This window comes from Mytilus galloprovincialis, chromosome 2, assembly GCF_965363235.1.
Source record: "Mytilus galloprovincialis chromosome 2, xbMytGall1.hap1.1, whole genome shotgun sequence".
Classification (NCBI taxonomy): domain Eukaryota; kingdom Metazoa; phylum Mollusca; class Bivalvia; order Mytilida; family Mytilidae; genus Mytilus; species Mytilus galloprovincialis.
Window position 1 is genome coordinate 20416395 of NC_134839.1, and position 61703 is coordinate 20478097.

The 61703-nt window shown below is 31.3% G+C and overlaps 1 protein-coding gene across 2 annotated transcripts; it reads right to left on the reverse strand.

Annotated features, from left to right (window-relative positions):
* Positions 1-1145: 1145 nt before the first annotated feature.
* LOC143063078 (heparan sulfate 2-O-sulfotransferase 1-like) lies at positions 1146-54027 on the reverse strand. 2 transcript variants are annotated; one of them, XM_076235012.1, is made up of 9 exons: positions 53734-54027; positions 37780-37856; positions 35222-35245; positions 30796-30969; positions 26316-26401; positions 17981-18119; positions 7893-7990; positions 6878-7035; positions 1146-5960 (listed from the first exon to the last, which is right to left on the reverse strand). In XM_076235012.1, exons 1-9 carry the CDS (start codon positions 53876-53878, stop codon positions 5740-5742), a joined length of 1122 nt encoding a protein of 373 aa, XP_076091127.1. In that variant the 5' UTR covers positions 53879-54027; the 3' UTR covers positions 1146-5739. The 2 variants fall into 2 exon arrangements, with proteins under 2 accessions (XP_076091127.1, XP_076091128.1); XM_076235013.1 differs by lacking the exon at positions 35222-35245 and having other exon boundaries at positions 53734-54024.
* Between the last annotated feature and the right edge of the window lie 7676 nt (positions 54028-61703).

Genomic DNA, 61703 nt, shown 5'->3' on the forward strand with positions numbered 1-61703 from the left:
TACCAACATCTGAATGAGACTCAAGAGTTGTCTCTCTTTGAGTACATGATTTAAAGCATACAGATAATAAACAGTGGTCAGACAATTCCACTGGAGATCTAACAATAAAATGCTGTACACAATAGAATAAATTAGGTGTTGTTAACATATAATCAACTGTGCTTTGGCCATTAGAATTATAAAAAGTAAAAAATCCTAAGGAATCGCCTAGAAATCTCCCATTAAGAAGTCTCAACTGTAAATCTTTACAAAGGGACACAAGAAGAGTGCCATGTATATTTTTTTCTCTATCCATTTGACGTCTTACTAAGGGAATATCAGGGGAGTAATTAATAGGGACAGGACAATCAATGAAATTTTCATTTTCATCATCATTTTGAATGTAGTCCTGCAGTCCTCCTGTTCGGGCATTAAAATCACCACAGATTAGAAGTTAATAGTGATGCCTGTTGTATAGTACAATATTTTTTGGTAATTCCAGTTTCCCTCTTTATTTCAATCTAATTAAAATTAAATCTTCACACTCACTCATTTTTTATGCTTGGTCGCAGTTGGTCAGGCGATTTAATTTTAATAAGGTCGTCTTAATTTACATGTACATGTATTATGTGAGTTTCTAACAAACAACTTGGCCTATTTCTGAACACGAGACCAAATTTTAAATTTAAGTTGACTTATAAAATCCTGTCTTCCAGTACTTTATATCATGAAATCTACTCTGATGTACAGCCACTTAATATCCCAGTATAGGACATTATGGTTTATATCTGACAGCAACTTTAGTATTTTGAGTTTGTTTTCAGATATTTCTAGCATTGTTTAATATGACATCTTTTAGAGTTGTTTTTTGTTTGTTAGTGTACTGTATAAGTTGTGCTTTTCACTGAATTTATGGTTTGTTGGTCTACTGAACCAGATTAGGAGGGATAAAAACCCAAAATACAAATTAAATCTATCAATTGTTAGTGCCCATTATCAAGATAGGAACCTTGTCTGTGATTAAACTCCTTTCACATCTTGAAGAAATTTTTGGTCATTAATGAATTTTGTTGAAGGCTGTTTGTTAAACTATAATTTTTCATTTAAGTTGAACCACTACTGACTTTTTTATGCATATGACTTTGATTTAAAAAAAAAGAAACCAACAGTTTTTATCAAGTTTATTGCACACTTCATTCATAACAATACAACAAACTTTTTACATCTTGTTCTTGTTCCCCAAAAATGACATAAATTAAATCACAACCTATGTATACATACTAGTGCATACAACAACCATCACATACATTCTAGACGTCAGGATCAACTGACTTCAATTATCCATTATATATTTCCTTATTTTCATATTCTTTATGCATACTTCCATTCATCATTTAAAACAAGAGTTATCATCTTCGCTAGCTAAGGATCTAGTCCCCTCCTCTATGGTGAGGCAAAAATATGATTTAGTCCCCTCCCCTCTGGTGAGGCAAAGATACAAACCAGTCCATTCCTTTCAGGTGACACAATGATAACAATCTAGTCTCATTCTGTCTAGCTAGGCAAGAGTTAAGATCCATTCCCTCCTCTCTGGTGAGGCAAAGAGAAGACTTGATCGTAATTCTAAACTAGCGAAGATGAAGAGTTATATACAGTTATCATTTAAATTATACACACTATTTATCAATAGATATAAAAAAAAATGTAAGAAGTTTATATCCAACATAGAAAACATCGTTAAGTGTATTTAAACTACTTTTTTATACTGATGTATTTTGTAGGAAATTGAGGGCAATACAATGTTAATGAAAAATAGTTAAACTTTCCAATATGAAAACTGTAATTTCAGAAATTTTTCAGATGTTTTTCATTGTCATAAAAATTACAGCAGAGATAGATTTTGACAAAATTAAAACTGACATTTTTAATTTGTTTTTGGCATTTTGTTGAAATTGCATGAATTAATCTTAAATTTTGTTCCACTTTAACAACTACTAAACTAAATGCACTGCTTTTTATCTTTAATTTACAGTTAAAAAGAGATGTGAGGTATAACAATGGGTGTATAGAAAATGTTCACATTCGCCTAATTTCTTGCATTTAACTTTTCATATGTTTATAAAATCATGCATTATTTAATGCACTTTTCTAAATCTATAGACAGTTAACATTAAATATACATTAAAAGAATACTTCATACTTCTGAAGCCAGCTAAAAAAGACCTAATTTTGACTTAGATTGAACTAAAGGTTGTTTTTGTTTTAATTTAAAAATACATTACAAGTGTTAAGTGTATTATGTAAATATCTACAAAAAATGTATGTTACAATTCAGTATGATATACATAATTACATGTATCTAATCATTATGTTCACATGCTGACAATAATCATTAGTAGACATTTAAAAAATTTACAAATAAAAAGTAATACCTGTTACCAAAGAAGATACACTGTACAATAAAATGACTATACAATTTTTTTATTTTTTACATATGGCACGTAAAAAAGGCAAGTCTTATTTTGGCTAAAAACATACACCAGTTCTACACTACTTGAAATAGAAAATCAGAGAAAATAAATTTAATGATACTAATGGTGTAATTTATGTGGCCATTACAGCTGAGTGATTATAAAGTAAAATCTAGAGACCACTTTCACATTCATGAATTTTCCTATACATATCCAATGTCACAATAATGCTTAGGTTAGACTACTTCCATGTGTTGAAAACATTTTAATAGAGGTTTCAATACAACTTGTATGATAACATATACTTAATTTGCATTTCAACTATTTTTGAACTAGAGTTATCTTTCTTTTATCAGAAAAAAATCATCATGATAACACAAGCTTTTGCAATTAAGTGCACAGGTAAATAAAAGAACTTGATAGACATCATGTTTTCATGATTCTAGCAAAAAAATGTAATTATAAGTATTGAATGTTTCTTTTTGTAAATTTATAGGGTTGTAAAAGCGTTGACTGAAGTACATTTTGTATGAAGCGCTAAAGCTCGTGTTATCATGAATGTTATATTTTATTTTGAAATTAATGTTAATTTCAATATGACACGAGATTGCTGTTAGCCAATCAAAATAAAGTATTATAATGAAACATTTATGTTAAAGATTGAAATAAACAGTTAATTTCCCCATAGGCGACAATGGTAGCCTTTTTCGAGATGCAGACTTTAGAAAGTTGATTTTCTTAACGAAACCTTGCTAGAATCAAAGAAAAGTTATTAGGACAGTATTTTTTGGTCCAAAAAATATAGGTTTGCGTTGTTTTTCTTAGCGTATTTTGTACTTATCTCCCATGCCTATCAATTTTGCCCTTAAAATACATGTCTTGTCCTAGCGTTGAAAAGTCATCTCAGTGCCTTTAGGGCTACGGAATAACTTTTATTTTGCCTTTTGTATAAAGCAGAGTGCACGAAGTCTCTAATAATAAAAAATAACGGGCGCACATATCGACCAATCAGGATTAGCCATACTCTTAATTCTGAATACCATGTTATGCTCATAAAATGGCTGCGCCCATAAAATCTAATGGTGTATTGTAACCTATACCAATCTACTTTTTTATATTGCTTATATTCTATTCATAATTTCTCTAACATTCAGTTCAACTGCAGATTTAAAATAATTTCACTTAATCAATGAAAATTTCCTAACAAGAAAATAAATAAATCTACACTTAACAAAATCACTATCTACATGTAATAATAAGGTGGTACAATGCCTCAACAAAATAATGCTAAATAACTATGAATTATATAATATATGTTTGATTGATTTTTCACCAAAAAAAATAAAACATGAATTTTTACACTGATGTACAATGCTGTTTGAAATGAAATGATACAAAAAAAAGAAAACTTTTATCCAATTCCTTTCTGAGTGCGGCAGATAATATAACTGACAATTTTATATAATTAAAATATCTCAAAAGCAAAACTGAGCACATTTTTACGTAGTTGAATGATTTTGAAAATATAATACACTGATTATAAGAGGAAACGAAAGTGGAGGCACATAAACAAGCTAATTTGAAACCTGATAATAACCTTTGTATGGCATTTTTAGACCATTTGTAAATACAATATACAGGACATCTTAAATTATTTACCTATAAGGTATATAAAAAGATTCAATGACATCAATATATTAAATAAAATCTACAATAATTTCATATGAGCCTCTCTTCAGGGAAACACACCAAACAATCTACAGTTATCATTTGTCAATACCCAGATGACAGCATCAAATTCCAATGCCTAAGGTCTATGCTTGTATCATACCGTTGTTTTAGTTTTTTTGAAAAAAATATAATATAAAACAAGCTGATATATTGTAGTGACAATTTGAAGGAACATCACAGTCATTTAAACAAATATGTTTATGCAGCTTGCTTTAGTAAAACTTTTGTCAAACTTTGGTAAACCATGAGATTTGATCATGTTTGAAGGCTATTGACTCAATGTTATCAGTACATTGTAGAATGTGGTGAAAGTAAGGCCATGGAAAGTTGTTTATCTGTTAAGGGTTCAGTTTCCTAGTCTATCAAGTAGAGTATGGTGAAAGTAAGGCCATGGAAAGTTGTTTATCTGTTAAGGGTTCAGTTTCCTAGTCTATCAAGTAGAGTATGGTGAAAGTAAGGCCATGGAAAGTTGTTTATTTGTTAAGTGTTTAGTTTCCTAGTCTGTCCAGTAGAGTATGGTGAAAGTAAGGCCACAGAAGTTGTTTATCTGTTAAGAGTTCAGTGTCCTACTTAGTCAAAAATAGTAGGGCATATCTACCCTCTGCAATTCTATTCAATACCAAAAAAGTTGAATATCTTCTGGAAAATTCATTTTACAATCAGAAGATACGATAAATGAAAGAAAAGACATATTATCACTTTATAAATTAATCATTTAAATATGTTTTCTGTACACATAATCAGCCTGTCATATTCAGACCAAAAACAGCCCTGTGCAAACACTTCATCTTAAACCTGTTCCTCTCTGTAAAATTTTATTTTTTTATTTTTTTCTTGTTATATAACATATCCCTAAACATTGTTTTTGTTAAAGTTTTGACCTATCATCGAGATAAGTGAACTGAACGTAACAACCTGAGATTATTAATCAGCAAGAATATGTCTAGTAATTAAAACTGATAAACTAATTTAGATAATCTCCTTTTCATTGCAGGAAGTATGTAAATCAAACCTGAAAAACTGTTAGGTAATTCAATTATTATGAAAATTTAGCTCTCATAGCCAGCATGGAAGCTTAGAACTAATAACTTTATGTTAATACAATCAGGTACTTGCCAATAAATAAATTGTACTGATAAAATTTAACAAACATGTTTTTCATTATTTTAATATATAGCCCAACATCTTATTTACAAAATTAATGGACTTTATGGGCATTTAGTTCTATCAAAAGTCATTTTAATCTTTTAATTTGTAACACTTTTTAATGCAAGATTTTTTTTGTGATTTTTTTTTTTATATATATATAATTGCAGAGGGCAGACTAATTTTAATATTTTTCTTGTCAATTGTTTCTTCTAAACAAAAAATCTGTTTCCAGGTTAAATGATTGAAAAAATATAAAATATAAAGTAAATTTGAACAACTGAATATGTTTGCAAAAAGGGATAAAAATATAGGAATATTCTTGATTTACTATAATTATAAAAAAGTTTACATGTTTTCAATTGTAAGATATATTCTTGTAAACAATCATATATTCAAATTATATACATTCTCATCTTGGCCGTATTTTCTCATAATGAAAAAGATTTCCTTTCTCAACATAAGCACCGTCAACTATTTCAAATATTTGGTTCTTTGTAAATTCAAAATGCTCCTGTACAAACTCATAAAAAGCTTGTTCCATTTTCCACACTTGTGTACTTTGAAGCCTTTTTACTGTCTCTGGCTTTGGTGGAATTTTATGAGAAGTTTTTCTAAGATGAGACTTTCGTCCTGCAAAAGAAAAAACAGCTTAATACACCAATAATCTATTTCATAAAAATAACTCTGGCTTACTGTTTCAACCTTAGTATCATATACTTTAGAAGTATAAATGTACAATCCACTTTAACAAAACTATTAAAATGTATACCTCAATTTAATAGTTCACATCCTTGTTGGAAATTTTGAAAGGATTAAAAAGTCAAGTTATACAGATAAATAAAGAAAGAATGTGTCTATGGACACAAATGACCTCGCTAGAGCTTGCCAATTTTCCAAGTTAAAAAGGGCCATAACTCTAGAACAGTAAATGACTCACTGATTTAATAACTTTGTTTGCTTGTTGTGGTTCATAAACATTGTGTATCAGTTTCATAAAATTTGGAAGAGGCAAACTCACTTGAAGTGCAGAAACCAAATGGGACATAAAAAGGATGGAAGGATGGACAGTCAAGGGTAAAACTTATTGCACCATTCCCTAAGGCATAAAAAACCATGTGGACAACCAATTGAAAAATGACTAAAATACCTCAATGTTTTTAGACAACATTGTAATATCAGCCCCAAGGAAAACATCGATTTGCATATTTCTTTTAATCAAAAGTATTGCTTATATTTTACCCTAAAATGATTTCCGATACCGCAGAAAAACTTTCTACCAATTTTGGCAACTAAATGATACACCGTACAAAACTATAGTATAAAGTCAATGCCTAGAATTGTGATTGTTTTTTAAAAAAGCTAAGCTTTGAAATCTGATTGCTTACCTTCATTAAATAATGCTACAGCTCCACACAAGAAACAAGGTAATGTGGCTTCAATGACAGCAATAAAATCACCTAACTTACCTTCGTTAAATAATGCTACAACTCCCCTAAAGAAACGAGGTAATGTGGCTTCAATGACAGCAATAAAGTCACCTAACTTACCTTCGTTAAATAATGCTACAGCTCCCCTAAAGAAACGAGGTAATGTGGCTTCAATGACAGCAATAAAATCCCCTAACTGTTCTGTTACACCTACGACTAGATAATTTTGGAGTATATTGTATTTTGCTCTCTCTAGAGCCCAGCTACTTCCAGGATTCCTGGGAAAAAATGTTATACATTTTATTTGAATGTTCAAGAATCAACAAAATAAAAGATCAGTTGTTGGGATCTCTTTTATATAAATATCTTACAACAAATGAAAGCATAAGATCACTAATAATGTTATTTTCCATATAATTTTCATTTCAAAGGGCCATAACTCCTATAAAATAGTTGGTCTGAACTCTCTATAAATATTCAAAAAGAAATGCTAATTCATTGTCTAACATAAATTACATTTCAAAGAGAAATAAATTGAAGCAGTAGTGCTAATTTTTTAACTCACCCCAAAAATTGCTGATATAAACTTTTGATTTAATTTTATAAACATTTTGGAAGAATTGTATGCATGAGAACACTTACAAGACTGATAAACACACCCATTATTTCTATGACAAAAGTAAGTAAGAGACCTAGGTTTCATACAAGCACTCTCATCTTGTTTCTCATTTTTTTTTATACATAAGACACTTTTTTTCACTTAAGAGCTTGCTGTTTGCCAAGGCTCCATGTTAAAGACCGCACTTTGACCTATAATGTTTTTTCTTTTACAAATTGTGACTTGGATGGAGAGTTGTCTCATTGGCACTCATACAACATCTTCTTATATCTATCATAGTAAAATGAAGACAACACTATAGATGTACTTCTAACCTCCATTAGAACAGCATCTTCTGTGAGATAGGTATGATAATGTATACATGTACTTTTTTCAGATGTCTTTACTCTTTAATAAGTGACAGAACTTGGAAGGCAGTTTTAAGGAATCAGGATGACCTAATATTGTCAAATTTTTTAATCAATAGAAACATCACTAAAACTCTATGAATTTATAGTAATTACATGTGTTACCTACCAACATTCAGCATCCTGACCACAGAAGAAGGGTATTTGTAACCATAAATGTACAGGATCACAGTCATTACCTCCCTTGGCTACACATTCATCAAAGGTCTGAAAAGATAAAAAAACAAAAAAATATAATACAATAAATAATTAATTAGAATATATAACCATACTCTTAACAGAGCCTTGGTGGCTCAATATACTAGCAGTCTAGTAGGCTGGTCAACTACCTCAATGGTCTTATTACAGGGTCAGAGGTTCAATTGTTCAGCATATATATATGTCCAGTATAAACCACATTTCACATCAACTTGGCTTTGTACAAACAACAGCAAATTCAAATTGTACATTTTTTTTTAGTCAGATATAGAAAATTACAATGGAAGCCAACAGCCTTTAAAATCCTTTATAACTAAGATACAATTTCATGTTCAATTCTTTCTGAGGAAATGCACCGCATGTCTGAAATAATTTCTTTATTTCTGGAAACCTTTTACTCTTAATGCTTTCATGTATTTTTCTTTGTCCTAATTGGAACTCTGTTTAAATGAGCATCAGCAGGTCTGAATGTGTTTAATATCTTTATTTCTTGTAAGGTTTTAATCAGATTTAACAAATTAAAAATATTGGTAACTCACAGCTATGCTACTACTTTGTAAAGAAAACACATTTTTCAAGGACATCAGAACCAAACATTTTTTGTACATATGGGTTTGAATCACATTTTGCACTGAGTAACAACAGATTGTTGCAAGGCAAATTGAAAGAACAACTATTTTTATCATCTTTACAGCAAACTATAATCCTAGTGATGTTTGTATTGACAAAAGGCAATCAACAAATACAACATAGCATATATAACCAAACAATGCAGAAGACTGTCAATGAATACAAATAAACAAACAATGAAAATTTTCTGTGTTTTACAGTTTCATCATTCATCCTAGCACCAGACAATCGTATCTTTGACATTTATCCTACACATATATCTAATTGATAACTTACTTCAAAGCTATGGAAAAGTAAACTACTAATTACTGTAATTACAGTTAGTAAGTGTTTTTACATATTACAAAATGTTACTGACTGATCTCTTAATCAACATGACATACCTAGTAAGCCTGGTACTTGGGTACATTACCAGTAAGTCTAGTACATTACAATTATAGACCTTTCTCAGATGCCTTTTGATACATTACATTTTAATGAGATAGTGAATTTTCTAATTGTCACATTGGCTAAAAACAAAAGGTCCAATTTTGCAGATTATTTGAAGTTACATCGTAGTGCAGTCTGAACATATTTTTGGCAATAATTTAAATAAATCATTCCTAATCATGATTGTGCTCATTTGTTGGAAAATGGGGTTTTACATACTGGTTGATGAAACGGGGTTGGTGCCCTTAAACATTTATTATTCCAACTGTAAAAACCTAACTATCGTTTTGGACAGGGTTGTATATTAGAAGTTAAACAGAATCATTCTAACATAATTTGACTCAACAATTTGGACACTTATCTCTCTTTAAAAAATCTACAAACAAAAAGTGTGACAGACAGGGGGACAGAAAGACAAATACAGGGAGGGAATCCAAGGGATGGACATGAGGATTCCTCTATATACACAGAAGAAATAGGGGAAATAGGAAGAACTATATTCATAGAAAGTAAAAATTAAAGGAGGATAACTCTATACTTGAACTTTCTTTGTTAATTATTCTCCCTCATATTTAATCATTCTCAACCATTTTAAATTTTTCTCCACTTCGGATACATTGAATCCTAAGTAATTACAATGTATCTAGTTACTAATTTACACTTCATATCACAATCTATCTAATTACCAAGTTATGAATATAAAAAAGAAACATCACTGATAAAAACAACAGAAAACACTCTAATCAAAAGATATCAGTGAAATAAACATGCATTATATTAATAACTTACTAATTAGTTTTTGTTTACATATGATAGATAACATCTGGGTGAAATATGTATCTTAAGTGTGTGTTAATAACTTTACTCTATAAAAATCATTCCATTAATTACTAAATAGATTGCTAAGATAATCAGACCACATCAGCATGATCAGTGAGAATATTATGCTTCAAAGATCTCCCTACAATACTAGCCAAAATATTGAAACTCATGGCTAAAAGCTTGAAAATTACATGATTCTGTCCTCTCAAATGTCTCCTTGACTTTCCAAAGATAATATTTGCTTTACTAAAGGACAGATTAACCTTCCCATTATTAAACTGTTAGCAAATAAGCACTTAATTATCACTTATAACTTTAAATCCTTCATTTCTTCTCTCCTTCCTCATCAGGACATCATTAATTACCGATATCAATGAAAATATCTTTACAATCAAGATGACACTTTTTTAAGAGCCTTTTTAAAGTTTAGAAGAATAATTTTGAGACCTGACACCAAACTAAGGTCTTTTGGCAAATCATTTATGAATGACTGAGGTATTTAAATGCTCCAGTGAGCCTCTAGTTAAGTTAAAATTTCAATTATTTATTACCATATGATACTCCTGAAATGATGACAATAAATTCTTTCTAAGTACTTGGTATTTCAAATAAAATTATCTAATTTCAAGGTCACTAGTATAAGGTTATCTTACTATCAGGTTTAACATCTTGAAAAAGTAACCTATCCTACCAGCTACAATCTAATTTATTTTCCTGTTATTTGGATCAGAAATAACAAAACAGATTATAAAAATAAATTTTTCATGGTCTTCAGCATATCAGGAACAATTTTAGAAGGCCATTCAAAGATTTTTTTTCTTTAAATATACAGTCCCTGAATTAAGAACCTCACAAAAAAACATCATTCCTTAAAAAAAATTGTTCAGGGATAAGTCAAACTCTGTGTCTGGCCTGCAATGTAAAACTGTTATGTTGACTGCCAAAACCTAATCCATTTGTTAGTAAAAGAGAAAGGTGAAAGGTTCTTAATTCAGGGCCTGTCTATTTATTAGTAAAATATATACTTTGTCCTTATTTTACTCTGGATACTTTCTTATGACACCAATTCTTGTCAAAAGTTCAAACCAGATGCTCCGCAGGGCGTAGCTTTATACGACCGCAGAGGTTGAACCCTGAACGGTTGGGGCAAGTATGGACACAACATTCAAGCTGGATTCAGCTCTAAATTTGGATTGTGATTAAATAGTTGACACAGCATAGGTTTCTGACACAGAATGAATGTGTTCTAATGAACTTAAAATTTTTGTTTTCTCTTAGAGCAATTCACTATGCTGTTGAATATTAATCCTCTCAAAAAAATGTTTGAAGAAATTTTCTTTTTTATTTATGAATTTCAAATGAGAAAAATTGAACCCAATTTTTTTAATCACATCCCCCTTTCCCTTATTCCAAAACTAATCTCAATTAAAATTTCTAATGGAGTTTGCAACAATAACTACTCATTTAAATACATCATAAAATATTAAGATGTAAAAAAACTGCTTGTTATCACTGAATGGTAAAGATTATTTTAATTTATCAGTTGGTAGTAAAAAGTGAATATACATTGTATATTGTATATAACAAAGATTTAAGTTGATTCTGGACAAAGAAAGATAACTCCAATTAAAAAAAAATCTTGCTATTGCACAATATTTTGCAATTAGATATTTCTTGCTTACTATTCTGGACAAAGAAAGATAACTCTAATTAAAACAAAATTTGCTATTTCACAATATTGTGCAATTAGATATTTCTTGCCATTGCGCAATACTGTGCAATTGAAAAGACTTGCTATTGCACAATACTTAATATAATAATTTTAGATCCTGATTTGGACCAACTTGAAAACTGGGCCCATAATAAAAAATCTGAGTACATTTTTGGATTCAGCATATCAAAGAACCCCAAGATTTCAATTTTTGTTAAATTCAGACTATGTTTAATTTTGGACCCTTTGGACTTTAGTGTAGACCAATTTGAAAACAGGACCAACTAGAGGCTCTAAAGAGCCTGTGTCGCTCACCTTGGTCTATGTGAATATTAAACAATGGACAGAGATGGATTCATGACAAAATTGTGTTTTGGTGATGGTGATGTGTTTGTAGATCTTACTTTACTAAACATTCTTGCTGCTTACAATTATCTCTATCTATAACAGTACTTTTGTGGAAAATGTTATTGAAAATCTTCAAATTTTAAGAAAATTGTTAAAAATTGACTGTGAAGGGCAATAACTCCTTAGGGGGTCAATTGACTATTTTGGTCATACTGACTTATTTTTAGTTCTTACTTTGCTGTACATTATTTCTGTTTACAGTTTATCTCTATCTATAATAATATTCAAGATAATAACAAAAAAAAACAGCAAAATTTCCTCAAAATTACCAATTCAGGGGCAGCAACCTTACAACAGGTTGTCAGATTCATCTGAAAATTCCAAGGCAGATAGATCGTGACCTGATCAACAATTTTACCCCATGTCAGATTTGCTCTTAATGCTTTGGTTTTTGAGTTGTAAGCCAAAAACTGCATTTTACCCCCATGTTCTATTTTTAGCCATGGCGGCCATCTTGGTTTGTTGGCCGAGTTACCGGACACATTTTTTTAACTAGATACCCCAATGATGATTATGGCTAAGTTTGGTTAAATTTGGCCATGTAGTTTCAGAGGAGAAGATTTTTCTAAAAGATTACTAAGATTTACGAAAAATGGTTAAAAATTGACTATAAAGGGCAATAACTCCTAAAGTGGTCAACTGACCATTTTGGTCATGTTGACTTATTTGTAGATCTTACTTTGCTGAACATTATTGCTGTTTACAGTTTATCTCTATCTATAATAATATTCAAGATAACCAAAAACAGCAAAATTTCCTTAAAATTACCATTTAGGGGCAGCAACCAAACAACGGAATGTCCGATTCATCTGAAAATTTCAGGGCAGATAGATCTAGACCTGATGAACACTTTTACCCATGTCAGATTTGCTCTAAATGCTTTGGTTTTTGAGTTATAAGCCAAAAACTGCATTTTACCCCTATGTTCTATTTTTAGCCATGGCGGCCATCTTGGTTGGTTGGGCGGGGCTCCGGACACATTTTATAAACTATCTATCCCAATGATGATTGTGGCCAAGTTTGGTTAAATTTGGCCCAGTAGTTTCAGAGGAGAAGATTTTTGTAAAAGATTACTAAGATTTACGAAAAATGGTTAAAAATTGACTATAAAGGGCAATAACTCCTAAAGGGGTCAACTGACCATTTCGGTCATTGACTTATTTGTAAATCTTACTTTGCTGAACATTATTGCTGTTTACAGTTTATCTCTATCTATAATAATATTCAAGATAATAACCAAAAACAGCAAAATTTCCTTAAAATTACCATTTAGGGGCAGCAACCAAACAACGGAATGTCCGATTCAACTGAAAATTTCAGGGCAGATAGATCTAGACCTGATGAACACTTTTACCCATGTCAGATTTGCTCTAAATGCTTTGGTTTTTGAGTTATAAGCCAAAAACTGCATTTTACCCCTATGTTCTATTTTTAGCCATGGCGGCCATCTTGGTTGGTTGGGCGGGGCTCCGGACACATTTTATAAACTATCTATCCCAATGATGATTGTGGCCAAGTTTGGTTTAATTTGGCCCAGTAGTTTCAGAGGAGAAGATTTTTGTAAAAGATTACTAAGATTTACGAAAAATGGTTAAAAATTGACTATAAAGGGCAATAACTCCTAAAGGGGTCAACTGACCATTTCGGTCATTGACTTATTTGTAAATCTTACTTTGCTGAACATTATTGCTGTTTACAGTTTATCTCTATCTATAATAATATTCAAGATAATAACCAAAAACAGCAAAAATTCCCTAAAATTACCAATTCAGGGGCAGCAACCCAACAACGGGTTGTCGGATTCATCTGAAAATTTGAGGGCAGATAGATTTTGACCTGATAAACAATTTTACCCCGTGTCAGATTTGCTCTAAATGCTTTGGTTTTTGAGTTATAAGCCAAAAACTGCATTTTACCCCTATGTTCTATTTTTAGCCATGGCGGCCATCTTGGTTGGTTGGCGGGGTCACGCCACACATTTTTTAAACTAGATACCCCAATGATGACTGTGGCCAAGTTTGGTTTAATTTGGCCCAGTAGTTTCAGAGGAGAAGATTTTTGTAAAAGTTAACGACGACGGACGACGACGACGACGACGGACGACGGACGACGGACAACGGACGACAGACGACAAGTGATGGGAAAAGCTCACTTGGCCCTTCGGGCCAGGTGAGCTAAAAATGAAGAATCTACATACACAGTTAGATTTGGTATATCAAAGAACCCCATTTATTCAATTTTTGATGAAATCAAACAAAGTTTAATTTTGGACCCCGATTTGGACCAACTTGAAAACTGGGCCAATAATCAAGAATCTAAGTACATTTTTAGATTCAGCATATCAAAGAACCTAACTGATTCATTTTTTGTCAAAATCAAACTAAGTTTAATTTTGGACCCTTTGGACCTTAATGTAGACCAATTTGAAAACGGGACCAAAAGTTAAGAATCTACATACACAGTCATGACAGTTAGATTCGGCATATCAAAGAACCCCAATTATTCAATTTTGATGAAATCAAACAAAGTTTAATTTTGGACACTTTGGGCCCCTTATTCTGTTGGGACCAAAACTCACAAAATCAATACCAACCTTCCTTTTATGGTCATAAACCTTGTGTTTAAATTTCATAGATTTCTATTTACTTATACTAACGTTATGGTGCGAAAACCAAGAAAAATGCTTATTTGGGTCCCTTTTTGGCCCCTAATTCCAACTGTTGGGACCTAAACTCCCAAAATCAATACCAACCTTCCTTTTGTAGTCATTAACATTGTGTTTAAATTTCATTGATTTCTATTTACTTAAACTAAAGTTATTGTGCGAAAACCAAGAATAATGCTTATTTGGGCCCTTTTTTGGCCCCTAATTCCTAAACTGTTGAAACCAAAACTCCCAAAATCAATCCCAACCGTTCTTTTGTGGTCATAAACCTTGTGTCAAAATTTCATAGATTTCTATTAACTTAAACTAAAGTTGTAGTGCGAAAACCAAGAAAATGCTTATTTGGGCCCTTTTTGGCCCCTAATTCCTAAAATGTTGGGACCAAAACTCCCAAAATCAATACCAACCTTCCTTTTGTGGTCATAAACCTTGTGTTAAAATTTCATAGATTTCCATTCACTTTTACTAAAGTTAGAGTGCGAAAACTAAAAGTATTCGGACGACGACGAGGACGACGACGAGGACGACGACGACGCCAACGTGATAGCAATATACAACGAAAAATTTTTCAAATTTTGCGGTCGTATAAAAATTCTATGAAGGTTTGAAAAAGCTTTTGGTGTATAAAAAAAAACCTCAACCAGACTAATAATATAACATTTTCAAAAATATTTGTTAATGTTACAAGCTTTTATCTATAAATGTAATTTGTGTTTAAAATGTAAAACATATATTTAAGAATAGATATAATCTTCCCTTGAATTAGATGCCTATTGCAGATTTATATCAAGTTTCATCTTGTGTCTGATAGGATATCAGCACAATATTTTATTACATAAAATACTTCATATTTATTTGTGTATATTGTGTTAATCTTTGGTCAAACCTTAATTGGAGAAGTAAATACAGGGTAGATTGTTCTCAATATTTTTTACCCAAAGGCCTCAACACAAAAAGCTGTGTCTTATCATTTGTTGCTCCTTCTGGCTGCTATCTGAGCCCTTCATACTGTGGTTCAGAAGCATTGATTTTTGTTCTTTCAGTGATGCAATGCACAAAGACAAGCAGTATAGAATTTAAATTGGGATTCAGTTTTAAAATTAAAGAGGTTGACATGCTATAAAACAGATTGTTCTTAACATGTATATCTACCCTGAGGCTTTCCAATAATTGTTGAAAAATTTTCATACAATCAAACATTTTTTTTTAAATATATGTCAATATTTTGAATTGGTAACAGCTGAATTGGATATCTCAGTGCATATTGCGTAATAAAAAATCAGAATAAATATGAAATGTCAATAAAAAAGTTATGTTACATTAGAATTTTGTAATCATTTATCTATTTTATTAGATGCAGTTCATCTGAACAACCTATCAGAGATATATAACTATGATTAATAAAACTTGCTCCATTGATTTGATTTCCATAAATAATATGCATTTTAACAGAAATATGCTGACTTCTTACTTATCAATCATACTGTGGTTTATCAGTGCTTATCTAATTCTAATTTAGTGGGCTAGGGGTAGGACAATAATTTAGGGAACTCTCAATGACTTTAAACTAATTCTGTTATGGTATGTGGCATTTTACCAAGCACTGAAGAAAGCCAGAAAACTATGCATAAAACAGTACATGCTTTCATTTTCATGTTAGATTTTGTGAATCACCATGTAAGATCAGGACTAAATATAAATATATTTTTGAAAAATATATTTATTTCCAAATACAGGTACTTCTTATTTTCAAAAAGCTTGTCCGAAATTTAAACATATACGGTGATCTTTAAATTAACTTTAACAAGTAAACCATGTAAAATGCACATTAGCCAAAAATTTTTCTTTAAAGTAAAACAGACAAAAAGATTGTAGTTTAGATCACCCAGTAGTATTATGACAAGGCGGTGTTATCTGTGACAAGGATCAGAAGTGTCCTATGTAGGCAGAAGACAGGTACGTACAGGTGTTTAAATAGGGTGGTGTACCTGACATGGTGGCGTGCGTCACAAAAAAAATTAATTTGTAAAATCATACAATGAAACAGTATTTAACACCCTCGAAAAATTTATGTTTTACATAAAGTAAAATATATTATGAATAATGTCTTTGATACACATAAACTAAATTCTTAAGACTGATGTTTCTAAAAGGGGAATAACTCTAGAAAGATAAAAGTGACACCAACAAAATTCAACCTTAATCTGTGTTTTGTGGTAATTAGCATTGTTTAAAGTTTCATAACACTAAGTTGAGGGAAAGTAAAGTAAGAGAATGAAAACCAATTTCGACAGACAAGGGTAAAACTTAATGCCTCCTCTGTAACAGCAGGGGCATTAAAAGCTTTTATGAGGAAAAGATTTTGAGGAAAAGAATTTAAAAAACATGTATTTGGATAACAAACAAGACATTACAAAATCTAAAATTTTGATATTTGCCACAAAATTTTATCTTTATTTTTCAAACTTATTTTGCAATGATGTCTTTATCAGAAGCCTGAATTATTTCATAAATGATTACTTTACCAATTTATCTACTAACATTGATACATAATATACACCTGTACAGACATTTATGGCATGTAAATGTGTTTTGTTGCATAAATAGTCATTTGTGGTCACTTATGTGGTTTTGAGTCATATCCACTGTGTAATCCCTCATTTCACATGTAATCTCATATTTTGTTTGAAAGTCCGTATGTATGTGGTTTTCATCATGCATTCAAAACATTTAAATGATACTCCTGTTTAAAGGTAGATTTGTAATAAAACCTGTTCTAACCAAACCCTACAGAAACTAGAAACCTCAGCAATCTGAACTCTTCTTACAGGACAAACAATGAAAACTCTTAATGCTAATTTGGTCATAAATATTAATCTGAAAATGTGAAAATGTGATATGATTGATTGCCAATGAGACAACAACCCAATGGAGTTAAAATGAAATGGTAGTAGTATGCATATAAGCAGTTATAGGCCACCATATGGTTTTCAACAAGTTCAAAAATATCAGACCATTGGGAAAGAGGCAATCAGTATTGGTCTGTTTCAATCAAGAACATAATTTCATAAGTTATTTGGTGTCTTGAAAGAGGAATAGAGACAATATCCCCTGACTTTTTATGAAGTCCTTTGTGGTCATAATATTTTGATCTATCCCTTCTGTTTTTATTGTCAAATTTGAAAACTTTCGAATACTTCCACTGCATTATGGTTAACTTTCTTTTTACCAATAATGTTATGTTTACAAGTATACTTTATTTTTGAAATCTAAAAACACAAAAATAAAAATATTTGTTGTTTAACTTTTTACTCGGTATATATCTAGAATATACCTCTGTATTTCCTGCTTTTCTTCTCCGCAGACTTGGTCTGAAATCATCCCCATATCTTACAAAGTAATAATAAGACACCAATCTATCCAGTGGCTTCCTTACAATGTTGATGTATAATGGCTTCTTTGCAACACCAAACCTAAAATGAAAAAAGTAAACTTTAGATTTATAAACCTTTGGGATTTCTACTACAAATCACAGATGCCTATGAATCTTTTTGTCTCAGCAATCTCAAAAAAAAGAAACACTTGTTAAATAAGAACATTTTAGTATACTTTTTTTTTTTACTTTTAATTCTATTTGTAATATTTTTGGTCTATAACACTAAACACTTTAGTAACAGTATAAAGTACTAAATTAACAGTTGCCCCTATGACATAGCCAAATGTGCTTAAAGTGGTGTTAGACACCCACAATCAATCAATCATATGATGTAGTAGTTGTTTACTAATGTGGTTTACAAGTGTTTTTCATTTCTGGTTTTTTATATAGATTAGACCATTGGTTTTCCTGTTTGAATGGTTTTACATATGTCATTTTTGGGGCCCTTAATAGCTTGCTGTTCAGTGTGAGCAAAGGCTCCGTGTTGAAGACTGTACTGTGGTATTTACAAAGTCCTGCAAATGTATGAATGACCGATATTTTTCCGTGTGACTTACTAAGAAGCTACAGGCTGCTTAAAGGTGTCATTTGAGATAAAACTAAAAGAGAAGACAAAGAACAAATCATGTATTTACAATCAAATATATATATATAGAGAGGATTTCTACCTAATCTATTTGTCATGAGGCTCTGTGTCCTGAGGGATTTTTTGAACTGCATCTTTTTTAACTTAAGGCTATCTATAACAAACTGTTAATAATTCATGATTTTTTTTTTCAAGCTGATACTTTTTTTATGCTTAAGGTATTAATTTAGTTTAATTTCTTATCATATGAATTTTATACATATTTTCTGTATGCAAACCTGATCTCCTAATGTGTATTTCCGTAATTACAAAAGGTTATCAAGTCTACATGTTCAATATAAAATAGAACTCAGAATGGATTGATAAAACATTTACAGGGAATGACTGAATTCCCTCAGGAGAAGACTTTAACCCAGTCAGCTACAAAATATGGAAGTTAATACATCTTTACTGACATATACAGTCATATTTGATGTAGAAAATTACAACATTTTATGAATATAGAAAATAATTGCCTAGCAGAAAAAAAAACTTAGCGGTTAATCAAACAGCAAACAAGATTAAATTGCCGGGTCAATATTCGTATTGTCATCTACTCGCTCATAATTCGATCAGCAATCCTCCATTAATAGTCAGTAGTACGATAATCAACACTTGTGGTATAGACAGACAAAATCAGGATTGGTTTTTATTAACTGTATGATTGAAGAATGACCATTTAATTTTCTAGCTTGACTTATGACCAGAGAATTGACCAGCATAACTTGTATTAATCATCTTCATTAATCAAATCTTCATTTATTGACATAAGCTATGATCTTTTGTATTGTCTACATAAAATTTGTCAAATAAGTCATCTTTTTGCCAAAATTCAGTAGTTTTTCTCCAAGAAAGTTTTCTCCTCAATTAAAAACTGGCCCCTATGACATAGCCAAATGTGCTTAAAGTTGTGTTAGACACCCACAATCAATCAATCATATGATGTAGTAGTTGTTTACTAATGTGGTTCACAAGTGTTTCTCATTTCTTGTTTTTTATATAGTTTAGACCATTGGTTTTCCTGTTTGAATGGTTTTACATATGTTATTTTTGGGGCCCTCAATAGCTTGCTGTTCAGTGTGAGCAAAGGCTTCATATTGAAGACTGTAGTGTACTTTGACCTATAATGGTTTACTGTCACAAATTGTGACTTGGATGGAGTGTTGTCTCATTGGCACTCATACCGATGATGATACCACATCTTCTTATATCTATTGTATATTACATTGTCTTGATATTATATAGATTATTTGTGCTGACATGATGTTAAGCAACCATCAATCAATCATTACACATGTGTTCAGTTGTGGTATTTACAAGGTCCGGCAAATTTATAAATGACCGATATTTTTCCGTGTGTGACATACTTAGAAGCTACAGGCTGCTTAAAGGTGTCAATGAACTATCAATTGTCTGACACATGATTCTTTCACATGTACTAGCTAAGAGGCAAAAAGTCAAGCAAAAACAATAATGCATCATAAAATGGTTATTGTGTTCAACATAAAGATTAAATTACAACTTGAAAATGCAATTTACTTTGAGATCCAGGAATTTGCTAAAATCATTTCTGGATTCTTCCATTAAAAGTATTTAGTTGTAAAACAAAGATACTTTGTCTTCAACTTCAGGTCACTGTATGTATGAATTGAAGGCTGAATTCAAAATACAGAAGCATGAAGACAACAGTTGCTTCTGACCAATCAGAAACAGGCATGTGATGAAAATAAAAGGTTAATACATGAACTCAGTTTATTTCCCTCCAAAGTACCACTGTATAAAGATTCTATGGCATTTCAAATTCATTATCCAATTTATATTAATGATTTCTTTTATGATTAAATGCCATGGCATAGAGGCCATGCCAATATTCACAGTACTAATTTCTAATTCTTCGCTTCTTCAGTCTGTAATCTGGATCTTAATCAATAATTAACCAATCAATGACAGTTTTACAATAAAATCTAAGTTTTATTCCCATGAGAAAGTAGATAAATCCATTGTCTCCATAATACTGTATTTCTAAACAGAAATTCATGGCAAGTAATACATTTTAAAAACAGCCTTTATGCAACCATTTTTATTAGAGTAATTTCATCTTATTGTAAATGCAATTTTAAATCTTAATCAACATAAAACTAAGGCATCTTGTTTAATCTGAATGCACCAAAAAAACAGGAATGCACACTGAAAGGATCATAATCAAAGATCTACGACAATGAGGTCAAGGTCAGATAAACCCTACAAGAAGAATATGATACATGCCAGACTGACATGTACACCTTACAATCATTCCATATACCAAATATAGTTGACCTCTTGCTTATGCTTTCTAAGAGTGCATTTGTTTCTAACCCGAAATTTTCTCATCGATGAATTGTTTAGTAAACGTTAAGCTGCTAGAATCAAACACATCGTTTAATAAACTTTATCGACCCCACGTTGTCAGACAAAAATAGATTACACTCACGCACTGTAAACAAACAGGTAAAAGTGCGTGAAATAAATAACCAGGACTTTGCGAAAACAACACGTGCTCGTAATTATTTAAACGACAGATGCAGAAACAAAATTATCGTTTACACGTCTCAACGATAAACGATCAACGACTACGCGACTATTTTGCGCGTACATTGTTTATGTGAACGATGTCAACGTTGACCAAAAAATATAAGAAACAAATGGATTAAACGACTACGCGCGCCTCGCGCGTAGTCGTTTACATCGTTTAGGTTAGAAACAAATGCGCTCTAAGAAACAGACTTAACCAGGAAAATATAACACTAACCAATGAACCATTACAATAAGGTCAAGAATGCCAGACAATTCAGTACACCAAATATAGTTTACCTGTTATCCCCTACCATTGGCTGCTAAAGGCACCTAGCAGGTCCACTCTAGGGCAAACATTTGTCATAATTTTTGCTAAATTAGATTACATTTGTAGGAATTCAAAAAGTTCATTTCATTAGTAATTTTCTTTTCTCTTTCTTTCTTTTTTTTTTGTTGCGCCAAAGGAAAATAAAATAATCACATTCCTTTAATGTTCACTTTAATAAGTCCTAGTCATCTATCATAAGATACTTAATACATTTCTATCATTGCAGCTGAGTCATTTCATTAACTGACTTTCCATTTCAAAGAAATATCAGATATTTTGTGCAACTAAAAATGATATAATTTTATCTGATTTGAAATCAAATGGCATGAAAAAATAAATGCTTTAATCATACTAGTTTCTTGTCTGTAATTCTGTATGATATCTCATAGACTCTTAAATTTCATAATTGCTGGCATCTCACTAATGACATTTTTACATTAAAATATCACTTACAATGTTAAGATAACTGTGTCAAGATTTTGTGCATTAAAGTTCTGTATATTTGAGATGTGAAAACACTATTGCACCTTCTAAATGTTGAAAAATAGATACAATGATTAAAAAATAAAGCAATCACCCTGCTCTAATAATTTAAGGTGATTAACATTTAAATACTATGAATGAACTACTTTAAATTTAATTTTAAGATTAAAATCAAAATCTACTATTATTTTCTAAAAACTATTTAATAAGAAAAATTGTAAAAATTTGAGATTGATTTTTAGACATAAGTAATTATTTTTCTATTAAGACTCTACAAATTAATAGGATTATATCTTATTTTCTTCAATGGCATGAAATTGGTGTACATGGTCAGGTATATGGAAGTGAACACAGGTCGAAACACCTGTCAGTTTTGAGTGCCTCATTTTCAACCATTGCCAACAAAAAAATCAGCAATATTTCCATTTGTAAAGGGGCATAACTCTAAAACAGTGTAATGGTGCCACCAAAATTCAATCTTGATCTGGATTTTGCTAAAAAGCATCATGTATAAGTTTCATAACATTTGGCTGAGGCAAACTAAAGTTAGAGAACAGAAACAAAAAATCAAGCTTTTCTTCTATTTCTAAAGGGACATAACTTTAGAATGGCAAAAGTGACGCCACCAAAATATCAACCTTGATCGTTGTTTTTTGTAATGAGCATTGTGTAAGTTTAATGACATTAGGCTTAGCAAACAAAAGTTAGAGAACAGAAACAAAAAAATTAGTATTTTTTTTCCATTTGTAAAGGGGCCTAACTCTAGAATGGTAAAACTGATGCCACCAAAATTCAAATTTAATCTGTGTTTTAAGGTCAATAAAAATTGTGTATAAGTTTCATAACATTTTCTAGAGGCAAAGTGAAGTTAAAGGATGGAAATGAAATTTTTTATCTTTTTTTTTAATCTTCCAAAAAAATTTCATTTTCACAAAAATATTATAGAGAATAGGTAAGCTTCAAAATTACCATAATAATTCATGACATTTAGTATTAAAAATTTAGAAAAATGCTATTGTCACAAATTGGTGTGAATATTCACATAAAACATCATTTAACTGATATTGCACAAAATATATTAAGGTTATAACCAGTTCATAAACCATGTATACAAAGTATAATATCCAAACTTGGAAGGAAAAATTGTAATTTATGAACTTGTGAACTTAAATATAAATAACAATTAAGTTCTCTCTCAATTAATCTAAGCACCCGTCAAAAGAAAAAAGGAATAAATCAATTCTAGCAATTACTCAATTACTGACTTTGCATCACTATGAAGGTTAACGTGACTTCTGGGAAATGTTTAGATATTGTTTCTAAATGTTAAAACACAACCATATTCAACACAGCTAGTGCCTTATCATAAGCATTTAATAATTGGAAATATCAAACAAATGAGAAACAGAATTACAGTGAAACCTGTTATAACTGCAGTAACTTCTAGAAAGCAAAAACACTGGTCTTATCATGCCCCCCCCCCCCCCACCCCCACCCCCACCCCTGTTTTATGTCCCACAGTAGTTATTCCTATGTATTTTGAACTTCAAATAAAAGGTCATCATTCTTTAAAGCCAGTTTTCTTTTATCCAAAAAGTGACCTTCAATCACAGGTTTGACTGTATATCCATATTAGAATTTGATTTCAGATTTCACAATGTTTTTGCCTTATTTCAAAATATGTATTTGCTGATGGCTGACAGTGCTTCTTGGTAAAATTGTAGATGAAAAAATTATACCTTTCCTGTTAACATTTACAGTACATAAAGTTTAGAATGTATTAATATAAATTCAGAATATATTTTGGGGGGGATAAAGTACTTGTTTTCAAAATTCCAATAAGGATAAAATACTGTTATAAATTCAACAGGATTTAAAACATTCAAAATTATTGATATTTCCACAGCAATATTTATCTACAATTGAACATGTATCAGAATTGCATTAATGCATCTATCATTATTATTCATTGTGCAAGTTTTGCATGAATACATGCATGCATCAAATCGTGAATTTAAAGTATTATTTATATATAAATAAGCTGCGGGGTATACTTAGGACAATGGCTGCCAATTTATCTCAATCAATTTTCCACTATTTCTGCATTATAATGTATACAATTAAACACTTATTCATCTTCATTTTAAATGTTTATTGAACGACAAAGATAAATTCTCTCTGATTGTCATGCACCTAGACTGAATGGGTTTTCTGTTTGTGTCTTCAATTTCCATATAATGCTTTATTGTTTGCTGCTTCATGTGAAAGTGTTTTGAAATTGATTTCATGAAATCATAGTGCATAATTTAGTATCGGTTCTTTGAAATGTCAATCGAGTAACACTAAAATTGCCCACACAAAAAGGAAAAATAGTAACTGTAAAATTAAATGTAATTGGAAAATTGCAATGAAATAAACAAACATTTTACGAAATTGATGATTTTATTGAACCACAAAATTAGAGTTGCATCATTTTATGTAAAGTTTAATTGAGTAAAAGGTGATTCAACCAGGGCAGCTTCTTTAGGCCAAACAAATCTTATTTTAGAAGGTTTAAGTTTTCCTATGTATTGTAAAATACAAGGTATTACTGGACATTCAACTATTGGCAAGAAAAATATATGGAAAGCATATTTAAAAATATTAATTAAAGGTACTACAAAAAAAGTGCTTCCAAATGCATGTTGGTGAACTCAAAGTTCATGAGGGCTTAAGTCTCCTGAGAGGAAATTATCTTAACTTATATCATGCAATATGTGGTTCTACCCTGAAAATCTTTTATTTACTACTCTTTCGAATTTATTAAATTATAAAGCACATACTGAAATAAGTCATAAAAAAAATATTTTCAAATCATCATGCCAAAAGATTCCTGGATAAAACCTTATGAAACCATAGCTGTGAAGTGTGTTCATGTTCAAGTTTCAAAGCAGAAATTTTCTTAATGCAATTTTACAAGTAGCTCAATTAACGGGTTTTAAGATTTCAATTGCATCTGCATATTGCTAAGAAAAACATGTACATTCTTTTAAATTTATTGATGGCAGGTGTATTAGCATCAAGCTAAGTTGACATGCCTGTTTATCTCGTTTTATATTACGAATCTTATAAAAAATACCTCATCAAAATATTGTTTATCTGTAAACAAGGATGGCTACATGCTGTGCTGGTGACAACATCATGCCAGTACACAGCTTGTTTAGTATACAACACCCTATTTTTACTAGTTTTTCACCAATTATCATGAGAAAATTTTTAAGTAGTACAGAATAAATTTCCCAACAGTTTTATATTTTTTACAGACTAAATATTGACCTCTACATGTTGGTTTAAATGTGCTGTTGGATTGCTGACTCATGAAGTTGTGGATTCAATACCAATTTTTACGGATGAAAAAAAATGTACATTAGTTGTTATTAAATTTAATGGAATTTTTAAAATCAGAATTCAAGTGATCTTCGTTGAGCATCAAATTTGAAATGTCAGCTAAAAAAACTTCCGTTCTAATATGAGAATTTTATTTCACATTTTGTATATTCAGTTCAGTTCAATAAATTGCAGATTTCAAGTTAGCAAATTTATTATAAAGAGGAAAAAAATTGCGATAAAAAAGAAATAAAAGACATATATATGACTTTTCTGACCCCCAGCCAGATATAAAAATGTCTTATCCTTCATCTGCATATGGATTTTGTAACAGTAAAATAGATACTATCAGAAAACTGTCCTGCCATACAACATTAAAACAAGTAATAAAAGAGAATAGTCTCAAGCGATTCAGTCCAAATCCATTTTAAGTGTAATAGATTGTAACTTCCTGCGGGAATTACGCCATAAAAGGCCAGGAAATTAAAGCAAAATATGGATAATGAAAAAGTGACTATTTCAAACATCAAACAACACTATGTGTCATAGATACTATTATCTTTATGTTCAAACGATTCATTTTCCATTTAAAATCAACATACTGTTTCCAATGAATTTCAATGCTGGCAAACTCAAAGTCTAGATCTGATATTCAGCATTTGTTGAGCTGCAAGTAAAACCAGGCTGGATTCAATAAAGTTTTTCTGTGACTATTCAAAAGGTGTCTAAACCATATACTTGAAGAAATATAGAAATGCCAAGTGACAAAGGTATATTGTTGGTTCATACTATTGTTATATATTACATACTTTGCAGAATTAAGAAAGAGCAATTGACCATGGTCCATAGCTGATTTCATTTTTTTCAATAACACTTACTTTGAGAAATCTAGGAAAGCCAAATGACCATGATACATGGCTGGTTTCATACTATTCCATCTTGTCACATTCTGTACAAATCGTACCTACAATATATATTTCAAACATTTCAACCTCACTTTAATCACTATAATCTCTTTAATTATTATAAAATATACTTATAATCACTGACTGTTATTACATCTGACATGAAAAAAAGAAAAAAATCTCCTAGGAAAACTTTAAACATGTATTCTACTTATCATGATTAAATTGTAGAACACTAAATTTTAATAAACTATAGTCACATGTATGGTTCTTGTCATAAATTTTCATGTGTCTGTCTCAAGATAGGAACCTGGACAGTATGATGAACATAGTTGTCTTTAGTTTTAAGATAATATGTTGCTTTTTTTGTTATAATTTTGGGAAGCATGTTTTGAAAGTCTCTATTAAATTTCAAGATTTGAAGGAGATTTGAAGCTGGGATTGACACTTAGACATCCAAAAATAGGCTTTTATGAACTAAAATGAGATTAAACAATCACCAATCAAACAAAACATTGTTGAAGACTGTATGTTGACCTAAAATGTGTTGTTAGGTTGCTGTCCAAGATATTCACTCCAGATTTCTTTTCATTTATTTATTTCAATTTCCTAAACCCTCAGCCTAAATCCTGGTACAGAAAGCAGTTGTGTTACCTAATTTTGACTTGAATTCCTTTGGGGATAGTCACAAATCATCCAAAGGAAAACAAGTCCATGAACATGTTGAATCTTATTTTGATCTTGACAACAGAAAAACTCAAAATTGTATCTCCTATCCTATCTGAAGAGGTTCAATAGTTGACTTTTTTTACATGCTTGTGTCTACGAATACATTTAGAGATGTTTGATTGTTAAATTCACAATAGCAACATTTTCATCAATGAAATATTTATTGATAGATTCATAAATTCATGGAAAAATTCAAGTGATTGCTTTTAGAGATACAAGCATTTGAAAATATATTTTTGGGTAAAACAGAATGAATGCCTCTAGATTTTTCTTTTAAAAAGTTAAGTAGAACTCAATAGTAAATTTTAGGACAAATAACAGATAAAAGGCAGATGGGACATGGCCCAATTTTCACCTAACACAATCTAACTTCTGTTTAGTAGAAAGTGTCTTTTATGGAAAGCAACAAGTAGATCATAAGCTGCATAAAGATCTTTGGCCAAATTGGTGTCCTTGAACTTGTGGTTTATGTGACACTTTCTCAGTTAATGGGTAACAATTATGCCAAGTATCATTAATATACTTCAAAGGATTTTGTAGACAGACAACAGACAGGTGACATTTTGAACCCTGCACAATACAGTAACCTAATAGCTTTTTTAATTTACTTATTTATTTGTTTATTTTCTTGTATTTATTTAGGTTATCATTTATATCAATTCATTTCTGTTGAATCAACCTTTTATACATTTTCAATTTTGACCTTTGTTCAAATATTAGCCTAGCAAATACTACTTTCTGTACAAATATATATCAAAAGTATTGTTAACACACAAATCTGAACATATGTAAACAAGCAATTATCAACAGACAACAATCAAAGCCATGAAGATTTTGAAATGTACGCTTTCAACCCTGAACTTTTAAATCAAAAGAAAAACGAAGCAGGTGGCAAATTGGTGAACTCTCTTATGTTAAAGTCAATTATGTTATCTTGAATTTGTTAAAGAAATAGCAAAATTATAAACAAGAACCTTGTAAATAGAAATAATTGTGTAAAGAAGGAAAAGATTGATGGTAGAGGAAGCAAATATAATAATAATAAGGAAATTTATTTATCTCAACTCAGGGCAAAGTCTCCCTTTCAAAATTTTTTAGATTTGCTACTGAATATCAGGTGTAATTAAAAGTATTTTGATATTCTGCATTTATCATGCCTTATCTAAAATATGGACAATTTCCTGAAAGAACCATCCCCATCTAAAAAATATTTTTTGACAGCTATCGGATCATTTTGCATAAAACATAAACTTGTGAATGAGATATATCCCACCAGGATAATGCCCTGAATTGTATATATGTAATATATATATGTGCATAACAAGAACATTTTTACTATAACATGGCATTTATACATGACATGATGATATTTTTACAAAAGATTTTTTTTTACAAATGATTTTTTTTTAAAGAAAACACCATGTCTCAATCATTTTCATATTATAAAACGTTTACTAGTTGGAAACTAATCATGTGTAAAATTCTAACTATAGAACAATTATAAATTTTACATTTAATGAAAAATTGCAGTCCATGGTGGCCTAACAGATGCATGTCTAATCTCTTATATCAAGGTAATAGCTTTTTTATGTAATTTCTAGAGCATGTATAAAACTCATAAATAATAACAATAGCAATCATTCATAAAAACTTCTTATTTGATAAATTATGCTCACATATTAAATCAATAAATGTATAATAAAATTTCTAAAATACAATATAACTGCAGATTAAAGTTAGAGGTTATTTAAATATAAACAGTTCAAAAGTGAATGATGATGTTTTACATTGTGTAGGAATCGACATGCTGGTTTTAAGCCATATCATGGTAACCATCCATCATTCTGTAGCAGCAAATAGACTTGATATCTTCCATTTTACTGATAATTTGCAATTAAAATAAGATTTATGAGCGATATGTCCAAATTCATTCTTGAGAAAAGGTTTCAGACATACCCAAAGTTGTTTGTTTAATGGACTTCAACTCAAGGTCATAAATTGTGTATTGAACAAATTTACAGCAGACAATTTTGTTGCTCAGCTAGCTGGCCTAAGGATTTAAAGTGTTGCAGCTCTTTTTACACATAAAAATTGACCAATGAGACTGATCTTAAATTGTACTCGACTGATTAACACTTTTTGATGGATGGATGACTGTTTAGCGTCCAGTGGCAAGTTAGAGCATATTCAAGAGCTAGGAACAAATTTCTACAATTTTTCCTCAATTCACAAAAATTGGTACTTATGAAAATAAAAGAATTCACAGTATGAAAAACATTTGAAATATATTAATCTTCCACTGATTTGGTGTTTTAAGAATCTGAATCAATTAAATACAAATTTTCTTCTCATATTTGTTTTGAAATTTTTTAGATAAAATAAATTTTAAATCTAGTAAAATTCCTGCAGTTATCTCGTTCAAATTCTTCTGAAATTGATTACAAGATGGTAAATTGTTTCCACCAAGGAGTTTAACAACAGATAATGTAAATTGTTTCCACCAAGGAGTTTAACAACAGATAATGTAAATTGTTTCCACCAAGGGGTTTAACAACAGATAATGTAAATTGTTTCCACCAAGGAGTTTAACAACAGATAATGTAAATTGTTTCCACCAAGGAGTTTAACAACAGATAATGTAAATTGTTTCCACCAAGGAGTTTAACAACAGATAATGTAAATTGTTTCCACCAAGGAGTTTAACAACAGATAATGTAAATTGTTTCCACCAAGGAGTTTAACAACAGATAATGTAAATTGTTTCCACCAAGGAGTTTAACAACAGATAATGTAAATTGTTTCCACCAAGGAGTTTAACAACAGATAATGTAAATTGTTTCCACCAAGGAGTTTAACAACAGATAATGTAAATTGTTTCCACCAAGGAGTTTAACAACAGATAATGTAAATTGTTTCCACCAAGGAGTTTAACAACAGATAATGTAAATTGTTTCCACCAAGGAGTTTAACAACAGATAATGTAAATTGTTTCCACCAAGGAGTTTAACAACAGATAATGTAAATTGTTTCCACCAAGGAGTTTAACAACAGATAATGTAAATTGTTTCCACCAAGGAGTTTAACAACAGATAATGTAAATTGCTCAAGTTTAATCAAACCCTTCTTAAATGTCAATGATGAAATATCTTCTTAAAACGATTTAAGATTTCAACTTTTTTTTTTTAGAAATTTTAAAGTTGGAGGGTGTTCTAAAATAACAAAGATGTTCAATTGTAGAAAAAGTCTTTGAAATTTCACAAAGTGAACAAAAAAATATGAAATTTAATCTTTGTTGAATAATCTTTTGTGAATATATATAATTTATAATTTAAAATCTAGAACATATCATGAATGTGGATGATAAATCTGTTGGTTAAAGTACAGAAGAGACCAAAATCTTGAAATCATTCACATAGTAAAAAAAGAAATAGGTCTGTGATGGAATATATACCACAAAACCAGTAAAAACTTGGAAATCCAGTAAATAACAGACAGCTTTCAAGCATGCAAAAGGTACATGTATATCCCATGTTTGCTAAAGGGCATGTTCTCTAAACTATATACACTGAAGAACCATTGCAAACAACTCTATAAGTGGTTGGTGATCTGTTACAAAGACAGCGAAATAAAGTTTTGTCTCTTAAACAAAAAATATTCCTTTGACTTTTCTTTATCTCTTTTAGTGAAAGGTAATAAAGATTTTCTGATTGTACACTTTACCTACCTGATCAGATAAAGGCAGAACATGGATATTCTTTGTAGTATTTACATGAAGAACATGGAATTTATTTCTGAAGCACAAATCATAGGCAATGCCTGCAAAAGATGTGCTGCCTGTTTTTGGTACTCTATTGTAGATTATCACTAAATCTTCATCTGTTTTGCCCGTCAGTTCAACCTGAAAAAGTTTGATTGACAGAATGATTACAACTTAAGTCAAGTAAGAAAGAAACGACCTGAATAAACAAACAACAATCTTATAATTATGTAATATATTCGGAAGAAACAATTCCAGTTTTATAATTCAGAAGATGTACTACAGAATGAAGCAATTAATCAACTGATGTTCCCTTTTTATGTAAATGTCTCTTATTTGGTTGAGTCTACAGACAAAAATCTGTCATTTGATAGACATTCTGATTAATGCCGTCTATAAGAAAATTGATATCTCCGAATTAAACAAGATGAATCATATTTCAGTAATTTGATATTGACCCATTATTGGCACTTTCTTTTGAAATATTAACCATATATAAGAAATTTATCATATTTCTATTCTTGAACAATATGTTATTAAATACCAATTTGTTATAAATGACACATTGTATATGCCTTTATCAACCTTTTAATACACTTTCTCATTTATCCTGAAACTATACATACATCTTTGTTTGCTTGGGTCTTAACTTTTTATATTTAATTATCAATTATCATTTCAAAAATGTAAAGCACTATGGCCTTCTTTACTTTTTTTATGCCAAAATAAGATATGCCATCATATGGTATGTTTGATTTCAGTTGTGTTAAATTTATCAACCATTCAATTTGACTTTGTGTTCACTTTTAAAACCAAGGATTTTGGTGTTACAATGGACACGATGGACTTTTTATGTACATAAGGGGATTTTTGTTTTACAATGGACTCAATGGACTATTTTAAGTACAAAAGGGAATTTTGGTGTTAAAACAAACTCGATGGACTTTTTATGTACATAAGGGTCCCAGTATATTCTTCCAATTATAAGAAACAAATAAAGGTCGAACCAAGAAAAAACCTGGCTTGATGCCTCTTTTTTTACTTTTAGGGGGAGAAAAGCCTCAGAGTCCCAGACTGTTGATTTAGCATCCACATTTAGAATGGATTGAAGCTTGTTACCTTGAAATGTTTTACTACTAAGGAAAAGAAGATATGTGATGAACTGCTTAGGGATGACATCAAAAGATTGATGTAGGATAAAAAAAATTAAATCAAATAGTTTGGGGGTGGGGGTCAACATTGCTGCAAGTTTTGTTAATCCACAATCAATTTTACATATATCCCTATTGGTCAATCAATTTTTCCCAAATTAAGTTAAGAGGGGGGATGTGGGGGTCAGTGAAAAAACTATGTGAATTAAGTTTTTTATCCTACATTGAACTTTTGATGTTGTCCCTTAATTTCCAAAATGAATAAATAATATCAATATTGATCACACACTGTCCAACAAAGTGATCTCAAATAGTCTATCCAAACTATCTTTGCAAAGAACTCCCCTCAAGCAGGTGATAGAGGATATATTAAACTTGCAGCACAGTAAGAGTTCTGCTCTGCATTGAATGCCTTACTGTGACTTTAAGATGAAGAACAACAATAAAAGCGCTGATCCTTTGTTTTTTGTGTTTTTGCTTGGCATGTACTGATTCTGTGTAATGGACGGATACCCTATATCCTTTGTTTTTTGTGTTTTTTTCTGTGTATTTACTGATTTAGTGTCATGGACCGATACCCTATATCCTTTGTTTTTCTATTAGAAAATTCTGTAGCATACATTTGTACATTTTGTCATATGAAAAATTATTTCACCTTTGAATAGTTAATATTTCACTGAAACAATGTTACTTTCTTTGACTAAATTAAAGAAAGATTTATCATAAGAATAGTTACACATTTTTACTGAAACAATGTAAATTTCTTTGAGTATATGATAGTTATAGTTATATTAATTGGCTGCAGGGACAGAGTTACTATACAAATGACAAGATTCACAAGAACAAGAAATGAAAAGTGGATGAACTTCCAAGGTTCAATTTTTATCTTCTCCATAAATTTAAGCTGCCAAACTTAACAAAAGGATCAAATCTTTTAATGATAGGTCCTACAGGGTTGACATTTTATAATGTGGGGTGTACAAAAGGTAAACTGCCGAGCGATGCACACTAATGTGTCACAACATTTAATCAAAAGTAACAAAATACTGCGTAAAATTGTTACAATTCAAAATAGAATGGATTGAGTTTTCTGGATCAAATTGGGATGAAATGGGATATAATATCAGCTTGAAAAATTACATTCCTGGCTGAGAAATCAAGTTAAAAACCTATAAATTCAAAATTATTTATAATCAATTGAACTTAGCCAAAGTATGCACTGAAAATAAATAATAGTATATCACAGACCCTAGTAAAGAACTCCACCCCACTTATAAAAGTAAACAAGTCAATTGTATCCTTTATAAACAGTTTGATATAGTAGGCAATACTGTAAAATTAAAATATATATCAAATATAATTCATGTACAATGAATTGCAAAAATGATGCATGATTTCAATGATAGATTTCAGTGGCGGATCCAGAAATTTTCATAAGTGGGGGCCCACTGCCTGACCTAAGAGGGGGCCCGCTCCGGTCACGCTTAAGTGATTCTCTATATAAGCAACCAAATTTTTTCCCGAAAAGGGGGGGCCGGGCCCCCTGGGCCGCCCCCCTAAATCCGCCTATGGATTTTTATCAAACAAGTCTAAATCAATCTGTATAGCCCTTTTCAAAATCTGAGAATCATGAATAAAATTTGAGGCAGGCTATTCCCCATGTTGAAGAGAAGAATGGTTTTGCACCAAAGAAGAGCAGCTGTTTTTTTAATCACTGGTTAATAGTAGGGACATATACATTATGGATTCATAATTTTCATGAAATACCAATTTTCCTGGGTACATTTTTTTCTCATATGAGGGAAATATATCAAGAGTATTTAGAGATTATTATCTAATGTCTTTTTAATTTGCTTCCATCATACATATACTTGAATACAATTATAAACAATTATAATCCTTGAAATGTTTGTTTATTAAGCTACAGATAGTTTACTATTAACCTTCTTTCTATGTTTCAGCACTGTAGTGAATCAGTATTTCCAAACAAGGGGAATTACTTGTAAGTTGTATTCAATAAGCATTTTAAAATAAGATTCAGGCTTGTTAAAAGGGAGTTAAAAACTTTTTTTTAGTAATTTTATAATGCAATGTCAAACATAGCAATCTAAGCTAACGGCATTCTTGAGCCATTTATTAAAGACTAAATGCTCTAAAGTACAGACAAGTGATTTTGTTAAAATAAAATCACTCCTAAGTTAGTGATTATTCACAGTGCTTGTTAGTGATTCACAGTAAAATAATCTCATTTAATTATTGTATATGAAAGGATGTAGTCTTTTCCAGTATCCTCCCCTTTTTCAACCCCCTAAAATAATAATAAATCACATGGTAAGGTTTCAAAGTGATTCAATCAAAATCAACGTTTAAAATATTGAGTTTTAACTGAATCACAGTGATTTGTTTTGAATTTTCCTTGCTATGACATATTTCTGTCAGTTTATAATTGTATTTACTCAATGTAAAATATTGTTATAAAATCTGACTTGACATGGACATTTTTTTTTAAATAATTAATACAATTTGTACATATTCATCATCTTTTTTCCCACTAGAATAATATGCAAATTAATTCTTAATCTTTACACCTACGATGAATTAGCAACTTTTTACGAGATGCATTGAAAAAATTTAGGTAAGAAATTCAACATGCTATAAAAATGCAAATGTATAAAAAAAAACATGCTTTTTTTAAATCTTTTTATTTTGAACTAAAATATTTTAAATCAACTAAGCATTCATGCTTCATTTTTAAATAGTTGCCAACTCCATTATGCCATTTATTATTGTATAAAAATTATCTGAGTTAATTTCAAATTTCGATTATACACTTTCAAAATAAGACTACATGTATAGTGAGGTCCCCATGCATTGGGATTACACTAATAGATACTGCTCATAATCCAGCATAATCCCTTTTTCAGAGAATCAAGGGTCATAAATCTTACATAGTAACTGTAAAATAAAAATCAAAAGTTTTTAGTCTAGCAGAATTCTAATAACTTAAGTTTAAACTAGAAAAAAGATTTTAAAAAAAAGTTCCTTTCCTTTCCTGACCACCCATAACAACCTGCCTTTAACCATTGATTCCTGGCTATATTAGCATGTGAGTCCTTAAGTCATTTCTTTGATGCAAAAAAATAAAAGTTCATCACTGATTCATTCAAACATGCAAAAGAGACGTGATCATCACACTATACATCACCACTGCAGACACATTTATCATTCGTACATGTACTTACTTTATATTCAAATTGGCCAAGAATCTGTTGTGGAAATATTATTAATTATTTATCTGCTTATACAATAATCATGTCTAAGTCATATATATAACAATTTTTTTCAAATCCAAAATTTTGACTCCAATAAAAATCAGGAACTTTTTACAAGTAACATTTCGTACTGTACAATGCCAATATATACCAATCAAATTTATGATAAGACCATTTAAATTATCAAATAAACAAAAGTTGTTCTATTTTTCACCAAATTCTTCAAAATAAATCTTGTCTAGCTGTACTTTAATGGAAAGAATTTGGAAATTAATGACACCCTCATCCTACCCCCCCCCCCCCCCCCCCCAAAAAAAAGAAGATATTCACTTACTTTAAAACACTAGCCCTAGATTTACAACAGTTACAAAACATTTCCTGCTACAAAAATATATAAACAGGAAGAGCAAAAGGATCAAAAAAGCAATTAACCTTTTATTTGTTAGAAAAGAAGTGCATTGTTTGGCACCTTTTTGATAAAAGACAGGCATCAATGAGTTTCTTCTATCAATCACTTTTGTTGTATACTATATTTTTTTTACTGATAAACATCTCTAACAAAATCTACCTACATTCATACATCTATTTTGAAATTCAAATTGGCCACATTGCCTTTTGGCAGATGTAGGAACACGACCCTATCAACAATAATTAAATATGCAGATCTGCATTTCCTCTAATCAGGGCATCATATACCAACAGTTATTTCAATCAAAAATAACACAGCAGGAAAAAAATGATGCTGTTTTTTTTTCACTTATCAGAAAATTCTTTCAAATATATCATTTACTTGTTTACTATTTATTAGATTATACGAGAGAGCTGGGTTGTTTTTTTTTTAAGATAATGACAACATAACTGTAGTAACTGTTTGCACCTTCTTAAATCAACTTATTGCAGTAAATGAAAGTTGTAACTTGATCATTGCAAATTTTCATATACCAAGAAATGTCTCAAATTTGTACTTTCAACAAATTAACTGCAGAAATTTCAATTCAAAATAAGTGTTCCATGAAAAAATGAAATCATCTTTACTTTTTCCAATCTATATTAGTCTACATGTAATTAAATCAAATCAAATCAAATCAAATCGTTTTATTGGTGTAAAAATATTGGATTGTTACCAAGACAAACATGACAATCATTACAAACATATAATATCTAAATTTAAACAACATTCATATTCTTATATTTGACTATATATATTTAAATGTTTTGGAGGAGGTGATACCTTTGCAAATTTGAAAGTACAAGTACAAACATTCATATTAATGCAATTGTTATAAAATATATCATTACATAATATAAAATAGTCATAATTTTTTTTTTTAAATCCACTATTTTTTCTTATCAGCTCGGCTGTTTCTTAATACATGTAAATCATTAACTCCCTTGACAATAATTTTAGTTACGTCATACTCATTAAAAGTAAACATACATACAAATTATTCCTCATCAGACATTTTGGTGAAATCTGGAACTATATTCTCTACTTCTTGAAAAAGATTTTGCCTACATTTTTCTAAAATTTGACATTTTAAAGTAAAATGATATTCATCTTCAACATCCTTTTTACAGAGAGGACATAATCTTTTTTCCAACGGTAATTTACTGTGTCTACCCTGTTTAATATTTAGATAACTATTACTTATTCTTATTTTTATAAAATTTGATATCATGTATCGATCTAAATCTATTAATAAAAAATTTTCTAATTTGTATTCTTTTTTTAATTTTCTGTATGTTCTTAATTTGTTTCCATTAGGGTTATTTTGGTCTTTAAAAAGACTGTCTTTCCAGAAATCTGTATACCTTTCAGCTAATTTTTTACCTACAGCATTTATAAGGCATTTTTTAGAGAATGTACTTTGATTTTTCCATTCACGATTAAACCCTATTTTGAAAGAGCATTTTTTAATTTGACCGCAAAACCATTATTCAAATTTAAACTACATTTATAGGCATTTGAAGCATAATTATCTTTTTTTGCATTTATCAAATGGCACCAATAGCAAACAGAAGTCTTAACAGCATGTAGGATTAAAAAAAAATCAGTTGCTAATGTAACTAACTTCAATAGGATATTGAATCTAATCATTTCTTTAAATTAAGTGTCAGGAATTCAATTTCTATATATATTCATTTCAACCCACTTTTAACAGTATTCCATAAAAATTAATAAATTTATCCATTTTTGTCAAAGATTGTGATTTTTTAATGCCAGAGTTAGGGTTCATGCTTTAAAAGTCTTTTATGTTGTGTTTTGAGGGATGCAGTTTGGCTTTTGTTTTTTTTCCCATTGCATTGTAGTAAGTTTGTTTTTTTCCCATTGTATTGTAGTAAGTTTGTTTTTTTTCCCATTGCATTGTAGTAAGTTTGTTTTTTCCCATTGTATTGTAGTAAGTTTGTTTTTTTCCTCTCTTTTAAGTTCATTCATTTTATTTTCTGTAACACTCAGAAATTTATCTGCATTTACAATGTAGAATTACAGTTTACAAGTGTTTAATCGACTTTTGAGACAAGCATACCTGATCACTGGCTTGTGATAAATGTCGTGGATGACCAACTGCTACATCAGTACCTTGTATATCTGCTACAGCTCTCTCTGAAAGTAAAAATCAGTTTAAATCTCATTGAGATTATAAGTAATGCAATTTTAAAGGGCAAACATAATAATTTAAATTGTTCACTTATTTGTAGATTTACTGAAGAACAGACCTCAACCTAAAAACTTAACCTGATTACTGGAGCATGGAATTGAGGTCAGGGCATCAGACAGACATGTATATATACTTCTCAAAATCAAGCCATACATCAATTATGTCTGACCATCGGGCTATCATGTACACCTACTGAAACTTTCATTTCAAAGGATGTGGCTAATTTTGAGTTTCTTAATAAAAAGGAAAATATTCAATATCTGTCCAACAATGCCTTAAGCTCCTTATTCCCTGCACAATTTCACTATTTATAAATTTATAAAATAAATTATAAAATTTGTAAAATAAAATTATAAAATTAAATTATTCAGTGCTAGTTCTAAACATATATAACCAAATATACATACACGGGACATATATAAGTTAGTTATGAGTTCAGATATACTATATTTAATTCTAAGACTTCACAAGGGATATAGGCTCATATATTCCCTGTCAGTGTTTATATTTCTCCTGAGCTGAGAGTCTATAAAGAGATGTTGAGAACTGACAAGGAACGTGAGCCCATATCTCATGTGATGTCTGAATAACAATTATATTAAATCAGAGACTCTTATTTCAACATCAATTGCCATTTTGATATTATCAAAGGAGGTTTTTAAAGACTTTCACTGGCTATACAGCCCTTGCATGATCAGTTATCTTTGATATTAGTTTTGGTTCACAAGGAATATGGGCTCATATACACTGTCATGGTTACCAATCAAATTGCAGGATTAGGCAGGATATTTCACTCCAGTCCAGTATAATCTTAATAAGTTTCCAAAGTGTTCCAAAACATGCTGATGGAGAGCAAACTGGGACTATCAGTTATGAAGCTATGATTTGTACAGTAAAAGTTGGTAAAGAATGGAAACTTTTGAAAATTCCCTTTGTACTATATATGTAGCACGAAATAAAGTCAATTAAAGACTAAAGTACATTGGACATATTGTATTCCACATTATGATATGCATTCTTTTCTATCATTCTTTCTAACTCTTACAATGCATCAACAATAAAATACACTTTACATTTTTTTAACAACCCAGTGACAAATAAAGATAGCATATGAACTTTACTAGTACATCAATATGCAAAGATGTATTGATACTAACCACCATACACAAGATCTAGCCTATTGTCTAATGTACTTTATCATCTAGACCTAATATATCACTATCTAGTATGATATAAAAGTGTTTTATGGCTAGGATCTCCTTATCTACTACAAAACCATGCATAAATTACATGTTATTTGAATTATAAATATAAAATTGGAACAGGTGATGGAAATGACTGAGCAAAAATTTACTATCAAAATATTTGTACTTTTTTTAAAGACATTTCAATATCATATACCACTTATAATAGTGTTGTTCTTGATCTACAAGTTTACTTTTTCTCTGTAGGATATTTACCCTACTTGGGGCCATGACCCTCTGACTAGTTAAATTTCAATATGAATATCTGGAATTGACTTTAATAGTATGCGATAGTATTTTTTGTTTTCTAGTTAGGTCGATTTGAAACCCCTTACAGTGAACTCACTACATGTACCTACAGATGTTATGTAAGTTCATCAATCTAATCCACTTTTATCGTGTGAACATCATCCAGAACCCAGATATTTAATAATTTTACAAAATGCTATTTCAGTGATACACAATGACATGGACCATATGCACTACATCAGTTTGTGTATTACAAGCTTCCGTGTCAATCTTACATGTTATAGTAATCCTCTATAATATGTATTATTAAGGTCTTTCCTCTCCGCGAGGAAAGACCTTATTGTTTTTCTCCCGTTTTTTTTTTTTTTTTTTTTTTTTCATCCAGCATTTGTTTAACATGGCCTCTCCTTGTTTTTATTGGAGTTATCAAGACCAAATATGGACCATCGGTAGACCTCATCATGATGTATTACCAGATGAGGCTGTGTAGGATTTCATCATCCCCTTTAGAAGTTATCTCCCTTTTATTGGTTTTTTTCGACATGGCCCCCCTCGTTGTTTTTGAAGATATCATGACCTTATTTGGACAATAGTTAGATCTCATCATGATGTATTACCATATGAGGCTGCTAAGGATTTCATCATTCCCTATGAGAGTTATGTCCCCTTGAAGCAATTTCTTTCTTTTACATTTTTCTCAAAAAGTATTCAAGATAGAATCGATTTGAAAACGGCAACATGTACAGGACCAGATGGTTATGTTAATTAACATATACAATTATTTTGTTGTTAACCCTTATAAGGAGTTATTTCCCTTGAAAAAATATAAACAATTTTTGAAAAATTGTATCTCAAGAACCGGAAGTCGTAAAGACTCGGGACCTACAGCAATAATCTTAAGTTCATGTGACATTTAATTTGCACCCAAGGTCAAAGGTCACCGAGGGCAAAAAAAAATTACGCTGCAATTTCAAGCTTTCATATTAAGAAAACAATAAAAGTTTGCTGCATACTTACAGCGTATAAAATGTTCCTTTCGACGAGCTCTTCATTTTATACACTGACCTCAAAAGAGTCCGACTGTCTGTTCAAAAGTTACGACGGGATGATTCTTAAAAGTATAGTATTGTGTGTATATCTTTTTAAAGGTAACAGATATCAACCTACTATAAACTGCAAAGATGATCAGTAGTTCAAGACCTTCAATTTGAGGTCAATGTCAGGTCATGATGAAATTTCACCTTGACCTTCACATTATACTATGACCTTGACCTTGTAATATTTGAAAGGTCAAGTGGTCCTGAGTTGAATGGTGCTAGTCCCATGTCTCTACGACTTCCGGTTCTCAAGTTTTGTATTGCATCATATATTTGATGATTAATTGTGACCTTGGTGAACTTTGAAATTGTCCCAATTCTTTTTCTATAATGTTGTCCTTCAACCGTAGATCATTTATCATTTAACAGATTTGAGATATCTATTGTCGTTTTAGAGATAATGCAGTTTGAAGTTTTTCGAGCGGAGGCATGTATTTCTGAATCATCAAGAGCTTACCACTTAAAATATTTTAGAAATTGAAGAGGTTGACATAGTTATATGTTTGACCAAATACCAAAAACATTCCATGGAAAAAAACACCAAAAAATCAATTTGAAATTTTCAAGTTTTGCATTGACTTTGTAAGTTTCATAACTTCTATTTATATAATTGATATTGCATCATTATTTGCACTTTGTCAAATGGGGTCATCTGATATATCAAATTGAAGGTCTTAATAAACTCTACTTAAAAATGAAAATTTTAAACCCCCTTTTCATCCCAGGGGGACGGGTGGGGTCATTTAGTGCAAACATTCAAATTTCTCAGATGGTAAGGTTGTCGCATATCAAATGAAAGAACATAAAGCGTACATTTCAAATTTCTAATTGACGTCTCCCAAAAATGGGTTGGATGGGGTCATTGAGTGCAAAAAATAAATGTTCTTTTAAGGTAGGGTTGTTGTATATCAAATGAAAGGTCATGATGTGTACATTTGAAATATCAAATTCCCGACCTCCAAAAATTTGTTGGATAGGGTTATTAAGTGCAAAAATCAAACTTTCAAGAACATGGTGTTGTCGCATATCAAACGAAAGCTCATCTACTCTGTTCCATATATCATAATTCCGATCTCAAAAATGTAGACGGATGAGGTCATTAAGTGTAAAACGAAAAGTTTCAGAAGGTGTGCTTGTCGTATATCAAACGAAAGGTCGTACAAAGTACAATACGAAAACATCACTTTTACAGGAAAGACCTTTCAATTGTTTTACAAACAATTGAGATACTAGTGTTAATTTCTTTTCTTCTCAATTTTTTCACACATGTATCTTCTGATAATATACATAAATTCCATTAGTTTTTGATAGTAATTCCAATTCTTATTAATAATTGAAATTTTAAACTGAATTGAAATGACACCAGCAACTTGAAGCACAGACAAAATATATGTCAATGTATAATCTTAGTACACATGTACATCCCAACTACATTTATGTATTTATTTGGACCAATTATCAATATGTCAATAAGGAGGTGTGGTATGATTCCCAATGAGACATTTACCAAAGCTCAAGTAAAGTAGGTGTAAGTTAACAGCTGACTACTAGTATGTGGTATGGGCTTTGCTCATTGTTGAAGGCCAAACAGTAATACACAAAATCATTTAACATACTGACATAAAACAAGGAAATAAACTGGAACTCACTGTGTGTAGTAGAAAGGTACCAGGAAACTTTAATTATGTAACACAAATGTATCTTTTTTAACTGTTTTTCTCTTATTTAAGAATTATCCCAGGATTGAATGTTATCTTAAGGCTGTGTTCAAGAATCCTTATTTCCTGCAAAAAATTCTGCTAGCAGACGGGATTTCCATTAATGCAAGCAACAAATATCCCTTATCAAAATACAGACAGTCTGGAAATCCTATCATAATTTATTAAAACACAATTTGTTTTATAAACACACAAAAACTTCTGTATTTCAAATCTGGTTATAATTAAACTATTGAATTTTTAACAATAACAAATATATGTAAATTTTTCAGTGTACTTCAGGGATCAAATGTACAATTTTTCATTTATTTTAATTTTTAATTTTCATTCATTGTTCAACCAAGAAAAATCTGAACATGTATCAAATCTCAAAAACCATATTTACATGAACATCCTTCATGTATCTCCTGTCATACCCGCAGAAAGCCAACAACTCGATACTGCAACTTAATTCTCATATTAAAGATAAGAAATGGAAAAAATGTTCCTCATATTTCTTGAATTCAGGAATGCTGTAAAAATAAGAAGATGTGGTAGCTGGATTGAGAATGAGACAACTACATGTTTATATACAAGTGATCAAAGGATGTAGAAGTTACATGTACATTGTACATGTAGCTGCTAAAGGTCACTGTATGGTGAATCAACATTGAGTTAAACCCATACTAAAACTTGGGACAGGCCCAAAACATGTTTTGTGACATTTGAACCCTCCCTCTATACCTCTAGTCAATGTAGAATAAAGACACACATAGCAATACCCACAGTAAAACTCAGTAGAATAAAGACACACATAGCAATACCCACAGTAAAACTCAGTAGAATAAAGAAACACATAGCAATACCAATAGTAAAACTCAGTAGAATAAAGAAACACATAAATACCCACAGTAAAACTCAGTAGAGTAAAGAAACACATAGCAATACCAATAGTAAAACTCAGTAGAATAAAGAAACACATAGCAATACCAATAGTAAAACTCAGTAAGAAGGCTGAGTGAGTGAGTCCGATGTCAGAATAGGTAAGAAACTAGTAAGAAGGCTGAGTGAGTGAGTCCGATGTCAGAATAGGTAAGAAACTCAGTAGGAAGGCTGAGTGAGTAAGTCCGATGTCAGAATAGGTAAGAAACTCAGTAGGAAGGCTGAGTGAGTGAGTCCGATGTCAGAATAGGTAAGAAACTAGTAAGAAGGCTGAGTGAGTGAGTCCGATGTCAGAATAGGTAAGAAACTAGTAAGAAGGCTGAGTGAGTGAGTCCGATGTCAGAATAGGTAAGAAACTAGTAAGAAGGCTGAGTGAGTGAGTCCGATGTCAGAATAGGTAAGAAACTCAGTAGGAAGGCTGAGTGAGTGAGTCCGATGTCAGAATAGGTAAGAAACTAGTAAGAAGGCTGAGTGAGTGAGTCCGATGTCAGAATAGGTAAGAAACTAGTAAGAAGCCTGAGTGAGTGAGTCCGATGTCAGAATAGGTAAGAAACTCAGTAGGAAGGCTGAGTGAGTGAGTCCGATGTCAGAATAGGTAAGAAACTAGTAAGAAGGCTGAGTGAGTGAGTCCAATGTCAGAATAGGTAAGAAACTAGTAAGAAGGCTGAGTGAGTGAGTCCGATGTCAGAATAGGTAAGAAACTAAGTAAGAAGGCTGAGTGAGTGAGTCCGATGTAAGAATAGGTAAGAAACTCAGTAGGAAGGCTGAGTGAGTGAGTCCGATGTCAGAATAGGTAAGAAACTAGTAAGTAAAATGACAATGATACATAAATGAATAATGGACTACTAGCAGTTACAATGTACTGACTGTACATGCCAGCTACAGACCTCAATTAAACTGATTGAAATATTGCCTTCATCATATCAGCATCAAGTACAATCCCTCCAGTTAGGGGTTTAGTATCATACCATGCATCATAAAATATATGAGAAGAACATGACCCGTATCATGCAAACAATGTCCAGTCTTAATTTTTTATCCTATTGAGTATTTTCTTGCTTGTTTTACAAACTATGATATCAAAATTAAAATCCAGTTACCATTTGGAAGCATGTGCCACATTAATTATTCATTACCTAATAATTTTCATATTAACTACTTGTAAATGCTTTATGAACTTATGCTTATCATGCTGATTGCAAATGCATATATGTTAAAAAATTTAAATTTGCAATAATAAATGCAAATTTATAACTTTTATAATGTATGCATAAATTGTACATGTATATGTAAATGTATGAATGCAAGTTTACTGAGATAGCACATTGTGCTTAAAAGAAGAGGGGCATTTTAGTTTTAAAATACTGTATAGCGGGTTATCATGGTTATTTTCGTGGATGTAAAATTTCATGATTTTCAATGAAAAAGGTATATGAAATATTTTATCAATACCTTTGCATGTACACTTTTAAATTGGCAGAATTGATTTTAGTGATTTTGTTCTATCTGTGAAAATAAGCAAAAATTTACACCCTGCATAAATAACCCGCTATACAGTATGTTACATGTATGTTATTTGATTTCTTATCATTTAAAACTTTATAAAATCAACATTCAATTTTTAAATGAGTAGTTTTTATTTCAGCTGCATCTTTTAACTTGAAAGTTATCTGATCTTTCTACTTCAAAATCACAGCGTAAACTGTGTACTCAATGCAGTGCACTAAAAATGTATCTTGTTTCTGGTGCTTTGAAAAGAAAAGAATTCTCTGTAATAATACCTTCAAATTAAAGTTTAAGTTGTAGCAAACTCTACTTATTTTGCAAATTCATATTCGTAGAATTTGAAGACAAATATTTCTTAGTGAAGATCTAAAATTATGTATACAGAGACAACAACGTACTCACAGCTAGTCTCATTAAATAGAAACAGAAAGGCAAATTCAACACCAATGGAAACCCCTATTTTCTAGTTGTGAGAATTATTCTAAAATATTACAGGACCCAACAGGACTTTAGGGTATCAAAGGCATGACTAAAACCAAGAATACAGCTACTTAGTAAGTCCATGAGTCCTTGACTCATCAAAATCTGTCTGGACTCATCATTTTCAAAACAGTCCAAATATGCATCAAATTGTAAAATGTTGTATCAACTGAGCACTGCATACATATACATATATCATCATTTTATAAGGCCAACTAAAATTAATTAGTAGATTTTCATCCAAATTTTTGAAAAAAATGGGGCGGGTGGGAGGATTTTATTTTTTAAATTTTATTTCATATGAAACCTTTTTGTCATGTGTTATTCATATATGCAAGTGTATTAATAAGCTTATATCATGTAAATACATCCATAAGATATCGTGTATAAGACAATGACAATCAAAATCAAGGAGTAACCAAAGACTCATAAAACCAAAAGACATTTACATCAACAGTTACAAATAATAAGTAGGAAACAGCACAAACTCCACTAAAAGCCAGGAGTGAAATCAGGTGCTTCGGAAGGGTAAGCATTTCCTGCACCGTATACGGCACCCGTCATGTTATTTCTTTGTTCAGTTCGGTAATGATGAAAGGTTGTTATGACTGAGGAAGAATATCACTGGGATATGATTTCTGACACACTTTTGTTATAATGGCCAATCAGCTCATGATGGCGACCATAAAATTGCTTGAGTGATGACCTTAATTTGATTGATTCATAGCCCTGTCTTAGCGACTTTTGAGAAAGCAGTATTCCTCGTTCAACAAAATCAACGTACTTTGAGCTATAGCTCTAGAGTAACGTAACAATTGAGACACATATACTCCATATGCTGGTGCCGCTTTTTTCAAATTCATAAATATATATCTCTGATCTGTTCTAAATGTAATTGCCGCTTTAGAAACCTATTGATAGTAAACAGCAGAAATGTGGAGAAATGCCCTCTTCAGTTGGACTACCTACATCAAATGTATATTGCTTTCTACGCAATGTTTGCTTTCTCAGCAATGTTTTGTTGTCCTAATAAAATGAAGCAAATGCATTGGTATGCAACACAAGTACGATAAGTACAGAATAAAATGAAAACTCAAACAATGTTTAAATATAATAGGATTGGTCCTTAATATGCAAGATGCAAATATAATTACAATGTAGAAAATAAAGTTGTTTAATGACTCTATCGATGGTATTGGGACAGAGGATGTTTTCTCTATTTCTGAAAAAAAACGAAACTAAGGCTAAATCTAAATCTAAGAGCTTGCTATCAATTAATAAATTAAAAATGCGTATGTTTGTCGATTTGTTTAACTCAATATACGGTCACCAATCTAAAAAGTTCATGCTTGTTTTAATTTCTTTATTCCAGTCAAATGTGTTCCACGATTCTAACGCTTTTGGGTTTCATTCACAGCCCAAATTTCTTGACACAAAGTCATTGCATAAATAAAATAAATCCAAGGTGTTTTTCTCACAAACATTTGTGTCATTTGTGACATACGGCGATTTGCGTTCTTGGGCACAGCGTATTACTCGTAACCTGAATATTTCACGCCCTTCTTGTAAATAATCTCTATTCTCGGTAAATGATGTTGTCATCATAGATCAGCAGAATATGTCGACTTAATCATTCAGTAAGAATACACTAAGAAATACGAAAACCGAAATTTGAAACAGGAAGTTTTACATGAAACGAAAATATCGACGGTTACTGGTAATGGAAATGAACAAAATCCGGAAATCGTATTTTTTTCAAAAATAAAAAAAATCGGGGCGGGCGGGGATGAAAATCTACCAATTAATTTTAATTGGCCTAACAAAAGTTAAAACATAATCTAAATAAGATGTCCTTTCCTTGCTTTATTTTGTCATGGAGACTAAAATCATATGATGATATACACATGTATCAATAAATTTCATCTTCACTGCTTGAACTACCATGGCCAAAAATGCTGAGTCCCTGGCCCAGGACTGGCCTTCGAAAATCTTAAGTGGGAACCCTGAGCTACATTTACAACAGAAGCCTACTAGAACTTCTAAATATAGCAGTAGGGTCTTTGAGAAAAGAGGGGGATTGCTTAGGTTGTGCATGAAGTATAAAATGCACCCACAATGGTCCTCAATAAGCATATGTAAAACAACAAACAATAAGTAAAATATGACACTTCACTATGTTGACAAAATGCAATATTTCTCATATATCATGTATATTATATTTGTTAGTTAGGATCTCCCTTCCCTAAAGCAGTGTTAGATAGCAGGTAAATTATAATATCTATTAAACAATGTCACTTTTCTTGATAAATAAAATACCTTAGAATCTTTTACCAAGTTAAATAAGGATGCACCATTTACACATAGGGCCAAACATTGAGTTTAGAACCCTACATTTGTATACATTGTACATGTATACATGTACAATGTACATCATTTACATATTTTTTTTGTACCTTACATTTACAGTCTACATGTACCTACAATTACGTATACCTTACATTCAGTATTACTGGTAGTGTACTTTGGATGAGTAGTGTAATTTCAACTATTATTAGTGTACCTTACATTTAATGTGTACCTCACATTAGCCACACACCCCGGGGGCCACAATCTTTTATTTATTTTACCTTTGAATGACAAAATTATTTTATTTATTAATAGTACTTTTACTGTTTACCCACTTTTTTGTGATATACACTTGATATGACTCTGTACTTATGTATCCCGTCATACTTTGAAAAACACTATTATTTTATCTATTATTACTTTATACTGTTTAGTCAGTTTTTGTTATTTATCTATTTTGACTGACTGTATTTATGCATCCCGTCATACTTTGAACGACAAAATTATTTCATGTCTACCGTTGCGAATTTCAAACGCGCAATTTTACACTAGTACTCAAAACCCTCCTTCCTTGATAGGTGCATTTTACATAGACAAATAAAATTGTATAATGTAATCAAAATGAGGATGTTAATTTGATGTATGCCTTTTTGTGCTTCTTCGTTACATTTGTTGTTTTTATAGTGATTAAGATGATAACACAATGTTGACTGCTGTACCCCTATTTTTGACATTTTTAACTATTGTGTCTGTTTGTTTTGTTCACGCATCGGTGACAATATAATGGAATTTGATAGGACTGTCATACAAGTGAGAGGTTTAGCTAGCCATAAAACCAGGTTCAATCCACCATTTTCTACATTTGAAAATGCCTGTACCAAGTCAGGAATATGACAGTTCTTGTCCATTCGTTTTTGATGCATTTTGTTATTTGATTTTGCCATGTGATTATGGACTTTCCGATTTGATTTTCCTCTGAGTTCAGTATTTTTGTGATTTTACTTTTTATTGAACTGACAATTTCCAAATGATTCAAACTCATGTCAATAAAAGAATATTAGCACAAGAGATATGATAGGTTTTTGGTTATTCAAAAAATTGTAAAAGGACAAAGTGTCATATTTTATTTCAGTGACAATGTCGGATGACACTTTATTAGTTGTTACATATATATAAGGTACATATAAATGTATTCTATCAAACCCACTGTGCAAGGGCTGTACATGTATAGCCAGTCAAGGTGGTTAAAAACTTCCATTTGTTGTTGTTCTATCAAACAAACTTTTTTAAATCATTATTTTTCAAATATTCTTTATCATTGAATTGTTTATGGGTAAAATAAATACATTATACAAATGCTACATCATGCTCTTAAGTACAGCCAATGGCCATATAATTTATGACTTTAAACTCTTAAAATATTTGTGGTTAAAAGGTTTCCAGCTATTAATCACAGGTTAATCATGTTAATTATGTCAATTTAAGCTCTAATATTAAAGTCTTTAATAGGAGAAATCTATGCAGGTGTTCAATGTGTGTCTTGTACAATGTACATGTATAGCTTACTGGTACATTGTACAATCAAAGTGAACGAAATCACTGAAAAATGTGTATGTAAATTCAATTGTTTTTTAGTCATGCTTGTGGTATACTGTACATATATATATGGTATAAATAAAAATAGAAATTGATATACAGGTAGCACCATTGTATATAGCTTTGCATGTATTACTGCAATTTATACAAAGATTTAATTTATATAACAATTTTTGTTCATATGATAAAAATTAAACAAGCTAAAATGCATAATTTCTGATAACAATTTCTGTTAAAAATTGAAAATTGTTTATATATCTTTTGGTGGCCATGTTACTTTTCCCTTATTTCTTTATTTGATATATTGTTTGTCCAATTGATGCCAATTATTTTCTATTCTTTAGGCGGGTCTCTGTTGAAGTTAAAAACAATATGTTTTGTCCTCATCCTGTTTAACATTGTTCAAACCACTTAAATGCTTCAAGTTAGCACTAAAATGAGATAATTTCCCCTTAAAATATCATGTAGCCTTGTAAGTAGGGCACCTCAAGTTATTAAAAAAGACACAAACATGGACAAAGGAGTAACTCATAAACTTGTTTAACCCTGCCACATTTTTGCACCTGTCCCAAGTCAGGAGCCTCTGGCCTGTGTTGGTCTTGTATTGTTTTTTTTATTTTAGTTTCTTGTGTACAATTTGGAGTTTAGTATGGCGTTCATTCTCACTGAACTAGTATATATATTTGTTTAGGGGCCAGCTGAAGGATGTTTCCGGGTGCAGGAATTTCTCGCTGCATTGAAGACGTTGGTGACCTTCTGCTGTTGTCTGTTCTATGGTCGAGTTGTTGTCTCTTTGACACATTCCCCATTTCCATTCTCAATTTTAACATATATTACTTGAAAAACATCATGTGTAAACAATGAGTGTGGAAATAATCATGAGAACTAATTATCCAGTGACCAACTTACCAGACTCAATAGACATGATAGAGTATGGGAAGTACAATTGTACTGATAAAAAACCTCAAATCTAAACTAGAGGCTCTAAAGAGCCTGTGTCACTCACCTTAGTCTATGTGAATATTAAACAATGGACACAGATGGATTCATGACAAAATTGTGTTTTGGTGATGGTGATGTGTTTGTAGATCTTACTTTACTAAACATTCTTGCTGCTTACAATTATCTCTCTCTATAACAGTACTTTCTGTGGAAAATGTTATTGAAAATCTTCAAATTTTAAGAAAATTGTTAAAAATTGACTATGAAGGACAATAACTCCTTAGGGGGTCAATTGACTATTTTGGTCATACTGACTTATTTTTAGTTCTTACTATGCTGTACATTATTGCTGTTTGCAGTTTATCTCTATCTATAATAATATTCAAGATAATAACAAAACTAGAGGCTCTAAAGAGCCTGTGTCGCTCACCTTGGTCTATGTGCATATTAAACAAAGGACACAAATGGATTCATGACAAAATTGTATTTTGGTGATGGTGATGTGTTTGAAGTTCTTACTTTACTGAACGATTTTGCTTCTTACAATTATATCTATAATGAACTCTGCCCATTAGTGACAGAGAATTATATTTGGTAAAAATTTACATAAATTTACCAAATTAATGAAAATTGTTAAAAATTGACTATAAAGGGCAATAACTCCTTAAGGGGTCAATTGACCATTTAGGTCATGTTGACTTATTTGTAGATCTTACTTTGCTGAACATTATTGCTGTTTACAGTTTATCGCTATCTATAATAGTATTCAAGATAACCAAAAACGGCAAAATTTCTTTAAAAATTACCAATTGGAGGGCAGCAACCCAACAACCAATTGTCCAATTCATCTGAAAAATTCAGGGCAGATAGATATTGACTTGATTAACAATTTAACTTCTTGTCAGATTTGCTCTAAATGCTTTGGTTTCATAGTTATAAGCCAAAAACTGCATTTTACCCCTGTGTTCTATTTTTAGCTGTGGCGGCCATCTTGGTTGAATGGCCAGGTCATCAGACACATTTTTCAAACTAGATACCCCAAAGATGATTGTGGCCTAGTAGTTTCAGTGGAGATTTTTGTAAAAGATTACTTAGATTTATGAAAAATGGTTTTATTGATGTTTACAGTTTATCTCTATCTATAATAATATTCAAGATAATAACCAAAAACAGCAAAATTTCCTCAAAATTACCAATTCAGGGGCAGCAACCCAACAACGGGTTGACCGATTCAACTGAAAATTTCAAGGCAGATAGATCTTGACCTGATAAACATTTTAATCCCATGTCAGATTTGCTCTAAATGCTTTGGTTTCATAGTTATAAGCCAAAAACTGCATTTTACCCCTATGTTCTATTTTTAGCCGTGGCGGCCATCTTGGTTGGTTGACCAGGTCACGCCACACATTTTTTAAACTAGATACCCCAATAATGATTGTGGTCAAGTCTGGTTCAATTTGGCCCAGTAGTTTCAGAGGAGAAGATTTTTGTAAAAGCTAACAACGACGGACAACAACGGACGCCAAGTGATGAGAAAAGCTCACTTGGCCCTTTGGGCCAGGTGAGCTAAAAAGGTACCATTTAAACTGGGAGAATATATACAAAGACTGATTTAAAAAAAAAAATTTGATTCAAGTAATGTTCATGCATTGTGGAACACCTTTAAAATTGACCATGTTACATCAGTAGAAAATAAATAGGGAATATGTCCACGGGACTCAGATGATGCCTCTGCTGGCATATCATATAAAGGTATAACATGTATAAAGGGTTATATAATCATGATTATTGAGAACCCTGTTCCAAATATCTGCTTGATCTAAGTTTTGTGGTAATACAATGTAGGTATTGTTTTTAAGTTTCATACAGTAACATTTTCAGAGGCAAATTATTAAAGTTAAGATTAGAGACAAGAAACAAAAAAAATCAGTATTTTTCTGATTTCACTTGTAAAGGCCAGGGGCATAAATCTTTTGGATTCTCTAAAAAGAAATTTTAAAATATCAAACACGGACATTAAATCCAGAGCATATCAAGCAATAGTCAGACCTACATGTACATGTACAGAGTAAACTAGACTATACATTGTACATGAACAATGATTATGGAAGCTATCTAATTAAATTTATTTTCAATATGATTATATTACATGTATAATGTATTCCAAAGTATTCTTAAGACATATCATATACTGAGTATTCACATCACTAACTAGTAAATTTTTACTATGTCTTATTTGCAATATATCGATAGTATAACTATGCCATACATGTCCTGTCATTCACTTATCATAGTTATGTCTTGTAAAAATGTATGAATACACTGTAGTTTGAACACCAAAAAGATCAATAAAAAATTTTAAAAAATAATACTAATCACCATGATCACTTTTGATGTTTATGTAAAATATGTTGTACATGAACATTGTGAAAGGAGTAGGTTCGATAAGGCCCTAAAATGGCCCCCTTTTTTAGCCTAAATTTCAAATTGGGATTTATTGACCAATATTACAATGATTAATAGCTAATACAGTGACTAAATAGGATATGTCTTTTTGTTGCACAATTACGTTCCAGCGTTTCATTCATGACGTCACAAATAGTACTCATTTTGATTTTCTACGAAAAAAACAATGAAAATGGGTAAATTTCCATCGAATATTTGGACATGTACAGGAAACATAGACATGATAGAGCACATACGTCTACAAAAAAAATCTTTGACAATAATGTTTGTCATGACATTTTACATGTCTTACTTGAATATTTAGGTTGTTGACGGCTGGGCTCTATGTTTCCTGATGTTAAATTTGGCTGAAATCATGCCGATTTTTTTAAATTTCGTCAAAATCCTTTATTTTGACCTAACTGGAATGTAAAAATCAACGTTTAGAATAAAACTATGACAGAAACTGTTCTATAAAACTTTCTCACATGTCTTCAAGTCAACTTAAAAACATTTTGTATCTTGTAGCATTGAACTTTATAATTGAGGCCAAATATGGCCCTTTTCAAACTTACCCCTTTAAATACTTTCATGACTTTTTTTTTTCAATTACAATGCAAGAGAATTAACTTAACTTTTGGTAAGTATAAAGCAGACACAATCAAGTAGGAACAGTATCCTGAAGTTGTTTTGAAGAGTTGCCACTTTGACTACATCAGAATCAACCACCAAGTAGTCTATTTGCCGACTACAACTGAATAAAGTACATGTACCACAGTTGCAAATTTAACCAGGTGCCTATTCAACATGTTCAACAAGAGCTGAAGTAAATATACCTTATTGTTATTTGTCTGCTACTTATGAACATCACAAACATGATAAACATTCCCATAAAATTTTGACTTCAAAATTACAAAATATCTGGAAGAGTGATTGTTGTATGACGTTCAAACTGCACAGATTCTTGGGTCAACTGGCAAAGACTTCGAAATAACAATAAGGTGTATAGAATTCACCATTACCTGATTACAGCAAATACCTTAAAAACATTTTATATAGGGTAGCCACAAATAAAAAGATATTGTGGCAGTTCAAGTTTGCCAAAATCGTGGGTCTTCTCTATTGTTTCAGATTTTCAAATAATGATTTTTGTCAATATCATCATTATGTCTACTAAAAGCATAATTTCATACCTTGTCAGTTTTTGTAACAATATATATATACTATTATGATATTAAATATGTGATTTACGGTTTAAGACTGTTATATAATATTTACCTAATCGTTCTCTTGCATTTTCAAGTTTGTAAACTTCTCCTAAAAGATGTAAACAAATAAGTCCCATCGACACAAAAATCACACCAATAACAATAACACTTTTTCTCCTGTTTGGAAATGTCATTATCCGTTTACACCATTTCATCTTACATTCTAAAACCAGGGCATGAAAATGTGTAATCCAAATCACAGTCAAGAATGTTTCAATACATAACTTTTGGTCTCCAACAGCTCAAGTTCTCCAAGTTCTCAAATCGTGTCGGACACAATTTTATGTAAAGTCAGGAAATTAACTTTTAGTTTCGCATTAGTGCAGGTTAATGAAAGTAAAAATTCAACAATTAACTATCTTGTCGGTATTTTGTTAGACAGCGAAATATGAACAACATTTAGTTTTTGTTTAATCTTTATTTATGATACCAAAATAAATCACGAGAAATCAAAGCACAAAAGTTCTTTAAGCAAGACTACTTATGCGCTCGAACTCATTCGTCTCAACTAGGCCGAGAGGAGGAGTAGCGGATTCTACCGAGGAATGCATTCAGGCGCGTAGCTCCCTATACGCTAACACGCAGTTGCGTGCACATCGGTTTGGCATGCAAAAAAAATTATTGCAAAATTAAAAATTTATAAATTAAATTTTAAAGGAAACACATATGTTGTCACTTTTTTAATTGATGAAATGTCATTAAATAACGGCATTTGGTTTCATAATAGAAGTTTTATTGGAGATCATGCATGAAAAAATCGGACAGTATTAAACTTGTATCTTTCACAAGATTTGAATTTGTTATACTCAGTCTAATACATGTAGTTTCGGAGCACATTTTACAGAGTACGGTTTATCTGTTTGGAATGAGATGTACCAATCGGCATTAGATTTATCAGAACCCTTCGATATCGTTGAAATTATGCCACGGCGATGTGTTCGACGGACTACCAGAGCCACTCATCCTGCAAACACGCCAAAACAGTATTAGAAAGTCTCATTATATTTTGTGTTTATAGACCATATACTAATGGAACTGGACAGTGGGAGTCGCGTCGGGTATTATCAGAAAATCGCTTCTTTGTGCCGTATCTGCTTCCTCGTGTTGTAGGAAATATAACAAACGAACAAATCTCAACATTGTCTGAGACATACGAAACTGACCTGGTATGTAATTTTGACGAATTCAATTGGGAGGTCGCTCGATGGCGAGCACGTACACTGGTTTATAACATCTCGCGAGTGCTACCGTGGAGATCTATCAGTGTACTACGTCTGTTGAAATCAAATGTACGATCAACAATGAACAATGACAGGTTATCATCGCTAGCATTACTGCATATTCATCGGGATTTCAGTGTGAATATTGACAAATAAATAGAGAAGCTCGTTTCTGCCTAGACCCGAAGAGCAGATTTTGGACAATTTTGAGTAAATTCTGTATCTGAAAAATGTTCAATTAACCATGATTTACTCTATTCAGAAGCTTTGTGAATAGTTTCACATTCATAAATTGTTTATAAGTCCTATCTACATGTAGCTCCTCTTTCAACTGTCCTATGACCGAAAACCGAAAAAAAAACCATTTTCCTGCATAAAAGGGTCCTAAATTTTTTCGCCTCGCTCCGCTCGGCGGTAGTTGCTTGCACATCGTTTCTTTCTAGCTACGCCCCTGGCATTCGTTCTTTGGTAGCAATACATAGTTAAACTAGAAACTGACACTGTGCCCTGATTTAATGCTTTACTCTGGCATAAATATTTTAACTACTTTTCAAGTTAATAAAGTTCTATTTTTGACTCATTTTTCAAAACACATGACATGGTTACAAGAAATCAAGAAAACAAATCAAACTAAAGCGTGACGACGGGTTGCTGATTTATTGTAAGCGTGACAAGTTAAAATCAAATTAATGTGCCGTGAAACGGGAAATGAAGTCTAGCGAGATACAGGAAATTATAAAAAAAAATAAAAATTGCCTACGTACATAGTGTTAGTGGGATACTGGAATCTGACAAAACAGTAAACGGATTTGGGATCACCCCTGTTAAGGAGAGATAACTCTCTTAAAAGTATGTTAACTTTATCAAACGTTTTCACCATACCAAACTGATGTATAACACTGGTAATTTTTAACCACCCTTTTCACCTTCCTATCTAACAAAGAAGGCCTTATATTTGTGTTACGTATGTGTATATTTATGGAAAGATCATCTTCCATAGATTTGATTTCCAATACTTATACAGTAATGGAAATAAAAATAAATCTCTTTTTAGCTGTAACCATGGCTGCATTTATTTGATTCAAAATGTTCGAAAAAGGGGAAGAAAATGTCACAAAAGTTTCCAAAATTTGATCCAAAGGAGAACTTAAATCCATTAGAGTGGAGAGGGCGGAAAGGGTAAAGGGAGACGGAGAGAGAGGGGTGGGAGAAAGCAGAGAAGGGCGGGAGAAAGGCGAAAGGAGAAAAGGGGTAAAAAATGAGACAAAAATGTATATTTAAATTATCAAAATTTAGCAGGAAAACAATTATTCAGCTTCAAAAAGTTGATTGAGTGAACAGTGATTTTTAAATACAATAGGAATTGATTAATTTGAGGTTAAAAAAAATGTCCGGTGGCAAATATTTCAGACATGTTCACGACGATACATTACAATTTGAAATTGATGTGTCTAATGCAGCCATAAAAAGGGTACTAATAAAACATCCTGTAAGATGTAAAAGTGAAAGATAAAATAATAAATGTTTTAATATAGTATATTCTCTGTATGATATAAACGTATGGGTAGTGTGCAGAGTTGCGGACAACGTGGCAAACTGTAAGTTCAACATTGTCAAATGATATATAACAAAAAAAATCTGAGAGCATACATGCATCCTCTATAAGTAAAACACTTGATGCATTATAAAAGTTCCACCTTGAAATTGTACACTGTAAATGGAGGAAGTCGGACTTTGCGTGTCTTTATATATTTTCAAATTACCAAATTTTAAAAAAAGTCTTGACTGAATATGCGGACTTTTGGTATATTTATTTATACTAAAGTTGGCATAAAAAAGAATATAGCACTCCGAAATAAGTTGTATAAACCCTTAGCTACATCCTTTATACCGATTAAGTGAGGGACAGGCGGCCAAATGGACACGGGTATGACCGCCTCATTTTGTCGAGGGAACAAAATATATAATAAGCATTTATGATTGTATTTGTGTTCACGTTTTCAAGGCATTTGGTGACAACATTTATTTTTGAATAAGTAGTTCATAGTGGAATATAGTTCTGAAATAATCAATTGTACATCATGTCAAACTCAACAAAAAAAAACACACCCATCCCTGTACACCCAAGTGTAAATTAACATGAACCAAAATGATGTTAAAATGTTGTTTTTTTTTCAGTTGGTTTCTGCATTTGAAGAAATAATGGCAACCAATCATATCTCTTTAATTTTTTTTTTTGGCGTTCAGAGTGCTTTTCTGGGTTTACCTTCATTAAAGCACCGATTATTCATTTATTGTTGACCAATGGGTTTTATTCAAAGTTAATGAATCGTTGGATTGTAAATTTCAAGAAATGATTTGTTTTGAAATACGGAATTGAGTGAAAAAATATGTAATGGGGCTTGAATGATCTAATTTTAATTCGTCCCAACGGGAGTGCATTAACTAAGTGTTGACATCCCAAAATGACAAGCCTTTGTTAACTTTTTCCTCATTCCGATGTTGCTGTCCTGTGTAAACTGCGCTAATATACGATTACAGTATTGGGAATCTATTTCTTACAAGCTTCTGGAACCATATTTTCTGTACAGTCCAATAATATTTCAAAAAATGCTTACACTTGGAACATACAGGGAAAGTTGTGCGCCAAAATAGCTTTAATTTTAAATATCATTTTATGCCTGATTTTCAACGACTGCTAGTTCTATGTATTTTCGATAAATTATATCTGTATTATTTTCCAAAATAATTTTCTTTTTCTTTTTTGCAAGCAGCGTTTTTCGGCAACCCTTTTAAACGAACTGGTTTCTTAACGAAATTGCACTAATAGTGTTACAAAAATTCCCTGTATTTTAACCGACATTATCCTGCGTTTCTATAGTTTGGATTTATACTTAAAAAAAAATCATCGGGAAATTGCGTGATGCATCGGTGAGTTACAAATTCAACGCAAACAGACAGCTTAACAGTCAGTGAAAAAGTAATAGAGGTTCTTTAAGCAGAAGAAACAACACTTCTATCTTGTGAGAGGACAAGACGTGTACGAACCATAAAAACCAGACATTTGATCCATTTCTTTAAAAATTAGCATCCTGTAGACTACTTTTCATGATGCAGGGTGGGAGACAAGAGAAAGGGGTTGGGAGAAAGGAGAGGAGGGGCGGGAGAAAGGAGAAGGGTACCCCCTTTCCGCCCCCTCAGAGTGATACCTTTCCTGAAATCATAGAAATTTATATATCAAGATTTCCAAAAAGGCATATGCATTTCTGCTCGTTTTTACATAAAATTGAATTCAAAAGGTTAATTGAGGGTCAAATCTCTGTTGAAAAACACTACAATAATTTGTGGACCTATGAATGGTGGCCGATTAAGGTCATTTCAGGTTTTCGCGTTTTCGCCCTTCATATTCTATAGGGCGAAAACGCGAAATCGTGCAGTTGAAAATGTGAAGTCGAAAATGTGAATTATTTTGTCTTTCCGATTTCGTGATTACGATTTTACATTTTTGCGTATTCGCGTTTCGGACTTCGTGATTTTGTGTTTTTGCATTTTCGTGATTTTGCGTTAGAAAGAGAAATCTAGGAAGCCCAAAGGAAACTTGGAGAAGAATGGCAGACAAGGAAAGATCAGAATTAGGATGGAGAACATGGGGAAGTACACAACAAGCAGCAGCAGACAGACTCAGGTGTAAGTTGTAAGTTGTAAATGACAATTTCAACAATGTTGACCTATTTGTATGTGTTGTCTTGCTGATAATTTCGCTTTCTTAAGTTTCTTTCTCCAGATGATATACAAAAACGCAAAGCAATCGTACAAATCGTCATTAAAGGGAAATTATTCCATGAAGGACTCATCCTGGTGGTTATTCCTTCTTTGACATAGACTTCTATTACTATTGCTTAATTTCAAATGGGTGTTATACTGGTTTCAATATTCCTCCAAATGAAGACGAGACAAACACTGTTTAGTTAAACATAAATCAGGTCGTTAGTTATCTTACTGTTTTTTTTTTTTACATTTGTCGATTCAGGGCCTTTTAAAATTTGCTATGCGGTATGGGTTTAATAGCTCATCGTTGAATATCGTACGATGACCTATACATGGTTGATACCTTCTACGTCATTTAGTCTCTGGTAGAAAAATGGACATTGGCAGGCATGCCACTTTTTTTAAATTAATGACTCTTACACTCTTGCTTACTCTGACGTAATAACATAAGCACTGCTAGGGGGAAATGTACAAATGTAAAAGACATAATTCACAGAGACCAGGACAGGAATAATAACTATATTTGAATTAGGCTAATCAAACTTGTAAAAACCCGGTATTTAACTGCCAGATATGCTAGACCTGTGAAAATGGGACTCTATATATTCAACAAATCCACAAAGAAACAGAAATTTTTTTGTAGTATCATTAACCTGTTTATATATACGAAGAAACTGCACCTGGTCAGCCTCAGATGTAAAGGTTTCAGTAGACTATTTGAAATAAAATCTACAAATAAAAAGCTCTTCATTTCGGATACCTCACATAACAAATGTGTTTGACATGCTTTAAGTTGTTTTGATCTTAACATTGGGTTCTGGTAAGTGGAAATGGATGAGGAATCAAGGCACTCATCTGATATAGTAACTCGTACGGGTGTTTATGAGTTTCTCAAAATGCTTTTTAATATCAAGAATGCTTCAATTAGTTGTCCAGCACAAATCAGATATTTTATGTAAATATAATTGGCAAATTGTTTAAGTTTATGCAGATCATATTTTGGTATTTAGTAGCCAATGTAACAATTAAATTAGTTGGAGATTTTAAGAAGGTTTTTAATCATAAGCAAATATATTTAAACTCAGAAATTTTATATAACTGATGTGGAAAACCACAGCCAAGTCATCAAAGTGCAAGCAGATTATAGGAAACAAAATTTCAATTCTATGATATTTCAGTTCCACTATTTACTATTATCAAAATGGGGCTAATTTTGTTTATACTTATTGCTATTTTTAAGAGTCGTATGAAAGGTACAAGGAAGTAATTTTTGATTTTTTTTTTAAATATACAAATTAAGCTTTTTATACTATTTTACTTATAAAAAGTTTTCCATACACATAAGAATCAAACATCCATTTGAATTAAAACATGTTATATTCAGTAAATTATCTGTGAAATACTAATATGTTGTAAAAAAGTTTCCATGGTATAGTCAGAAAATTATATGTGAAATACTAATATGTTGTTAAAAAGTTTCCATGGTATATTCAGTAAATTATATGTGAAATACTAATATGTTGTTAAAAAGTTTTCATGGGAAAAATGGCAAGATAGTATATTTAAGCTTAAAATATATGTCACCAAATATTTTAGATATTCATTTAAAGAAAGCTTTGTATAATGCACCTAAAACACCATTTTAGAGGGATTTTTTTTTAAGAAAATTATTTTTTTTTAACCATTTAAAATACTGCTATCTCTGACCTTTCGAATAACTCTTAACAATAACAATAAGTATAAAAAAATAGCCAAATTTCTATACTAGCAATGAAGAATGAAGTGGAATTAGTCTAGTATATCATAATAAGTATGCTTTTGTTTGTTCACCTAGCACTTAAATGAATGACTGGGGTTTTTTTTGTCTCCATTGCGACAGGAATTACAACCCAACGGGACAGTGTTCTCCTGAAATCAACCTCATTTCAAAGATCAGTGATCAAGGTCAAGTTTACGTAGTCAAGTCTGTATCTCAGATTCTATAAGCAACATGTCAACTTTATTTTTTGTCTGGAATGATTGTAGCATGTACATTATGCTGACATTGACCTCATTTTCACAATTCATTGATCAATGGTAACTTTTTCTAATTTGGTCTATTTTTTTACTGATGAGTCTTTTGTAGACGAAACAGGCATCTGGCGTATTAAATCATAATCCTGGTACCTTTGGTAACTATTTCCACCACTGGGTCGATGTCACTGCTGGTGGACATTTCGGCCTGGAGGGTATCACCAGCCCAGTATTCAGCACGTTTGGGTTGACATGAATATCAATTATTAGGTCATTTTTATAAATTTTCTGTTTACAAAACTTTTAATTTTTCGTTAATAGTTATCAAAGGTACCAGGATTATAACCAAGTATTTTCTTATCCCAGGAATAGATTACCTTTTGGGTCCTCAATGCTCTTTATGTACATGTTTGGCTTTATAACTATTTTGATCTGAGCGTCACTGATGAGTTTTTTGTAGATGAAATGCAAGTCTTGAGTATTAAATTATAATCCTGGTATCTTTGATAACTATTCTAAAGATATTATAAGCATGTCAACTATATTTTGTGCATAGAATGACAATTAAGACGAGTCTCACTCACTGGCTTTCTGTCAGAGTTTATCTGACCATTACCTCATTTTCTGTCATGATTTTTTTTAGATACTGCAAACAATAGGTCAGCTATATTTGGAGTATGGAATGATGGCATGGTTCATCTGACCGTGACAATATTTTCATGGTTAATTGATAAATGTTTAATATTCACAACAAGGTCTGTTTCTCGGATATTATGAGCAATAAGATAACTATATCGTGTGTATGGTATGATTGTAAGGTGTGCATGCGTGTCTAAAATGGTTGATTTGACCATGACCTCATTTACAATGATGATTGATAGTATTTATGCTAATTTTCATTTGAAATTCAGGATGGACAGTACTATATCCTTTTGCAGAATTATGGCAGGGTTACTGTATTCTCTCTAATGCCACCATT

What these genes read in the sequence shown, in the direction of transcription:
- LOC143063078 (XM_076235012.1), bottom strand. Translation starts at nt 53,878, where the DNA reads ATGAAATGGTGTAAACGGATAATGACATTTCCAAACAGGAGAAAAAGT. An exon ending in TATCACAAGCCAGTGATCAG is followed by an intron (nt 35,246 to 37,779) that starts GTATGCTTGTCT and finishes TTTCCACAACAG; the next exon opens with ATTCTTGGCCAATTTGAATA. An exon ending in GGTCAGGATGCTGAATGTTG is followed by an intron (nt 7,036 to 7,892) that starts GTAGGTAACACA and finishes ATTTTTTCCCAG; the next exon opens with GAATCCTGGAAGTAGCTGGG.